The following is a 72089-nucleotide window of genomic DNA, read 5'->3' on the forward strand; positions in this document are numbered from 1 at the left end:
AGCGCTCCCAACTCTGAAGGGGCTATTAACAAATTTTTTTATTGCAATCATCATCCATGCATCGTGTGTTTCAAAAGAGCATTTTGTTTCTTCAGTATTATCCTGAAACATTCCAGATATCTCCTTCAACTCTTGCCCAGAACTGGATTAAACCTCTGCTATCAATCCAGCACTCACCACTATGACTCAATAAATACAGTATCTGGAATAGCTTGGGAAAAGAAAAAAAAAAGATTTGACCATTTACAGACAGTGTATTTCAACTGCACATGTACTGCTGATGTATTTTCTTCCTTGTGTTGGACACTTTTACCACTTTTTTAAAGCAGTTTTGCTTAAGTTTTCAGTATACTCTGATTTTTTTTTTTTTTTAAGAAAAAAATGGTCAATGATCATACAATACTTCCACTACTTACAGTATTTTCACTGTTACCGTTCAGCTTCCCTCTGGTAAAACAATTTTAAAAATTGCTAAAAGTAGTGACTTTTCCCTGCTTCATTTAAAAGGCAGCAAAATTACATTAAAATAAGAAATCATGTGGATGACTTATTAGACTCCCCCATATTTGTCTAATTTAGACATTACATAATGCACGAAGAAGCACATCTCATATATACATATTTCAACAATAAACATTAATAACATGTTCATAACTTTATTTCTATGCTCTTTCTTTAATCTACCAAAGGAAGCTGGAAGCAAAGTTCATATTACAGTAATTTTCATTAAAGCTACCCTATTTTAAGAGAGGCCTAAGCCTCCCTCAATGGGTTATGAATATTTTACCTTTCAGCGTACACATAAATATACTAATATATGTATTTCACGTACCTGCTACTTAACAAATGTTCTCCATCTGGACAAGAAGATATTTCCAGGATATTTGATCTCATTATGATAAATGAAGCCATTACCAGATGATCAGGTACAGGGTTGTGGAAAACAATGGACAAAGTTGGTAGGAGACTGATTTGAATTCTGCAGAGATGGATATAATAGCTGCTTTCTCAGTTATGGCCATACTTATTGCTTATATATTATATATTTCTACAGTTATTACAGTTATTGTCTATACTTTATACCATAAAACCACACTGCTACTGCTTGTAATAGAATTTGATGTTTACATTGCAGTGAAGCCTATAGACTATTTGACTTTGCCCTTGCAAAAAGAACTGGGCAAGTACAAAAATATCTACCAATTAGAATTTAAAGGTAAATGGCATGTAGCTGTCTCTGTTATAAGAACTGCTTGGAAATAACATCATATTTTCCTGAATGCAAAATTTTGAATGTAGAAAGAGGAAAATTATTGCAGTTGGAAAAAAAAATAAAAAATAAGGCCCTTACCCCCTTGAGTCTATGGTAATGAAAGCAGATAATTTGGATCTGTGTTTCTTGGGAATAGATCTGCCCAGTTTGTCTACTGCATAAGAGTTCCACTGCTGTTAACCAAAATAGTACAACCAACAAAAATTTATTCCAGACTGAAGGAAAAACAATAATGAGAGAAAGTCAGAGCAATATCTGTTCTGGTACAACTGAAAGACTCTGGAGTTCTTTAGTGTATGAGTACAAAGACTATGAAGGCACAAGCTCTGCCCGAAGACTCCTGGATCAGTCAGTGTGTGGGTGGGGAAAGCAGCTAGTGAAAGTTGCTGGTACACTGTGACACAGGCTAAGGCAACTTACATTTCCATCACTGAATATTTTTGAGAGCATACTTGAAGAATAACATTTTACATATTGCAGTTCTTTTGGAGCAACAGGATGGACTATACTCTTTTTTAGTTCTATTCTGTTACAATTTCTTTTGACAATATATTTGAAGTGTGTAGAGTAGTCCTTAGGCTAAGCCATGAAAGCATGGCAAGATCATACTGAACGAGTCCAAATGACAGCAAACCCACAGTAGATGGGGTATGAGGTCCAGTAATTATTTCAAGACTCATAGAGCAGTACTGAGCAGCTGTTTTGATTCTTATCTGGGCAATACAATACAGCTCTGTTTAATTAACCATTTGGTCTCCCACCAATGACCCTGGTGAAGTTACACCTTTGCTTTAGGCAGACAGACAGTGACTCTGAGGGACAGTGAGTGTATGTGCACAGGCTGGTTGTCAAGTACTTGTACCAACACTCTGGGCTGAAAGAGAATATAAAGAGCTCCTTTTATAGGTTGCTACCCTCAGAAGACACCCCAGGCCACAGATGACTGAATGCAACAAAGAAAGAACTAACATTAACAGATAGTTTTAGAACTCACAGAGATTACTGTGCACCTTCCAGTCTAATGTTCAGCCAGTCCAGTGCTTGCTGTAAGTTGTCAGGAGTTGTGGAGCACTGGATATAGAAAAAAACCCTGATGTTTGCCTGCAGAGTTGTTGAATCTGGCTGAGCATGTCAACTTGATCAGTTCTCATACTCTCTTGGACATGTGTCTAGGAATCACCTACCACTGCGAACTGTAGTAACAAGCAAATAATGACATGACAAGTGTTTTAAAATCAGTGTCTGTTCTGTCAGACAACCTGCTTGCTTAGGGAACAGATCATAACAGCTGGAAGACAGCAGCAGTTGTTCCTCTCATGACAGTCGGAAGAAAATGCTATATATAAACAAACAATAAGTATTTAAAAGAAAGAGTAGAAAATCATTTGGGTGATTGAAAGTAATTCAGATCTACACAGAAAGAACTTATTAATGTTTAGATACCTTAAAAAACGAACTAGTGAACAAGAGGATCTCTATAAAGACCAGTCAGAAGCTACAGAAATAATATTTTTTCTAACCAGTCGAGGGTAGAATCATTGTAGATAGCAGCATCTGACTGAAATCACAACCAGTTACTATGGTGTGATTTTTCTTAGCTATTTTATCATGAGAAAATAATCAAGGTAAGTATCTAACACTCAGATGATTGCAATAGGACAATGATCAGTCATTATAAACATTCCTACAAGTCAAAGTCTGGAAATTAAAAAGGAGAACCATGTTTGCCAACTGAAGATCACATTCAAACTCACTAAGTTGTTTCTGCCAGGCTGACCTGTAGTAATATGGCAACAAAACAAGATTTGGTTTTATGGATAAATATGGATAAATCTACAGTTTGGCAACATAATAGTAAAAATAATTTATTTTAGCATTAGTCTCACTAAAATACCTGACTGCAGATTTTTGCATTCAGAACTATAACTTTATGAGTTATTTACTTTTAAACATGCTTGTATAAAAATTAAGCTTATGTTAACTTATTGATTTTAACAATTTATATGGAAATTACTTGAAAAACACTTAATACTGCAGTAAGTATTTTGATGTAAAATAGAACCATCAACTTGTATCAATACCACCCCAAAAAATTGAGACCTGGAGCCAAACACTCATTAAATACCTAGAACAGATAAAATCATGAAGGTGAGAACCTGGGGGTGTAAACATACATTTTAGGAGTCATGGAGGCCCATTCATAGGTCTTGTCTTAAGCACATGAATTTTTAGAGTAGATGAGCATGCTTGTGCAGCAGGTATTGAGAAACTTTCTAATGAGACAGTCCTCTTGGCCTCTCACGTATCTTCAGCTGTGTTGCTAATCATAACATACACAAAAGCAGAGAAAAACTCTGTTCAGAGATGTTAATAGTACATTTGTTGGTAAAACCTAAAATAAATGGAAGGAGGTGTTTCAAAGTTGGAACGTTGTTTCAATGAAATCTTTAAGTATCTAATAATTTGCCAGTCAAAACACCTTCGTAGTCTCAGACCAAATTGAACTTAACCATGGATTCTGCAAAAACTTTTCATATCTTGGTGAAAATCTCATAGTATTCCACACCTAATACTGTTTTTAGACTTGAAGGTATTTCCATTATTGGCCTGCCGTTCTTAACATACACTTCGTTTAGCTCAGATTACTTTACTTTTCATTTCTCTTTCAGGAAGAGTGTGACATTAAGACTATGTTAGGAACTGTGGGATTGAGATTAGAAAAATGATTAATTTTTTAACTGAATTAACATCAGAGAGGGTGAGCCAGATCAAATATTCTGTCTACTTATTCTCAATATTTATTAAATATTTCATTGCATAATTATCATGAGTACTTAGAGCTGTAGCTCTGAGCTTCTTCTTCTGCATATGGAAAAAGGAGGATGATTATATGTAAATTTGAATGTAGTTCTAAAGTTCCTGTTTCTAATTAATTCATAAAATGCTATGGAAGCTTGAGATTTCAGAGATTGATCTTTGAAAGGCAAAAATGAAAGGTGTTGTACCACAAACCTGTGGTCCAAAGTGCAGAGGATGCAGATGTAGTCTATAGTTTCTAATACTAAATACTGGAGTTATCCAAGCATCTCTCAACTATGTATCCTAACAGAAAACAAAACAACCCCACTGATAATAGCAACCATGCTATTATGCCTTTGAGAATGGTATAGGGGATGAAGAGCAGCTGTCTGGCAGAACATGGCCAGGCTACATTGACACAACTCAGAAAATGCTTCAGATTATGTCTATAACTTCCATTAATGTGTCAGCACCATCCAAAAGCTCTAAATCCTGCTGGGTGCTTGTTATATTTTGATAACTGAGATTTTCCAGGAGCACCTCTCGCCATCTGCTTATATGGACTTTGTATTTTCAGACAGTGATTTGGCTGTAGCATGCGTGCATTTGTCACCTCTTGTTGGTGTGATCGCATTTTACTGAATTGAATGCAAAATCGAAGCAAAAGCCTACAGTTTATGCAACATCTTGTTTCTTTAGATCCTGCTACTCTGCTGAGCCCATGCTTCTAAGCACTTCCAACGGCCTATCAACTTTTGGTGCCAGCTTTTTGGTTTCAAACTCAGTTTTAATTTTCACAAGATTCTGGAACAAGCTGGAGCTGAAGTGGGTTAGATCACAAAACTGAGGGTGGAACAATTGAAGAAAAGGTATTACCTGTTTTCAAGATCTTGCAAGAGAGGAGTAAAGGTGGATCCAGAACCTGTCTGCTTTAAGAAATGCTATGAAGTCCCTCTATGTAAGATAGATTTTTCCATAAAAGGCATTTGGGGAGTTCCAGTATTCCCAATGATTCCCAACCAGCATTACCATACTGGTCAACAAACACTCTTCTTTTCAATCTGGATTTTATTTTGAGGAGAAAATTCCATGAGGAAGGAGCCTTGAGGCTACTGTGCTTGATTTTATTTTAAACACACAGATGCTCCAGGAATAAGTGACAAGGTAGATCATAAGATAATGAGATTAGACAAAAAATCTGCCATTTGAAATAACATTTGAATGTTATTTGTTTGGAATGCATCATGGAAAGTTAGTCATATGCCAAAGGAGCTGAAATTTAGGATGCTGTTATGGATGAAGACCCCTTTTGTATTTCCATGAGGCAGTCTCATAATGTTTGAAGGTCTGGAGAAAGCTAGAAAATTTTCTGCTAGACTGGAAAGCAGTTTAATCTTATCCACCCCTCAGGTCCAAAGCCCTCATGTTATGTAAGCTAACATTGATAGCATAAACATTACTAGGGCATTAGAATCAAAGCTGCAGGAAATTCAGGCCTGCATAGTTGATGCTGAATTTTAATATATGGATTCCATATTTACCCAGTGTTAACAACCGCAACTCACATGTTTCCAATGCTTTCCATCTACGCATGGGTCAAGTATAAGAAAGATAGGAACCATGTGGCAAACCATATACTAACAATCTGTGTTATAGAATGCAAAGGAAAACAAATACCATACACCTCTGATTACTTCTATGATTACACATAAAAAACTTTCATATAAGACAACCATCAAATATACAACAAACAGAATATATATATCGTTAGCCATGACCAAGTTCTTTTGAGGTATATTGCTTTTTATACAAATAATATCCTCAGTTTTCCATTTCATAAAAGTAGTGGAATATTATCATCTTAAACCAAAAAACCTCATGTTGTACAGTTGCAAGTAGACAGACAGATATATCTGTGCTACATGTGCATATGTACATACATGCATAAATGTGCATGCCCCTCTGCATATATGTGTATAGATATTATTTATATCTACATAGAGAAAAAGAGAGAAGAAACCAATACAAATACGGGAGACAATAATGATAAGACGATAATGAATTTCTCTTTGCTGGTTAATGTTACAGATTATGCATACTGACTTTTTACTCTGCATCCTTGCCCAATCTTCTTCACTGATCTTTTACTGGAGAATCACAGAATCACAGAACTGTAGAGACCTCTAGAGATCGAGTCCAGCCCCCCTGACAAGGCAGCTCTCTAGCCTAGGTTGCACAAGTAGCCATCCAGGTGGGTCTTTAATGTCTCCAGAGGAGACTCCACAACCTGCTCAGATTTTCTACATCCCACTTCTCGCCCTGGATTTTACATATCAGGTGCTTTCTTCCCTTCATGAATCTAATAATCTAATTAATGTAACAATGTAAACAATTGGTAGTGATATAAAAACTGTCAAAATATCAGACCATATTAATCCCAAAGCTTTTAAGAGAAACTAGACTTCTAGAGTTGTACTGTATGACAATTGTAAGAAAATCTTTTTCAGATAATGATGAGACCAAAATTAATGACAAAGTAGTTAATATCCTTTGTTAGAGTGTGGACAGACTAGAAGTAGTACCTTACGTGTACACTTCCATTAACACAATATGCAATGTACCAATTAGTCAAACTTTATGAAAAGTGAAGACTTCAAAGTACCTGATAACTGTTTTAGCACCAAAGAACAATGGATAATTTCTTAGCTCTCATACAATGATTTGATGGAATGTGCTTCAGATGTTAGAGAAATGTGATTTCTGAACACTTAGCCTGTACTCTCTTAAACCTTGGCCATAGTCTTCCATTACAGTTTACAACATAGAATGAACATTATGGGCTGGATAGTGAATGTAGCTTCACTCATTTGACTACAGGAGATTTTCTTCTATGTTAGAACCATATCTGTATTGACAGAAGTAGTTGAACTGTGGAAATAATGATTTCCAGATGTGTGAGAATTTGTTTCAGAGACTGGGAAGACACATAACATTTTCATTTTGTGAACTGTACCATCATTTTTCCTATTGGTATGAGTTAAACTTCTGAGTAGCTAAAAGTTTTTTCCTAGTGATGTTCATAGTGTAGGCTATACACTACCATAATCTGCTTTCTTTTCAACTGACATATTATTGATTAGTACACAAAGATATGTTTCTAAACCTATCTTCCTCCCTATTATCATAGCATCTGCAAGCTAGTTTTTTCATTTTTTCCCCACCATGGTCTGTTCTTCATGCCAAGTCCTTTCTTGCTTCTTTACTTCCATGTTGCAAAATGTGTTGGTTTCTTTTTTCTTCTTTTTTGTCTAAAAAAATCTCCTTGGTAGAAAAAGTCTTCACTCAGTGTCTAGCTTCTGCTTTGTTGTCTTGTTAATCACATTCTTCCTTTACCTATGGGTCTCACTAGACTGACCATGGCCACCATAATTTATATAGTGCCTACTGGGAAATAACAGGAGAACTTTGTGGCTCTGAAACTAAATTGGCACTTTACTATTTAGAGGGGCAATGTGAGTGCAGTTACTATTTCCTCTAGGTCCTTCCTGCTCCCTGTACCAATATTTTTCCTCCTGGAAAATACAGACTGATATGTGTGTCTGTGTGTAGGTTTCAGTTTATTATTATTGCATCCAAATACAAATATCACAAACAAGTCAGGTGACTGGCAAATTTTATGCAGCTCTTTCTCTCTGCTGACTGGAAAGAAGGTTAGGCAATTAGATCATATGAAGATGCCTACCCTGTCTAGAGTGAGGTAAGATAAATCCCATCAGTGTGACTTATGATGGATAGTTGTTACTTCCCTATTGCCACTAAACATTTAAAGATATTTAAAAGGATCTTAATAAAAGGTGTTGTGAAACAAAGCACATCTACTCTTAACATGCTGTAATTGCACACTTCAGCATGTCTGGCAGATAAGGCACCTATTGTTCCTTTAATGCACATGAGACAAATAGCACATTTAATTACCTTGTGTGTCAAAATTAATGCAGATCCCAAAGCAGGCAGTGTCAATACATTTAGTTATATAGCAATTACAGAACAGCCAGAGCCACTTAATGTATGGGATTGAAAACAGAAACTAAACAAACATGAAAAAAGGTAAAAAAAAAAAAGCATGGATCAGTGCTTCAAAGAATAACCTTATAACCTTAGAAAAGCAAGAGTTGTTCATTAGTACTATGCTGCAAGTCCAAATAAATATGTAACCTCTCAAAAGTGTTCAGACCAACCCCAGAGCCTGTTAGGCCTTGTTGTTTTAGAGACCTCAGAAAGGTGAAGGTGAGCTCTTGACACAATGCTTTTCATTTGAATTCACTTCCTGCTCTCTCGTTTACTGGAGGTAACTTCCCTTGGTACCTCAGCTGGCTTTCTTCACACAGAATGACTCTCTATTTGCATTTTGTTTCTAATACTGAATTCGCCTAACATGATTCAATCTTATTTTCCCAGTGGTACCATTAATATTTTAATTTAATCAGAATTTCAAGAACTTGTTTGCCATCCAGAGCAACTTGGTTACCTGTCAGCCTCCATCAGCTTGTCATATTAGAGGTGATTGTTCCTTGAATCTAATCTACTTTAAATGATTTCATTGGGTAGAGGTCTATAAATCATTTCAGAATGGGTCTGACAGATGAAGGCTTAGGTAAGTAAACAAATCAGGCTTGCTTTACTTTAGGCAGCAATGAACTTGGCTTTATCAACTTCTCATTGATTTCTGCACTCCAAAAGGTCAAAAAAATCTCTTTAACATAAGAACATTATTAATATAAGTACAGTATTGCAACCAACCATAATTAAGATAAGTCCCAACATTCAGTGATGAGGCTGACTTAAGAACATTGCAGACTGCATTTCAATAAAGCCTGATATGTGGTTTGAATTGATGAATTCATTTCCAAAAGGTTTACTTTCGTCTTTCCAATCAAAACAGAAATTAACTGAATATTAAGCAGTCCAGAGTCCCTCTGGATTCCGAGCCAAGTTTATTAAGGATAATATGATGAGGCTGCAGCTGCGAGTCTAATGTACAGTATATCATTTGAACCTTACAGTATGTTCACATTTAGTTACCTAAATTGTAGTTAAAAGCAAAAATCTGGTCCCTTTGAAATGTTGCTGAGGAATCAGACATCACATTGTGATTCACTTCAGACGTGCTGGGGCTGAGTTAATCAGCAATTGTCAGTATGGAGTTGGCAACAACAAGGTGATACAAAGAACAAGGCATATTACATAAGAGCACATTTTCTTGTAGTCTTGATTTCAAACAATAATGGCACATGTGGCATGGAAGAACAATACTTGCTTCAATTTGGAAAAATGGAAAATTCTACTTCCATTCACAGAATCTCAGCCTGTGGTAGATAAGGGCCAGAAAAAAAAAAGAAAATGAAAAAAAGAAAAAGTCTTGTAGCTTATTATTTATATATACAGTTGACATAACTAATAACAGGAAAAGATGAGTAGAGATCCTGCAGTATTTCTAGGTGTCCTTGAAACAAAAAGTAAATCAACATCTAGAAAGAAGGGATTGTATGACCCACTTCTCCCCCAAATCTGCTCTGAAAAAAAAAACAACGAACAGTCGCTTCTGTTTCCAATTAGTTTACTAATCTGAAACTAGATAAAATGTATTTGTAAGGAATATTTTGTTGGAAAAGCAGATCTGGCTGCACTGATATCTCCTGTCTCATCTGTAATCAGTGGAAATTAGATGGTTACTCAGGCAGATATGCCTGTGACTGCATGTAACTACAAAGTTTGAAAACTCGAAAAAGGGCCCAACTCTCCTAACATCTACATGGATGGAATAGAAATGTAGGAGATTAAACATTCAATCACAATTAATGTAATTATAGATATACTGAAGTAAAATCCCTTCAAGCTTATGTCTAAACTGCAGAAAATTTAGTCTCAAATCAGTACGACTCCTTTTTTTGTTAGATTAATATCCACATTCAAAGCTGTTTGAAGATTGTTGCTAAAATTACCAAGTCTGTGGCCATACCTTCCTCATCTAAGTGTGTGAAATGAATGAGCTACTGTCTTAAACACAAGAACTGATAAGGCTGGTGTCATACTCATTTGCTTTGGCATCTGAACACGAATAAAGAAGCTGTTTCCAGCTGAGATGGCTGGGCAACTTTTCAGGAATTCATAGCATGCCTTAAACATGCAGATCTAGTTTGTAGCAAGCATCTTAAACACTTTTCTTGAGTGCTCTTAAACTACTTAAAATTTAGGAAGTATGGTTTCCTGGGAAATTTTAATTTTCTTTCAGGTAGAATTGCACGTTATTATAATTCCTGGTTCCATGATCACACATTGCTACAGATTACCTATCTGCCTAGTAACAAACTATTGCAGAGACAGCAAATTGGTCTGCGACTGGTGACACTTCTGCATTGGAGGGTGGTGCTTAGTAAGGCTGACAAATGTGGAAGGAGAACGTATATATTTACCTGAAAGGACATGATCAATCTACTCCAACTACCTAATAATCTGGTGTCTGGTATAAAAGGCACTTCTAGATGTTGGTTTATCTCTTTTCTCATTGATGGTTATCTTGAGACATTGATCTTCAGATGGATGTATACTATAAATACCTGCTTCCTTTTACCAGCTTTAGGCAGACCCTGGACCACATTTAGTCACACAAAACTTAACCCTTAATAGGGATGATGAAAATTGCTGAAAAAATTTACTCCTGAAGCCATTAACTATCTCAAGTCCACAAATGCATTCCTTTACTTAGCATAAGGGAATATGTTATATGTTGGCAGATGATCACTGTAGCTAGGGTCTGAACAAAACCCACTTCTGCCCTCCATGGTATTTCATGGGCATGCATGAACTGATACCATGGGAATTTTTTTTTGTAATTTGCTAATAATTGTCAGCAGCAAATGATTTCCTCTGCAGAAATGTAGACTAATGACATTTCTTGAGTGTCTCTGGGGATAAACTCTCCTGCTTTGGGTTGCTTTCCAGCAACACAAAAAAAAAAAAAAAAGAAGAAAAAAGCCTTGCACATGGAGAATGTTGCAACATTCAGTCTACATTGCACATACGTAAAAGAGTGATTTTATTTTGGAGCAGCTTTTCAATTGTCCCCAAATGTTCTTCAGAACCAGCTCTGTCAGCTTCCTGTATGGATGTATTTATTTATAGCTTTGATTATATTCATATTTAGCATAGTCATATCTCAGCCACTTAACTGCTTCCATCCCATTTAGGTCTGCTTTATGTTTTCAGTAATAATTTTAAGAGTTATTACTTGTAAAACACTACTTAATTTAAAGTCACAGCTGCATCAACACCCGAAATAATAATTTATTTAAATGAGATGTATGTATGGTAGGGAGTTCCAATACTTCTACCCAGTTTTAGTTCTTTTATCGCATTTAGGAATGGTTTTGACTTGAGAAGACTTCAACTTTTACATAATAATGTTAAGCAATGAGATTTACAGTGTAAACGTGCATCTGGGAAGGGAGAAAATGAAAGCCTCTAAGATATACAGATGCACACATACAATTATTTGTTGATTGTTATCCTGGTTCTATTGGGTCTGAAGAAAGCATGGACTATATCTGTGACCAGAAGCCATCTGGAAGTGATTGTTACGCTATAATGATATTTTCTAATGCAAAACTCACTGATTAAAGCTCAGGCACTGAGAGAAGCCCTTTTCTGTCAGACCGCCCAATTCTGACTGATTGTTGGATAACGTGGTGGTAGGTAACACATGAATGAAGAAGGTAGCCTCAGTGAAAAATGAAACCTTCAATGACTCAGAGCCAAAACTTGTTGGTTTAATGCAGCATATCTTAAGAAAATCTGATCTATCTGGTTCTTGAGCATTTGACAATTTGAATAATTTTAATTTACTTACTTGATTATCACATTGGCCTGCTGAAGCTTTACAGTTCCTCTCTCACGCTCCCTGGAATAGCTTTAATAGGAGAAAGTGACACTTTTGCTTTATCTGCCCTTGTGGGTTTCACCATGACAAGCATGCTCTCTGTCTGCCAGCAAGCTGATGGTGCCTGAAAGCAACCCCTCATCCTTTCAGAGCTCTCCCTTCCATGATGATATCAGAAACAGTTGACACATTAGAACCTGGAATGTTTGTTAGGCTGTGCTATTTTGCTCCCAATTTACCAATTGTATGAGGGATAGACAACTTATCACAGCTATGCATGAAGTGAAATCAGCTTCTGTTGGCAGAGTATGTGATTTCATAAGCCATGTAAAGGTTATGCATGGAAACACCACCGGTAAAGTCTCAGAGCAATGATTTTTCTCAGACATAAATGTCACATCTTATCAAGAACACCTACAGGCTCAACAGAAGTACCTTACACAAGTAATTACTGAGCTTTGCTGTTTAGCAAATGCGTGAATTACTGACTCACAACTGTCTTGGACCTTTGTGATGGTCACACCAGAGTGCATATTGTGTGGGCACATGGTTACCACAGTCCTTCTAGAGAATGAAAATACTTTTGTCAGAAAAGTATACTGTATGGACTACATCTGTATTTTCTATCTTCTGGTGAGTAATCTACAGAATACACTTCCTTGCATGCCTCTTTGCATTGCAGAGATAATGCTGAATTTATAACCCTGGTGTTGTCCAAAAAACTGCAGCATTTTACCACAGCCAACTCTCGGGTAGTAAGACTAACTTATTTTCTGTCTCCTACAGTGGCAGATTCTGCCAATAGGAAGCAGATACAAGTTTTCTTCTTCAGTTTTATCAAATATGTTTCTAGAGGAAAAAGTCTAGGAACCACTAAAGGTACTAATAGACTTGTGCAGCTCTGCACTTGGAGTGCATTTGTCTATGGAAAGTCTGCACATATTTCACTGTTTGCCAAAAGTTTCCATTCTTCTTTGTCAGATTTTGATAAGAATACTGCCCCTTACACCTGCTGCTGCCTTCTGAGAGCTAGGCTATACTGCAGGGACTGTCTCTTCTCGTCCTAGGTGCAGCAATAAAAATGCAGTGGTAAGGAAGGAGAACCCATTCATAAAGAAGGCCATGACTTGACAAGATGGAAAGGGTAGAAACAAAGACTGTATGTGACTGAATGCTCAGCCAAAGATATTGATGGGTGCAGGACACTTGTACACAGAGGCCTGGAAGAATACACAACAGTTTAATGAAGTTCTGACAATTATCTTTTAAAGATTCGGACAATAAGATGCTTCTGCAGGAGTGTACTGTCCTAAACTCTAGCAAGAACTGCAGCTTGGGCATCTGTAACTCCAACAGAATGAACTTGACATGACTTAACAAAGTGGATACTGAAGATGATGCAGATGTCAGTGCACCAGCCTGTCAATCTGGACTGGGGTGCACTCATTGCAGGAGACTAAGCCCCAGGGACTGAGCTATCATTCACACCAAAAATCCCCATTAAGGAGCTAAGGTATTCCATAGGTTAATCAAAGAAATAAATGCAATAAAACAATGCAATAAAACGTTAAGCAACATTGTCACTATAATAATACCAATTGAGAAGATGTAAAAATAATTTAATTTAATCCTTATTTTTTTCAGGGAGTAGTGAAAGTACAGATGGATCTACAGATGTGTAAAACGAGTAATAAGCATTAAATGCAGTCGATACGCTTTTGTCTAATTTCAAAAATCACAGTTATGTTTTATGTTTTCTTCACAATATTTAGTTATGAGACTCAACACGTGAAAAGTCTGTGAAATTCTCCAGATGAAACTTTCTTCATATCTCATCCTAGAGAGTATTTTGAATGTTCTGATTTTAGAATACGGAATGATGACTGCTTATGCAGCTTGTAATGCTGTAAATTCCTTGCCAAAGGTTTCAATTTACCTGATTGAAAAGATCTGTATTTTTTATAGAAATGTTTCAAAGTTGAAAGTGAACTGGTCCAAAAATTTGTTGTTCTAAATTCTTAAAGTATAATTATTACTGTATTGTGTGTTATCAGAAACCCTATCAACACCAGAGAATCATTAATATGAACAATGCAATTTTGTACTACAACAGTAGCAGTGAAAATACTCTGGGACTCACATTTATTAAACATCATAGCTTAGTTTTCTTGTTTATATGAGCAGGATTGTGATTTTTCTGCCTAGATTTTTTTCCTAGAAAAAGCATTTACTAACATTACCTCAAGTTATAACAATGAATTTTTTCTTTTTTTTTTTTTGTATCAACTTTAGCATTTCCTAATCAGATGCATCTAATCTGAAAACAGAAAACATTCTGATTTGCTTTCATTTTGTTAGCTACGGTCATTCAGAAACATTTGGTGGGGAAAGAAACCTATGTGAACTGAAACTCCAACATCTGGCTGTCTTACGTAAAAGTTAAACTGAAGGTGTAAATCTGTATTTTGTTGTTTTGTAATCTTTTTGGTATGAGATCAGTGAAGAGAGTATATTAAGTGACATTTATCACTGTTTTCTATTACAGCTTGCCTGGAAACTTCAGGAAAGTATTATCAGTGAATGCTCGTACATATACTGAATAAATGGGTGCATGCTTTATATTATAGCATACTTTGGCTTTTGTACATTACCAATATCTTAATCAAAGATATGCCTTGGAATTATATTGAACACATCTTACACATGTACAATGTATGCTTTACATTCCGTTTTTCCTGGGCTTAAAATACAGATCAGAAGTCATGCTGTAAATTGCTCAGGTCTGGATCCTCTTCAACTTCCTTACTGCAGTGGGAATTTTTCTATTAAATTCACAAGGCTTTGGATTCAATTCCTTATGGCTATGTAGCTTTTGCCAGCCAGGAATGATTATCTCATTCTACAGTAAGCAAAAATGATGTTGTGGGTAAAAGTTGCTTGCCTCTTGCTGATCTGGAAGCTGCGTGGTTGTTTTCACTGGGAGGAAAGGCCAAAGCCATTTTCAGATTTCATACTGACGTTTCATTACAGTGCAAGAACCAGTTTAGGTCGTTCCAGAGCTTACCAGCAGGGAAGCTTGTAGTTGATGGTCTTGTTTTTTTTTTTTCCCTATTGAAGTGTATATATGCACAGAATATACAGTAATAATGATATGATGAGCTATGTATAGAATATTTTTGTACAATCTAGATGTTTCCTAACCAGAATTATATAAGAAAATAAACAATCAACTTTCCCTTATTTCTGACATTCTCATTTGTCTCACTGTAAATTTTTACTTTTTCACAAAAGTTCTATACACTTTCTGTTTTGTGATGCAAAACGTTTTGAGAGGCTGGACCACAACTATTGTTTTCTGGAGGTGCAAAGAAACTGGGTTATGATCTCTTAAAAACTTGAGACAGGCATTAAAATAAATATGTTGTACAGAAAACAAAAAAAAATTCATTTTTTTTAAATGTAAATATTCAAGGCTTTTAAAGAAAAATTGATATGTCATAATTAGAATATGTGTAGAAATAAATTGTTTTCAGCAGTCCCAGGCCTCATTTGAATAATGAAGAGGAAATACTAGTGTACTTGACTTGATGTAATTTTATTTTCCAAATTTGCCATTTATGGAGATGGAGAAGAAACAATTCAACATAGCTATATTCTTGTTACCACTTTTCTGATGGCATAGATATGAATTAAACTGAACCAAGGGAAACGTTAAAATATTTTAATCCTTATGTTCTTTAAACCCAATGTTGGTATTTTATTATGTGAATGTTTAATTCTTCTTTCCTCTTGGTGCCAAAAATAGGACTCTACTTTGCTGACTGACGTCACTGTAAATTCACTAAGATTAGCTTTTGTATTAGAAATGAAAAGTGAAAGAATGGAAAACTCAGTTGATTCAACGCTCCTGCAGGCCTTTTTTTAGGTCAGCTGGTTGCAGTTCTCTCTTAGTTTATCTCAGAGGGTTTTCCTGTTTGTTAATTTTGGTGACGTTTAATAAGAAAACAAAAACACCACGGCCTAACCTGCCAGTATTACAAAGAGAACACCCAGAGGCTGTCTACAGTACTTTCCAGAGATGAGATGATAAGTACAGGATTGGAAGGATGAACTGAATGAAAAGGGAAATCATAGTCACGGGAAAGGGCAGAGTTCATTGCATGATAGAAGATATTTAATTTAAACCTTTCCTACTCCTGAATGGTGGAAAAGTGTATATGAGACATCAGAAAAATGTGTCAATTGCAATGCAGTTGATGATGATAAGACCAGAGTTTTAATGCCTTTCAGTTCTTGTTCTCTAGTAACATTCTGGTATTTATAGTAGAAAAGGCTATGAAAGGTAAATACAAAGTATTAAAATAATAAATATGGCAATAATAAGAATAGAAAGTTTGCTAGAAAGTATACTTCCATGCTTGTGTTTATTGGGGATTACTGATGTTGGCAAATTCTTTCTTAGAAGATCTTGAATGCTCATTTAACTGCTAAGATGAATTTAAAAAGTGACAATCAGAGCAGGGATTCCTTACTGTTTTAAGTATACAGGATTTATATTAAAAAAAAAAGACTTTGACAACACATGATATAGTACTTGGGAACAAATAGGTGAGCCTGTACTAAGCCTACAGCTTTTGTGTGGTAGATTACTCCCGGACATTTCAAATACTCTCAAATAACACATTCTTCTCTTCCGGTGACTGTATCAAGAACATGATTGCTACAACATACATGCATGGGTAGGTGGTCAGCACAGCAGGAAAATGCTAGGGCTATAAGACAAATGATAGTTATAAATTATTTGCAAGCTCAAGTAACAGCAATTTGACTTTTTATGAGCCTGTAACAATGCCCCCAGAGACGAAAGTGTGAATTTCTGTAGATCATTGCATTTTCATGGCCTTGGCATTAAGTAAAGGTTGCAGCTCTAGGTTTTGAATTTCCCTACTCATAAATAAGAGCCATTTTGTTTTTTATGTCTGATTTTTGCATGAAATATGTATATTCTAATCCTTACTGAGAAGTCTTCAAGGAATAATAGTGGAAGTTTTTTGGTATAAAATTTCATCTCACATGCTTGCAGAAACCATACATCTTTGGTGTTGAAGTTGCAGCACCTATATCAAGGGTTTGTGTATCAAAGGCATGCTCTTCTGTATTCTAATGTTTAACAATTTGCTGATCATGACTGACAGGTATACAGAGCTAACATCTTCTGGAGTTGTGAGTGATTTATTCCAGAATAACTGTGGGAATTCAGAGAATTTAGCTGCCACAGTCTTCCTTCTCATCACAGAAAAATGCTTATTAAGATTGATTGCATTCCCTTTAAGATTCTTCACTAGAGAAGACTAGACTTGAGTTTACAGTGTCCTCAAGAAACAGCAATGTGGGCATCCAAATTCTCATCAAAGAAACACAGAGGAAGGTCTGTTTGTTAATTTTAATTAGCCTTTACAGTTGTAGCTTACTGTTATTTGCATTGATTCACCATTTTTTATTTTTTATTTTTTTTCCTTCTCTTGAAAAGACAGTTCACTGCTAATGTTTCCATAGACAGAACAAAGTCTGCATGCACAGCTCAGGAGACAAATAAGTGCCTGGCATGATGAAAGTGGAAACAAACCTTACAAGAAGGCAGGGCATTTTATTTGGATGCCACAACCCAAGAAAGGTGAGATCACAGCAAGTAGTGAAATACAGACCTGAAGTGGACCTAGATATTATTAGTTTCCATGTTTTTCTTTGTACTGGCACTGAGTTTTGCCTCCATTGTTTCCATCATAGAATACAACGATGTATTTTTGTAACAGCAACAGTATCCAGAAGAGATAACTGGACACTCCTCTGAAGTCTTATAACTTGATCACATTTCTGTTTAGATTCTTTTGTGGAAATTAAATTCTCTTTCAATATTTGCATTACTGCCAATCTAGAGGCTCTAGGAAATCTTAAACTGTAAATGATAGACCCTGTACAGAATGTAATTGCAGGCCAACAGCTGGGGATATGGAGAAACAGGTTGAGCAGATATGGCACAGAAAAGATTGTCAGTTCTAAACCCAGAAACTTGCATGCACTGACTATTTTATTCATTAGAATAAAACAGTCTCACTCAGAAGCCTCCAGCGGGCAAATCTGGATATGTGTAGACTTTATTCAGGATTTTATTTAGCTTTCTCAGGCAGAAATACATTTCTACAAAATTGTCCAAAGAGTGATTCACCTAGATCTAGAGCTCACATAGAAGAAAGAGTAGAAATCTACAGCTTTATCATATGAACTGATTATTCCATCCCTCAGTAGAGCCAGGTGTCAGAAATTGAATGCAAGGAGCCATGGAATTTTAAAGCAGTTCTTTCTCTTGGAAACCATACCAAAATATAAGGTTACTACTGACACAGCTATTATCTATGGGTTCTTTTACGTATGCATTCTTCTCATTTAAAGGCCAATATGAATATAATAGGAAACTTCCTGCCAAGTATGTTTATGATGTACATTTATGCCTGGGTTAGTTGTACCAGTCTCTTTTTTTTCTTACAGGGAAACAAGTATATTTCAGCCATGCATCTCATTACACATGTAAAACTGTGGAAAAAGCCAGAGGAATCACATCATAAAACATTGATTTATCTCTATTAAGTTTAAAGTAATCCTAGAGTTACTGGTTTGGATGTGGTAAATGACACTGTTGACATCCCAATTTGACTGAGATGAATGATGATGAAAGAGAGTAAATAAAATCTACTAGAAATCAGACTTATGTATAGTTAGTATGAGAAAGTTAGAAAAGTTTGTTTCAGCCAAAGAAGGAGTATGAAAATAATCAAATATGGCATAAGTAAAACTTAAAGGAAATATGATAGCAGTTTTAAAATACAATAGTAAGGTCAAGAGAGGGAGATGAGTTAGTTGTGCCAAAGTAAAAAGTAGAAAATAGAAAATCTATCTGCAGAGAAATTACAGAAATATTTCTAAGTATTTCAAGAATTAAACTGTGAAAGAATCTCTGGAAATGAAAACCCATCAAGTTTAAAGGTAAGACCTGAAAGATTTATTGTCGAATTTAGATGATGTGGTTTTGTCTCTGCTACTAAAGTATTGAAGCAGTTTCAGTCTTATGCCTTGTTTTAAGTTGTTTCAAAGGTTGTGGGTTTTTTTTTGTTTTTTTGGGGGGATTTTTTGGTAGGAGATTTCTGGCTGAAGAATGTTCTAAGAATACTACATCTATCAAATTCTCCTCAAATCCATTATTATTTATAGCACTTTCAAAGTTTTGTTTAGTTTTTGAGAGTAGACTACCCAAGAGAAGGAAGTTGTTTGTCCCTTGACTCTTCCACTTATCACTGAACAGTAATAGAAAGGCCAACTATAAAACAGAACTTTTATGATCACTTTGATCACAATGACTGAAGAGCTTTTTGATAGGAAGTTCCATATGATCATGAGAAAAAACTCTGCTTTGAGGCTGATAGAGCACCGCAACAGGCTGCTCAGTGAGGCTGTGGAGACTCCTCTCTTCAGAGGGAAATGTTGATAAAGAAAAAAGATTTTGTTTAAATATATTTCTTAGAAAATCCACTGTAAGTGGGATTGGATTTGACAAAAATACTGAGCATTTCTATTTGAGTTTTTAAGGTTGTGCACAATAGTTGTTTCACAATTAGAAGGCAGTATGAGAACTTATAAGTAGGTAGTATGGTAATACAGTTTATTCTACTTTCAGCATTTGTGGTTTGGTATCTATTCTAATCTTGAAGACTGCAAGTTTGATTTCTCCACTGATTTCTCTTTAGAAATACATGAAACTTTATCAAATTTTAAAATGGATCTCCAAATGGGTCCTCATGAGTGCAGAGAAGGGGACAGTCCCCTCTCTTTCCCTGCTGGCCATCCCTCTGATGTAACCCAGGATACTGTTGGCTTTCTGGGCTGCAAGTGCACACTGCTGGCTCATCTTCTCTCCTGGAGCACAGTGATATTTCTTGATTCAAGCAGAAGCTGTTGTGATATCAATCAAAATATATTGATGAAGATTTTTTTCTTTATACCTTATAGTTTCTTATGAGAATCTTGAATTTTCAAAAAACTTCAACCTGATTTCACTTACAGTATCTGTTCAAGCCACCTGAATCGGCAGGGCAGCTTTGCTTTTGGCAGGTTTGAGGACACTCATAGGGACAGTGGTATTTCACAGCTCCTGCTTATCACAGTGTCTCAGGGCCCTTTTGTTCTGTGGTGGCACCCCAGGATGACTGAAACAGAGAAAAAGATTTTTTATTGCTTTGATTAGTGCCTTCTGTCTTCTTGGCATGCTTACAAATGTCAGTGAAGAATTAATAATCATGCCTACTCTGGAAAAATAATGTGAGCTCAACATTCCTTTCTGGTATCCTCTCAGCCTTTTAAGATGGCTTCATCATTCTTCTGATGGGGGAAGAGAGAGATGCCTCCTGGGGAAAAGGGGACAGGTATTCAGTGCCAGGTTACTGCAGTTGAAAAGATCCCTGTTCTTGTGAAATGCCTTCTTTCCCCTGGAGGGAGGTGAAGTGTCAACTCTGCTACAGATTTCACAGTGAGTTTTGTTGAGGATCAGGCGATCACCCTGGATTTTAAATCAGCACCACAAACTTCCAAAGCTGTTAAGGGTGTTAGGACTAACAGATCTGCAAGCTCTTCCTCAGGCACCTCCACCTGAGTCTTTGGTCCTAATCCAGCAAACTGTATAAGCATACGGTTATATGCAAGTTGAAGAGTAGCATTGCTGGAATAATGTACAGATTCAACACTGAGAAATTTAAATTATTTTCGGAACTGGAAGTTTCTGATGAAACCTCTCCATAGTTCATTCACATTATCATCACAGCTTGATTTAGGGGGATAGAGCAGCTGTACTGTGTATGTCTGTGAGGCATAGACTTGAGAATCATAGTACAGAGATTATGTAGCACAGCTGGAGGGAAGCAGTGATTCTTCATTTTTTTTTCCCCCATATTGTTGGAAAAAGAATATGTTAGGAAAAGATGAGATATATATATATAATATTAGATACAGTATATTTAAAGTAATTGTTTTTAAGCTGTTAATAAAGACATTAAGAATATACAAACTCATGTAACATGTAACTTCTTAAATTCATTGAAGGGAAAATAATTATTTTTCTTTAATCTGCTGCTGTAGTGCTACAGCATTTGCAGACACATCATTACTCTGTTATCTACCTTTTACTGGTATTTAACATTCTGCACAGTTTCCTTCCTGTTATTAGCTGAAGGATAAAAGGTTAATACCTCTAATTGTCCATCACATTTATATATATATACATATATTTATATCTATATATGCCATGTTTTAGCTTTGCTGCTGGTGCCAAGGAAAATGTTGGATTCTATTCAGTTTTCTTCATATTCATTTTCCTGCCCACTTAACAAAATTACATTCAATGAGCTGTGGGAGAAATTCACATCAACGGGCCATGTAATGCAATTTCTGGTATATATGCAGGAAGAAAAAATCCTACATTTTCTTTCATTTCTGTCAGAATCAATCAAATTGTACTGAACTGAACATAATCTCTTAAAAAAAAAATCACCCAGGCATTTCCAGTGAAATAAGCTTCTTTTACATGGTAACATGCACATATTTAAGAGGTCTCTGTTTTATTTTTTTTTAATCATGCCTAATTAGTTTTTTTTTAATCACCCACACAACTAAGGCTCTTTCCTGCATAATTTATGACATAGAGGGGCCGGTGTCAGAAATCAAATGTTGTAAATTAAAAATAACAAGTTTGAGACTAGTGATTCAATTAAAACCCTAGAAAACATTGGATTATGCATAATTGAGAGCTTGTATGCAGAGATGCATGTCATGCTTGTCAGCTTGGATGGGAGGATTGGATTGGAGCTGTCAAGAGCATTTAAATCAACTCAGTAAAAAAATTAGAAAACAAAGATGATATTTATTATTAACTTCCAGTGTTCAAAAATAAACTGAGAGGTATTTAATTTGAATGCTTAGATGACAAGGCTTTATTTATAGCAGAAGTTATAAAACTCAGTAATAACCCTAGCTGGCACAGATGTAAAGATACTACTGTGCAGCTGAGCTGAAGCCCACAGTGTGAGGATTCAGCAGTTGGCCCTGACTCAGGTTCAGCTAATAGAAAGCTGTGTTGGAAGAGAAGAAATCTAGATTCTTGAAGGGAGCCATGAATGACCAAATCCTGATATATTTTTTCCCCTTTTCTTGACTTTCTTTTATTCCCCCTAGATACTGAAGATGCTGTATGAAATGCTTTGTGATTTCTGAAAATACATGAGCCTATCTAGAGGATAGGCTGATGTACCATGGTGACCCAGCTTTGTAGGACCAGTCAGTACCACTACTTGGTAGGAATAGCAGAGGTCTAAAGATTAACAGTACCTTCTCACTTCAGCCACACAAACCAGAGTCACTTTCAAACTTTATTTGAAATTGTTGCATCAACAATAAATTGTGTTGTTGAGACTGAATATAAAAACCAGTTAGGATACTTTCCACATTTGAAAAAAAAAAAATCATTTCTAGATTGAGAAGAGACCTTTCAATACACTAAGATGTTGAATCTCAGGACTAGAATATATGTAACTTAAAACACCTCTAAAACACTCTGCAGGACTTCCCCTAGCCACCAGAAATGCACCAAGGAACAAAATGCATATGAAGATAGCCCAATTTCAAGCCTGACTAGCTTTTATTTTTATAAACCAAACTACTCCTAATGATATGTCCTTTTGTATTACTTGAGATCTTATTGCAAGGTACCCAGAAAGGCTGATAATTGTAACTTTTTTTCCTTTAAACAAAATTCTTTTCCCTAGTTCTCTTTCAGCAAGTCTCAAGCCATGAAATCTCATCTTTTTTTTTTTTTAGTTTTCCCTGAGGCTTCTGTAAATCTACTTTTGCCAGCATAGCCAGTGTCCTATTGTGTTATCTCATACCAAACAGTACAGGAACACAAAGGTATTGTCATCAGCTTTAGAAAGTTTGAAAGCAGATGGCTCAGGGAGGAGACACCCAGGAGAGGTGATGCCAGCTTTTTTTAATGTTTTAACATGCTTAAACCTAAAGATAATTTTAGGGAAAATTTCTTGCCTCGGGAAAAAAAAGAAAGAACATTCAGAGAGTGCAGAAAACTACATGAAGAGTTAAATTCTTCTCCTTTGGTACACCGCTAACGGCTGACGTCAACAGGATTTGTGAATGCACATCTGAGAGTGGAATTTGGCCATAAGTGAGGTGGAAAAATGATTGATGACCACCTAATGGCAGAGTTGGATCAGTGCAATCACTCAGAGGAGCTGAAAGTTGCTCAGTTTATCCTCAGCAGATTTCGATCAATTTCCCCTCTGAGCACACAGGCAGGTGGAGGACAGACAGCTCTTGGTACCCAGAGACCCTGTCAAAAAATGAGCCCTGCACATGGCCACCAGAGAAGGGCTTTGAGTGTCCCAGCTGAGGAGGAACATGCCACTGAGGAAAGCCTGGGACACCTTTCACTGAGCATAAACAGGAGATGTACAGCAGCCATAAATTTAGGCTGTGAGACAGAGATGAATGTAGGCAAACTTCAAGGATTCTAAAGGGAAATACATAGTTAAATCTCCTTAGTGAATCTAGAGGTAAAAATTTAGCAAATCATTTTTTTAAACCTCAATTGGCAATTCCAAATCTTTGCTATACTAAATTCCTCTTATAACCTACGATCACTTGGTAGCATTTACATATACTATCTTTGTATCTCTTTCATCATCTTTCTTTGATGTTTTATTAGTTACAAGGTTTAGCCTAGAAAAGCCTGTGCATTCCTCTTCACTTAGAAAAAATAGTGTGAAAGGTTTTAATTTAAGCCATTTTGAGAATTCTCCAAATTATAACAAGACTATAAATATTAGTAGGAGAGTTATGTAAGCACAAGAGATGAAGAAATGGAGTATGATTTTTGCTGTACTGGAAACTGAAGCTTTATTCCTGAAAGTTCAAAATATCAAAGGCATTTTCCATTTCTATAGGTAAAATCAACCAAATGAGAAAGTTGTATAAGAGATCTCCAAGTGCCTTCAACACTAGTCTAGTTTTGCTCTTGTTAACTTCTCTAACAGTTTTCTTATGAGCTTCAATGGGAATAGAGTTCAGCCAGAGTCCTTCCATTTATTAACTCCAGTGTCTGGGAAAAGGATCAAATTTTGCTGTTTTTTGGAGGAACTGCTGGTGTCAGTAAGTTAATGTGTAATGCTAAAAAAAAGTTAAATTCCATTTCTCTTAGAGCACAACCAGTTATCAGAGTTTCCCACTAAAATATAAGCAAGCAGTTTTCTCTTACACAAAGAAAAAAAAAGTAAGAATTTCATTTGAGTAGCATTTCTAGACTGAAAGGAGTGGAAATTAGGGACAAATTATTGCAGGCAAAACAATGAATCATTAATGTTGTTCATTATCATGGGACTTTTGCCTTTATAATGTTCTACACTTCACTTTCTGAAGAAATTTTTGTGTTCCCCTTTTTGGACTATTTCAAATGGAGGAAAACTATAAAAAATAATTGTAGTTGGAGCAGATGTATACTGCAAAAGTACCTGACTAGTAAAACTGAGTACAGATTTCTAGAATAAAAAGATTGTGAGCAAATATGTTGAAGACTGGATATGAATAAGATCCACAAGAGTGGGAATGAATACACAAGAATGGGAATTCTGGGACTTTAGATGCAATTTTCTACACTGCAATTTTTTCTGAGATTAAGACTTCACCCTTTGCCCTTGATGCCTACATTTTGTGACCTGCAGTGTTACAGGCCTGGGGCAGTGGCTGGAAAACTGCATGGAAGAAAGGAGTCTGGGAGTGTTTGTCAATGCTTGGCTGAGTATGAGTCATCAATGTGCCCAAATGATTTAAGCAGTGGCCAAGAAGGCCAATGGCATCCTGGTTTGTATCAGAAATAGTGCAACCAGAAGGATCAGGGAGGTGATTGTCCCTCTGAATTCAGCACTGGTGAGGCTTCACCTCAGGTATTGTGTTTTGTGTCCTTCAATATAAGAAAGATACCAAGGCCCTGGAGCATGTCCAGAGAAGGGCAACAAAGCTGTGAAGGGTCCAGAGCACAAGACTTATAAGGAGCAGCTAAGAGAACTCAGATTATTCATTCTGGAGGAGGCTCAGGGGAGACCTTATTGCTCTCTGCAACTATCAGGAAGGAGGCTGTGGCTAAGTGGTGCCCCAGCAAATCCTTGAGCAGCGGCCAGACCCCAGCCAGCCCCCTACAGATTTGTATGCTTCTGCATGGTTTCATGAATTACAGAATAAGCAGCTCTTCCCCACTGAGGCACCTGGCCCTAGGCACACACCCATCAGTCAGCAACAACAAAAAAATTGGTGTGCTCTTAGCACTATCTCAGCTGATATCATGACATCAATAAAACTAAAACATTTTCCCTGTTAGAGACTCATTCCAATTTTTCAGTTTGTTCCTAACATAGTTTTTAGCATTGATGGAAGATGCACAGGGTTTCAAAGGGTGATAAGAAGAGTGAAAAAATACAGGGCTCAAGTGCGTAGCTGTACAGAGTACTGCCTAACTGCATGATGCTTCTGTTTAAGTGAATCTGCAGGCATGAACTAGATGCACTAACACCTGCCTATGCTGTAAGTAGAAAGAGGACTCATGAAAGTTTTCTATGAAATCCAGTACAGGCAGATCCATAAGAGAACCGTTTAGAGAAACTGCATGCAAGCGCTTACCTAAACTTTCAGTCCTCTCCTTGATCTACAGCAGCTCTTAAGCAGTAATTCCTTTGGAAGAAGACACTATGAAGCCACTGACCCACTGAGAAGAAGGGATGAATGTGTTCCCACTCTTGGGAGACATGTTTGAGTTTTTGTTTCTGACCACAGTCAAAGCTACTAAGTAAATCAGAGAAAGTGTGTGAGCTCCATCTTCTTGTAGGTATATTTATCATTAGAACTGAAACTGTACTGAGGCAGACCACTTTGCAGAGTTGCATGTTTCTAATATGCTAACAATGACTTTGGACTGGACTTCATATGTTATACCTACACGTACCACTGTGGCTTCAAACCATAAACATGACTTGACTCTAATCCTGTCTCCTACCAGAGTGATGACTGATGGCATAAATCTGAGAGCATGCATTGCATACCCTGGATACTGTCATGAAGAGAATGTGGAGATGCTTAAGGCCGCAAATTGTGCACAGAGAGTACTAAGGAATATCGAGCTTTGTCTTTTGTGGATTGGAACTAGGCAAATCTGAAAAAAATTTTGTCAGTAATGTTGCTTGATGACTCTAGAAATGGGTGCAGACTTGTTCTGCCAGTTAGGCATAAGCACTAGCCATGTCTAAGTTGAAAATTTAAGTGTACCTCAGCCTATGCAGAGAAAGAAGTTGCACGTTTCCTGCGGAAACTTTCCGGGAAGGAATACTGCTTGGTTGTGATTAATGTCTGTCAGGTCAGGTGACAGAAAGCATAATGGAGTTTTCCAGAGTTACAGTTTGGCATACAGACAAAAACATATTTTCTTAATTCCTGCTAGAGAGTTTCATAATTCCTTTGTTTCTTTCTGCATTGGTTTTACATATCTAGAGAACATTATTAGCCGAAAAGTAGGTACCATGGGAAGAAAACTATCTTCCTCTGGGGTACAGCACCAGCTCAGCTGGGGTTTTGAAGATCTACATTTTGGACTTAGATGTTTACAGTGGCTGTTAGACCCCTAATTCTTTCAGTGGATTTAGGCCATAGCACGTAGGCAAAGCTTGGTAGAGTCAGCTGAATTTTTTCTTAGAAGTTTTCAGTTTCTTTGAAGCTGAAACTCACAATGGAACTAATTATAACTTAGCTGTAGTTGTCTGCCTAATGCCTTATGTGAGAGATACTGTACAATTATTTCTATACTTTTAAAGATGTGATATCATGTTCTATAAATAAATTGAGTGTTTGTGATGAACATGAATTCTAAATGATGAATGATGGGTGGATAATTTTGAGATAAACAAACTATTTTTTTTCTGATGAAAAGCTTAGATTTGTGCCAAGCAATAAAGAAATAAAGCAAAAAACAAACAAACAAACAAACAAACAAAAAACAAAACAAACCCTCCCCCCCCCCCCCCCCCACACACACACACAAAATAACAAAAAAAAAAAACCACAAGTGTTTCAATTTGTCCATGTTGGTCATAATGGATTTGTGAAACATGTTACTTAGTGAGTGTAGTGACACAAAGGTCTAAATAGTAACTATATTATCTTAGGAATCTGCTGAAGAAAAAGCTTTCTGATCTAAGCATTCAAAAATGGAGATTGGATTTTAAGATTTATACATTTTAAGATTGGTAAGAACCGGTACAATCATGCGGTTTGACCTAGGGAACTCAAATACCCATCTGGCAGACTCTGAGGGAGAAATTCCCACTCTGTGACTGTGCTTAGCATGTATTTTCTACAAAAAATGTGCATTCAATAGATTGTAAGAGAAAGTTCTCATCAGGGAAACTGACTTAAATGTTATCAGACCCCTAGGCTGCCCCTGATGATTATCCTAAAATCCTTACACAGCATTTAATGGAGAGCTTACTAACAAGCTACAATAAAAGGCTAATGTGATACAAGCAAAACAACATTAACCTCTACACTAATCCATTTTTTCAAAAGACAATGAAAAAGTGAATTTATTGGTATAATGTTAAAGAATTAATTGGGGCTACCCCATTTCATAAGACTTGACTAAAAATAAAAGAGAATGGTGTGATGAGAAGCAAAGTTTGAAAAGAGACCTCAGTAATAAGAAAATGAAAACACAGGTTCCAAAATCCCAAATCATCCAAAAAATTAGTAAGTGAAATCCCCAAAATACAGGATCAAAAAAACATCAAAGCAAGCACATATACACTGCTAACAATTAGAACAGTGTTAATTAGCAACAATGTTCTTTAATCTATAAATAATAAAGTGATCAAACAGTCCCACAGAGAGGTGTATAACAATACATATAATTTTACAGTCGTAGGTCAAAAAGTCTATTTTAAATCCCTGTGGCTAGTTCATATGTTCAGATTTAAACTCCTGTTTATCATTTAGTTGAGAGATCACTCCAAGGTGGAAGAGATATGTCAAAATCAAACTCAGAGCCTCAGAAAAGCTACAGAACACACAATGAAGAAATTACATTTAGTCTTCACTTCTTTCTAATGGAAGGAAAAAAATCACTAAGTAGAAAAATACTATAGGAATGAACCTATATTTTAAAAGAAACTGTAAACAGGAATGAAGTCAAGAAATCTACACTGCATATCAGTAATAAACTATGCCCTCAAACTGAGTTACCACAAGGGACCACAGAACAGTAACTGCATTTTACATATATACATACCATGCTTTACAGTAGGGCAAAATACTTAATAATCTTCAACTTATGTCAGAATATTTATGTAATTATACCAAAGGTTGTGATAAAGAGCTAAGTTAATGCTATCCCCATTTCTCTACAAGTGAACTGATGCAGACAAATTAATAAGGAAAAGTTAGTTTTGTCTCTCTGCATCTTGTAGCCCATTTTAGAACCTGATTATATAAGCTGTTAGGAGTCTTCTTAGGATTCATGCAAATTTATTAAAGTTTATTTACATCTAAAACATCACATGATCGTTAGTCTCCATCCCTAGTTTTTTATCACTTTTGACCAGGTCAGGTTAATTCCTGCTAATGTCGTTATTATCTACCTGAATAAGTAGCATAAAAAGCACCAAGGGTGTTGGCTTAAGAGTGGTGACTTTCCCATAATATCAGACATACAACCCAATTTGATAGGGAGCACTGTGGGGTCTGAGCATCTTGCCTAAAGGCCTCTTCAGCCTCTTCTGGAAAGAGATATCCATGAGATCTTTTAGGAAACTGGTAAACACAGTGCTCTGGAAACAAAGGGAAATCCTCCCAGTCCAAAACTTGGGATTTCCACAGAGGAGTCAGTGAGCAAGTGGATAAAAGGGAGACAGGACAGGCAGCGTATTTAGTCTTCAAATAGACATGGGCAGGATTCCACATCATGATCATTAAAGAAGCTCAATTAACTTTGGACTGCAAGAAAATTCATTTCATAGGTTAAAATGTCATCAAATGTCTGAAACTTAATGGATATTTTTCAGGACTTAGAAATATCACTGGTAATCCTCCATAGGGAACAGTGCTGGTGTTGGTTTTATTCCTCAAGGATCAAGAAGCCTTCATGAGGATGCATGTGCTCTTAAAGATGGCAGAAGACTTTTCATGTAGAAAGAATATTGAAGTAGAGAATTTGGGAACACCATTTATTCTTTGTCTGCATGTTCTGAGCTCAGAGCCAGCAGTCATGGTGCAAGAAAGAGACCTTGGTGTCACAGTTTCCAAACCTGTTATCTCTGTAGTGGCAGGCAAAAGGCAGTAGCATTGGGTGTCATCAGAAAAGGCTCCAAAGCAGGTCTGAGAACATCATTTTGCCATGATATTAAGCCAGGATATGCTACACTTCGCTGCTGTGTGTGCAGTCCTGAATGTGGGTTGCAGAAAGGACTTAGTGGAGTTGGAGGTAATAGGGAAGAAGAAATGAAGAGAATCCAGAAGATAGAACAACTGCCTTCAAAAGGAATACAGTAAAGATTGGGACTCTTTTTTTGGAGAAGAGACACACTGAAGAGGAGAAATAATCATGGCAGAATCATTTGGATGAGCAGAATGCAGTGCTGTTTTTGACAGTATTCTGCACTTCTCTAACCAGGAAACACTGTCTTTCTTGGTGAACTAGACCACGGTTCTCCTGAAGTTTTGCATTACACAGTGGTCTGGAGGCAAAGGGGAAACAAATGTACAGAAAAATGTCTTACTGCAGTCTGATTAGCATACCTGGGTATCTCTCTATCCCTCTTATTTGAAACTGATTTGGCCTTAGCAGAAATTCTTGCCGTTAGTCCCCAAGTACATGACCTTACACCACTTATTTTATACGCTTCATTATGAATTTAAAATACTTGAACAGAAAACATGCATTCCATATACAACACAAAGTTTATATTCACAAATATGTACTTGGTATGCTATACACATTTATATATATATATAAATATCAAGCATAGTTACTATCAGTCCCAGGTAAACTTTAACACAGAATTGACCTGTCTTGATAATGGCATATAAGTTTTCTGGCAAATTAATAACTGGTTGTGAAAATTTTGAATTTTCATTCACATGTTCTGCATAGATTTCTTCTCTGACTTCAATTACATAATGTTCATTATTTAATCTCCATAATGTTTTGCAGATTAGTTAGAAGTTTAACTTCTTCAGAGTCCTATGTGACCACCAACTTTCAGCTAAGTGAGTGGTTCACCTTCAACCACGGTAATGAAATTTAACATTCAGTGACATCATGCTTAAGCAACGTTTGCAACAGCACTTCATCATCAATATCTTCTGGAAACTTTACCGCTGATTTACTACTGCCTAGAAGAATCCTTCAGCATCTGCCTGTGAAACTAAAAAGCCCTGTAGCAGACCAATTTTTCTCTCCACGTATTGCAGAGCAATTTATTCTGTATTCTTCTTTTACTAGTCATCAGAAAGCCCACAGAGACTTCCACTTCTGCACTTTCTTAGGAAGTGGTCCCATACACATCCTAAAGTCTGTACTTTTCTCTTGGGGATAACTCAAAGTGAAGGGAAATTGTTTCTGAGACAGACCCCCTCCACTTGCGCCCCTGTTATTTACAGTGCATTTCTCCTCAGCAAAGAGAACCTCAGACTCCTCTGGTTTGTGAACAAATTCTGCAGTGATACAACTGAAAACTTTGTTTTCTTTGCCGTTTTTGTTTGTTTGTTTGTTTGTTTGTTTTACCTATCACTCTTTTTGTGTGATGCGTAGCATTGCAATATTGCATTTGTCATCCTAGCTTCTTACATTTTTTCAGTTGAACACGCAACTGAAGAAGTAGCTGATTTGATTTTTTGGATGATTTAAACTCTGAGAATCCTTTGAGCTGTCTTTAACCACAGAAAAAAGGTCTCTCTTCTTATCCAGCTCAAAAAAGCACAATCATAACTGCAGTAAGTTGCAACAAGTAAATTTCCTTGTACACAGAGATATAATTTGCTTAGCTGTTAGGCAGTTTTGTGATTTATAGTTCCATGTGTTCTGTATTCTCAGTTGCAAGCAATACGCAAGCTCCAGGTCCTGCTGCTTAGTGCTGCTCTCTCCTGTACTCAGAACTACTTGATGCTGTGTCCGAACAGGGATTTCAGAATCAGGCAGATATTCGAGAAGAAATAACTTAGCTTTAAGCTATAAATGTTTTTAGTTTTCCAATAACTACACTGACAAGAGTACTAAACAACATTTAGCTATGGACTTTTCTTTTTAGATTGCCCACAGCTCATCCCTGAAGGTGAGGATCACAGAATCACAGAATTGTATGGGCTGGGAGGGACATCTAGAGATCATCTAATCCAAAACCCAGTTGCTTCTTCTTGCTGTGTCTTAGGCTGTTCCAGGCTAACAGCACCTTGAAGATACTTGTATACAGTTTTCCTCTAGAGAAGCAGAATTTGCAGACAAATACATCTGAGCTGTACATTACATGTGCTTGCTTACCAATAGTATTTTTCTGCAGAAGTGTAGGTGGTTCAGTTCTTGCAATGAACATAATCATATGTGCTGATAGCTCAAAGTCCACAGGGCCTGCTAGCTTTTCATGAAACTGCAGGAGTTCTCTGGCACTGCTTGGTCTTCAGATTTTAACTTATGCAACTGATAGTTTCTGCATTTCTGATTTTTTTTTTTCACATGGGGGACTAACTAATGATTATTTGGATCCTTTCCTGCTTTTCTTATCTCACTGTCTGCCCCTTCCCTGACCTGTACAATTCTCTATAGCAAATATAACATGATTCAAGGTACACAAATGAGCCAGAGAGAAAAATTATCTGTCCTCTTTAAGAGAGCTAAAAGTAGATTGTGCATTGCACAGATGACATCAGAGAGATAATCAACGGAAAAACGTTTTCTTTTTCTCATGACATCTAATAATTTCAGGATATTTTTATGTTCCATTTCACTAAGTTTCCAGGACAATATCTTATTTGCACTAGGGATATATCATACTTAATTCCAATTTAAGAAAAACTCATTGGCACATTCCTCCATATTAATATGCCAGTAATTTAGAATTCTTTAGAAATTTAATAATAATAATTTTGTATGAAAACAGGGCCAATATCTTAAAGTTACATATCAAACTGTACAAGGGCAAAGTGGAATTATAATTCATTTTGCCACAACCGGGAGTAATTCTTGTAAATAGAACAAAAAATAGAGACGAAATTAAAAAGAACTTTCTGCTTGTTCTTCGTCTCTGTGGTGACATTTGTAACTGGATCAAGATAATGCTCACTGTTCCTCTGACATATATAGACCAGACACTATCTGCTTTTGAAGGGCTTTATTTTTCAACCCATAGTACAGCACTGTAATAATAAAAAAAGGTACAGCCTTTTGGTCTGGAGAGAGTTCACTTAAGTCCATGTCTCTTTGTAGTTGCTTGTGGTAGTTATTTAGCACATATATATACAGAGAGACACATGTAAAGCCTACAGAATATTTAGAGACAGAGAGAGAAACTAGTAATTGCATATATTTGCTTAAGATTTGCTTAATGATTCTCAGCTAACCAGGGCACAAGAATTTATATCATGCAACCCCATTTTCACACCTTAGAAATATATGAACGCTGCACATTCTACATGCTGATCAAGAACTTGAAGAAAAATGAATGCATTTTTTTAATAATAAATCCATTTGACAAAGTCAGTTTGCTCAGAAACAATCTGTGAACAGATAGGTAAGTTCAGCGAATGTGATTTTTTTCATAAATTATTAATCTATGACTAGTAATTAGCTCCCAAACATGGAATTCTAACATGAGCCTTTTGCAAGGAGCTCCGAGTGAATATCCTCATCTTGCCAAATATTGGAATTGTCCATTAGCAGAGCAGTCATTGCGTGTTCAGGACTGGAGTTATCATAAGGAAGTAATAATTTAATTGCACATGGAGCTTGGGGAAATATTTTACATAAAGTACTTTTTACTCAGGCTACTTTCACCCACTGTGAAATCAAGAATAACAGAGGAAGTTGGACAAGCTGATGATCAAAGTTTAAATGTCGCTCGCAGCATCTCATAGACCTCAATTTGAATTCTACCCAGTGTGATCTGTGACATTCCTATTGTCTTAAGAAAGCTTTGAAAGAAAAGGGAAAAAGAAAGCTCATTGTAAGGAAAAAAAAAAAGAAGAAAAAAGACTGAATTAAAATGTAAATTAAAAAGAAAAAAAAGGAAACAAAAGATTTTCTTCTGCTCTGCTGCTGACTGCAATGGGGTTTCTTGAAGATAAACACTCATGAAATTATCTTACTGAATTTACGGTTTTCACAAAGTTTCTCTTATTGCAGTACCTAAGTTGTCACCATCTTCCTCAAAATAATCCAAACAACACTCCTCTGAGGTGGCAAAACGTTATTTTTTACATATTAGGTATATTTAGCATATTAGGTATGAAGGAAATAAAAAATAGTAACCGAGGGAAAATTCTGAATGCTCACTAAGGTCTGAATTTTAGATTTCAACTATTTAAGCACTGAAGCTAATAGTGTAACAGCCTTCTGTAGAGCTTTGGGTAGCTTCTCCCTTGAAGTCCCTATGTACTTTAAGCAGGTATGGTTAGGCAAATGCACACACACACGCTGTAATGGAGCAAGGACCTTCTGAACACTTCTCCAGCTCTCATTTCTGAGCCTCCTTCCTCACTGGTCAAGTCTTTGCTTATTATTATTGGAAAAAGGGGACTATGTGGTGGTGAGAAGTGATTATGTGTGTGCACGCAGATTGATATTCAGTTGGACTGTGGAGTTATGACTAAAATTGCTGTAACATTTCCTGTTACTGCAGGCAGCTGTGACTGAAAGGCTGTCAACCAAAGGGACAGGAAATAAATTTATTCCTTTACAGCTACTGCGTTGCATTTGTGGGAGATGTGGTGAAATGTGCATTGCTGCATCAGTGTCACACCACCTCTGTGGACAGTGGGAGTGCCCCCAGCACTCCCAATGGCAGACGTCTCAGTGCACATTTTTTCTGGAGTGCTCAGTTAGCTCAAACATTCCTGAAGGCAGTCAGTTTACACAGGAACTGTTTTGCCTAGTTTCTTCCCTTTGATAATCTGTAAGATTTCATGTCTGAGGAACAAACATTTCTCCCTGGGGAGAATTGAACTGGTTGCTAACTTCATGAAAAATTTGGCAAGCAGAATTGGGCTCTTTCTGCTACCAGTGATAAAATCACAAGTAGTTCTTGAGTTTGCAGTTATATTGATGATATGTAGTTGCAATCAACCATGAAAGGTTTTGATGCTAGCCCTCCCTTGGAGCACAATGTGTTGTTTTCCTTAAAAAAAAAAAAAAGAAAGAAAGAAAGAAAGAAAACAGACACTTTCAATCTCTCATGCTGTAAATATTGAATTATCATTAATATATTAGCACAGAGAACTTAAGCCCTAAGACCTTCAGTGTCTTTGCTGAAGTCAGCAGCTTCATCCAGAGCCTATCATGGCTGCCTCTTGTGTAAATCCTTTGAAGTTAGTGCTGTTCTGAAGTGAGAAGGGAAACAAGGATTTTAAAGGGGAAAAAGAATGTATTCAATGGGCAGGTGCGTGCAGTTCTGAAAGGAGGTGGGAGTGTAGTAGAAACCTATATGGCATACAGCACAGGAGAACCAACTACTTCTGAGGGCTAAACACTGGCTCCTATGTGGCTCCATGGCTGTTGGTGGGGATACACAGCTTTCCATTAACTGGGAGACTATCTTTCTACCTCCAGTCTCACTTGTGGCACTCTCACTTCACCTTCACCAAGGATGCCCCAGCAATTTATAACTAGATATCTCACTTCTCCTATATGTGACAGAGGTCTGGAGCATGCTGGGGGTCCCAGCCAAAGAAAGCCCATGTTCAAAAGAGGGCAGGAGAGGGGATGCATGTGAGGAGTGGTTATATATAGCCCACATGCCAAGCAATCCAGTGCAACTTCGAACACCAACCACAAAAATTCTTCTGCACTGTCAAGCTGAGAAAATAGCTTGAGCTGAGTGTATTACCTTCGTTTTTCATATTCACAAAATTCTTAAAATTTTCCAAAGTAACATTGATTGAGGCTGAAAAAAAGAAAAAAAAAACACAAAACAGCAGCTAAACAAACAAACAAATATACAAAAAGAAAAAAAGCACAACAAAACAATCAGAAAGGAAGTCAGGTAGACATGAAATGAGAAACCTTCAAATGGAAAGATAAACAGCTCCTCACTTAGGTGGAGACATCCAAACAGTGATCTTCTCCCTGTGGTTGAAATACAGTGGTGTTTCAAGTGCTTGAAACAGATTAAGATAGGGTTCAGGTAACAAGCTTTCTTTGGTGGACAGAGTTTCTTGATCCTTCATTTTTCACTGTGGCTACATAGCAGGGATCTAATCTGTCATATAAAGAGAATACCAGGGGAAATACTGTTCAAAATATTATCAAAACAAACAAGATAGTTAACTTTTTAAAGACCTTGGACAGCTTGTGGAAAAATCCCTACTCCTAACTTCCTTTTCTATTATTACCAAAAGACAGAAGTTTCAATTTCCTTTTCTTAAAATTTAGAGCAATTGAAATAAATGTTTTCTGCCTTGTCCATAAAATTATTAGTGACATCATTTTGCTTTTGTGTACATGCAAATTAGGCAAATAGGGCTACATATTTTCCTTTAAGATCCTTAGGTAGTTGTGCAGTTTGGGGAAGATATTTTGTTCCATGATCGCTAACCAATAGACTTCCTTACCTATGGTCACTGGAATTTTCTTTAGGTTGTTTCATCCAAATCTCCCAAGAGCAGAATGTAGTTCACTAATGAGACAGCTTATGGATTAAAATTAAAATATCTGTGCTTATTTAATCTTTCTGTTTTCCAAATGTGATGGCTGTATGAGTCGGGACTTGGAGTAGTCACATGTTCCTGCAGATTTTACTCATGTAGAACTGTAAACTGAGTAACACTCATTTGGATCACATGAAAAAAAAAACAAAAAAAAAACCCTGGATGAAACTTGCAGCCAGAAGTTCTCTTGAACCAAATGGAAAAAAAAAAAAGAGTATGGAAGACCAGACAAAACTTTTAGATACCATTTCAGAAAGCATTATTATCAGCCAGGGATTCATTTTCACTGCTACTTAAATTCCTTAAGACTTGTCTAAACTATGGAAACCTACTCTTTTAAGAAGTGGTTGGCTCTCCTAACATGGTTGTAAAATAACTCATGTCCATGCCTATAGGCCTTTTTGATTTGCGGAAGTGTGCAAAAAAAAAAAAAGAAAAAATTCCCACTGGTGGGAGCCGCAGGGTAGACAAAAAGTCTATGAACGTATCTATTTTTACCACCATCTTGCTTTGCTTTGCTTTGCTTTTCTAATAGATTTAATGAAAACTGTGGTTGTGGCTCCCACAAGTTTTAACACATTCAGCAACTCTGGAGTCAAAGCTGTGGAATTTAAACCAATTGTAAATTTCCTCACTATTAGACAGAAATTCCTCAGTCTTTTTCTTTCTTCCTTTCTTCCTTTCTTCCTTTCATTTCTTCCTTCCTTCCTTCCTTCCTTCCTTCCTTCCTTCCTTCCTTCCTTCCTTCCTTCCTTCCTTCCTTCCTTCCTTCCTTCCTTCCTTCCTTCCTTCCTTCCTTCCTTCCTTCCTTCCTTCCTTCCTTCCTTCCTTCCTTCCTTCCTTCCTTCCTTCCTTCCTTCCTTCCTTCCTTCCTTCCTTCCTTCCTTCCTTCCTTCCTTCCTTCCTTCCTTCCTTCCTTCCTTCCTTCCTTCCTTCCTTCCTTCCTTCCTTCCTTCCTTCCTTCCTTCCTTCCTTCCTTCCTTCCTTCCTTCCTTCCTTCCTTCCTTCCTTCCTTCCTTCCTTCCTTCCTTCCTTCCTTCCTTCCTTCCTTCCTTCCTTCCTTCCTTCCTTCCTTCCTTCCTTCCTTCCTTCCTTCCTTCCTTCCTTCCTTCCTTCCTTCCTTCCTTCCTTCCTTCCTTCCTTCCTTCCTTCCTTCCTTCCTTCCTTCCTTCCTTCCTTCCTTCCTTCCTTCCTTCCTTCCTTCCTTCCTTCCTTCCTTCCTTCCTTCCTTCCTTCCTTCCTTCCTTCCTTCCTTCCTTCCTTCCTTCCTTCCTTCCTTCCTTCCTTCCTTCCTTCCTTCCTTCCTTCCTTCCTTCCTTCCTTCCTTCCTTCCTTCCTTCCTTCCTTCCTTCCTTCCTTCCTTCCTTCCTTCCTTCCTTCCTTCCTTCCTTCCTTCCTTCCTTCCTTCCTTCCTTCCTTCCTTCCTTCCTTCCTTCCTTCCTTCCTTCCTTCCTTCCTTCCTTCCTTCCTTCCTTCCTTCCTTCCTTCCTTCCTTCCTTCCTTCCTTCCTTCCTTCCTTCCTTCCTTCCTTCCTTCCTTCCTTCCTTCCTTCCTTCCTTCCCTCCCTCCCTCCCTCCCTCCCTCCCTCCCTCCCTCCCTCCCTCCCTCCCTCCCTCCCTCCCTCCCTCCCTCCCTCCCTCCTTCCCTCCCTCCCTCCTTCCCTCCTTCCCTCCTTCCCTCCTTCCCTCCTTCCCTCCTTCCCTCCTTCCCTCCCTCCTTCCCTCCCTCCTTCCCTCCCTCCTTCCCTCCTTCCTTCCCTCCTTCCTTCCCTCCTTCCTTCCCTCCTTCCTTCCCTCTTTCTCTCTGCCTTTTGAATCTTCTGCATCTCACTTATCATTGACCACTCTCTCCGTCTTTCCTTCCCTTTCTCCTCCCTCTCAGCCTCCCATACTCCCATCTTTCATTTCTTAGTTTCTTTCTTTCTCTGAGTATCTACCTGTCTGCCTCTCAGTGCAGTTTGTATTACATTTGATACGAGTTATTCAAACAATAACCGGAGTATTCAAATCATTACTGGAGCCTTGTACATTAAAATTGCTTGGTTTAAATACCTGTGCAGATAGAAATCACCACCCTTAATCCACTAACTAGCCTGAAGATAACTTCTCACTTTTCACTGACTTCAAGACTCACTGAAATGACTGCGAATTGCAAAGTACATATTTGAAGCAATTGCCCGTTAACAGGCATTGTGTGAGATCCAACATCAAGATGTGTTGCTGCCCTGTCTCCTTTCTGATGGAAATGCCCAGTGCTTATACAGACCTAAAGGTCAGCTAAACAGCTCTGTGAGGTGGAGAATTTGGGAGGTATATGGCAGACGGTTACAGATCTCAATATCTGGGCAAAAGCAGAGAGTAAGACAGTTGGAGTGACACCAAAATGCGAGCAGTCCTACGTGGCTCTGCTGTGTCACTGAGTATGCCTTGTTCAGCTAGCAGTAGGCCCATTTTATACTGTTAACATGTAGCCGAGGCATTGAAAAGCTTAGTGTGGGTACCAGAGAATCAGATTCTCATGTAGCTCTGCACTTTCTTCACATTACATGTTACACAAATATTAGACACTATTAGACATACCATGGGGGATGAAGTTTTTAACCTTAACACTTCAGTAATGGATAGACAGATGGATAGCTATACTTCCTTTTAAGAGACATTTATTTATGTTTGGGACTCTCAAATGACATGTTAGTGTTCCACTACTACTTCAGCACCCTTTCAATGAATATGCATTATTGCAGCTTAGTTCCAAAAACAGTTCTCTAGCTGAAAATAAATGTTTTCTTTTCTCTTGGAGGGAGAAAGAAGTCCATATGCCTAACAACTACAGGCAGTGGCTGTCTCTTTAAGTTTTCAAATCTTTATAACCAATTTTCAAATGAGTTCATTTCTATAACTTCCACGAATAGCTGTTTTTTCTTTTTTTTATTATTTTTTAAACACATTAGTATGTTTTTTTTGGACTATTCCTCTTTCTTTTCTCCCCAAGGAAGTGCACCACATGAAGAAGAATGCGGGGGTGTTGTAAGAACGAATGATTTTCAAGCTGTAAGGACATTATGGCCTCATGTACCCTAGGAAATGTACTTGCTGCTGATGATTGGTGTCAACAGTGACTGCAGTTGAATAGTGCTGAAAACACTTTAAGTCCTTCTGTCCCCCAGCTCACACAGTATTCAGCAACATTTCAGGTAGTTTGATTAAAATCAGAAGAGGCACTGATTCCACAAGCCTGGTATTAACAGCAGAGTGAGCCCTAGTGCAGACAGCTGCCTGGCTCCAGAAGCCATCGGCAGTGCTCTGTGTGCTTGACGTGTCCTGAAAATGGCTTCTGAGCCAGAAAGCTGTCTACACTGAAGTGCTTGCTATTTATGCTACTCCTTTTCTTGTGTCAGTGTCAGAACTGGGCAAAAATTAAACAAGTGCAGTTTAAAAATATAAATATCCTTTTAGTTTGAATTTTGCTTACCTGAGATGCTCACAATTTTTGACAAAGTTGTTTGGTGATCTATGTTTTTGCTCATATTCTTTCCGTGAAGGATAGAAATGGTGACTAAAAAGAGACCAAAACCAATACTTTATCTTTTTTTTTTTAATTTTAATTAAGAAATACATTTTAATTAAAAATTTTCCTCATCAGAATTCTTTTTAATTCTTCTCAAACCAACCTTTTAACATTTGGTTGGTGTGAATCTATGAAAGGATAAGGTGCAGTGTACTTTAATGCCATTTGCTCAAGAAACAGCATGAATAATCCCTCTGCTGCCCAATACATTCTTCCAAATGAAGCTGAAATGCAAAGCTAGTAGGGTTGGCTTCCAATAAAAGTGATAGGTATCAGCACCTTGTTAACAGAAGGGCGTTTTAACAGTGTCCTACCCTCTTAAGTAAAAAGTCCCATGCTAGGAAACACACAGAAAGCTATAACTTCTTTCTCAATAAAAGAATTGTAAAATTGTTTTGAACAAATCATGAAAAAAAATAATGGAAGTAGAACATTTGGCCTGTTGAGTGAATTCAAGTGCACTATGAATAGAATTTATATTTACGGAATTTAACATATTTAATTTTATTCACTGCAGAACAGGTGCAGAAGGAGAAGCTGAAACCTCTTAACTCCTAAATCAGGCAAAATTAGTTTATGTCATTTGCCAGAACACTTGCAAGGCATAGAGCAGTGTATTTTACACATGGAACAAAGGAGAAACATACTCACGGTGTCTGTTTGCTCTAGGGAAAGTGTTTATACTAAGAGTTATCATACTAAGTCCAAATGGGATCCAGTGCCAAATCATACTCATTCAGAGCAGTAGGCTTAAGCTATCTAATCAAATATCCAATTTCTGATTCCTAACTGTATGAGAGATGAGGGATACCAAGCACTTAACTCCAGTCAATGAAGTGGGAGTGAATTATTGCAAATTCCTTTATATAACTTTGCACCTCTGCAGGAAGTTAAATAAAGAAAGTCACAAAATCATACCTACTCAGTTTAAAGTAAATGATGCAGTTGTTTCTTTTAGCATTTTTGCATTCACATTCTGTCATCAGATAATATTGCATGTCCTAAGCAGTAGCCCCGCACTGGTAAAAAATCTCTCTCTAAAAGAACATCTTATCAGATATAGGGTATCAAGCTGGATTCTTTGTGCAAAATTTGTTATTTATTTGGAAGCTAGTGGAGGTTACTGCAGAGAGAATAGACTCCATACAGCATATTAAGTGCTACATCTCTGCCTGGCTGAAACCGCGTGCAAACCAGGTGCATTTGAAAAGTATGTGGGTTGTATTCTAAAATGATGCTTACCTTATCCTGTTGGTTCACTGGTAATCCCCCCTTACACAGATGAATATACTTGGCACCCAACACTTCTCCTTTCACGTGCAACAAACTGAAAGGTCATTAGTGCTGCCAGTCAGCAGTGCATCTTGTTCTCTAGCCCTGTGAAACACATTGGGCTCACTGTCTGTTTCCCAGGCTTGGGAGATTCAGGAAGGATAGGTTTTGGAATACAATGGAAAATTTCCTTGCATTAGCTACTGGAAAAAAGAGACACCCTGAAGGCCTTGTCTTTTTTCATTAAATTCATAAAAAGCTGTATAATTACAAAGCTTGTGCAATGCTAATTTTCTACATAACTTTCACACTTTATCAGCCCTAAAATATATCTGAAGTGGCAGCACTGATACTCAGATCAGGTGCCAGCCGGCATATCCTGCCACAGCTGATGTGACCCACAGAAGCACAACCTGATCTGTAAAGAATTAAGAAGGAACACCTCTACTAAGAAGAGGTACACTGGCTGGATTACTCAATGAGTGCTGACAGGATTTAACAGACTGCAAGCATTGCAGATTTGCCCTTGCTGGGCAGAAATGTACCTTAATCCTTAAATAATGAAAAATAGAACCCCCCCAAAATCACACAAAACTATCTTGCAAAGTTACATTTCATTAATAACCATAAACAAGCCTGCAAATGGTGCCCATTGGAAGGATAATGTTTTTCCCTCTCTCTGAGAACATGTGTTTGTAAACCATGTAACTGGGCCCCGAGTAATTTTGGAGTGAGTAATTTCCGAATCTGCAATTACAAATGGCTAAAGTGCAATAGCTCCCCGAAGCATCATCACAATTTCTGCAGTGAGTGTTTAATTGTAGCCAGACTTTGTAACCTTACCATGGCCTGTGTCCTTGCCATAACCCTAGGCCTAAGCTCCACTCTTCAACATATGGGAAAATTTTTCAAGCTGATTGCTCCAATCTGATTAGGGGAAGTTATGTAGCTGCCATTTATTCAGAGTCTTGTTACCACACTCTAACAGCTGCTTTGTAAAAGATTCCCATTAAGTCCATTTTCTGCCTACTCCAATTCCAGCATGCTTGTCAAAGTAATTGTGATTGTACTGATTGTTCTGATCGTGCCAGCAATGAAAAAAAATTAAGAATCTCTTTGGTACCAGGTTGGCAAGACAATGATAAATTGGATATAAGAGAGACCTGCTCTAGCCAGCCTTCACACTCTGAACTCTGTGGTGTGTCATGGTGAATTCCTCTGTGCACAAAGATACAGGTGTCTCTGGAGCCACGTGAGAGGAAGAACTTGCTCTGTATCAGGTGAGTGCAAAAAAACCTACTACAATTCCTTCTTAATGGCAATTTTTTTAATTTTTTTTTTATTTTAATATTTTTTTTCCTCTGGTTGCCACTATGGCAACGTAAAAACTTTGCTGGGTTTTTCATTCCCAGTTATGATCATGTTGAGATTCATGAGCTATGCACAGCTGAAATGTCATGCCAATACTGCAAAACAAGCAGAGAATAGAAGGCCTTCCATCACAATGATCTTTTACAAATTAAAAGAAGGAAAAATAAAAAAATAAAGAAAAGGAAAAGGAAATGTAATATGTTCTGAAGTAAGGACGTCTAAAGGATCAGAAAGTACCCCAGAATTGCTGCCAGTGATTTCAGCCTGTCTAGAAAGCCATCATCCACACTGGATAAAGCAGGTTTTTTCCACTTTTTTATTCAGATACTTCCCTAGGTTGAGAAGTTTCAATTAAACACACAGTTAAAGGGACATTGTATCAGTTTCTGATATGAATATGAAAATGATTTTTTGAGAAAGGATTAAAATAAGTCCAGTCTTTTCATTTGAAATAGAACCTGTGTGTTCATGAGTATGCTGAGCACCTCAGAGTGCTTAGCTTATTCTAAAACAAATGCCTTTTCCTTTACATTTTAGAAATGTTTTTGCACTTACTGAAGCCATTAAAGATTTTATCATAGCTTGGTACAAGCAAGGTGCAAGATTACAAAATTTTTTACATTCTTTCTTCTAGCTAAATGGGAATCACTGTTAACATGATTAATGTTAGTCATATATTTCATTACTCACTATTCCATGCAGAAACAATAAGATCCAAAAGCAAATGAAATATAACTTTTTTAAAGAATCATACCAATCTTAAGAAGCTTTTGATTGATAATGGGCAATTATAAAAATTACTTTCTATCACATATATTCCTTGGATTATGTTTTTTGGAATTTTGGCTTATATACCACCACCAGCTTTAGATGTTTGGCTGAGATGGTTTTAACACGTTTATTCTAAAGTGTTTTGGTCTTACTGTTTTTGGACCTAAATTAAATGAACATAACGAATGAAAATTCCCCAATCTGAATTTTTGCAGCAGCACAGTATGTTTTTTTGTTTTTTTTTTTTAAATAGGCTTAATGAGTACCACAACCCAAACTTTGTGAAATATTCAAGTCTTCAACTCCTGAACCCAGTTTCAGCTTAAGTGTAGTCTAAGCAAGTTAACTTCCAAATCTACATCGATATACATCTAAGGTCTTCAGGTCTTAAAATAGCTTTAAATGGCCTCAAATCACAATATTTATGCTTTACTTTCAATAGTGAGGAAGAAAGATTTGACTACTGAGTTATTTCAGATTTTGAAAACTTTCAGAAATTGACAAGGGGAAAAGTTCCATTCTAAGTTATGAAATCAGTGAAGTTAGGTGATTTTTATCTATTTGAGTGATGAATCCAAATTCTGGGTATAGATCAGATAAAAGCTAAAAGTTGTGATATCTGAATTTTTCAATATGCGTTAAGCATCAAACCTAAAGCAAGTAACTAAGAAAGTGAAAATGTGAAAAAATTTAAGTCTTTCCTTAGTCTCAGCAGAAGGCATGCTTGGAAATGAGACTTTTGTTCTTTGGTTAGTTATGGAAATTATCTTCAGTACCCATGAGAAGGGATCACATATGTTTTCTATTACCTCTGTCTTTCCAGAGGTCAACAGCACAGAAGTTTATGTGGTGAGTTGTCCACGTTCCATGTTCCATGACAACCTGTCTGAAGGGGTCATGTTCTTGGATGGAGAATATTACACTTTTAGACTATATTTGATTTGTTCCTGGTGGCTAATAAGACTTCTCAGATGTGGCTGAGCCCCACTATAAAATAAAATGGTTAGTAATTCCAGCAATAGATGCTGGCAAGGTGAACATAGGATCTTTCTGCCATCACTGCAAATGAATCATGCTCTCCATAATCCCATGTGTCCCATCAGCCTATCACAGAAGGTCTCTCAAAGGTTTGCCTCTAGCTTCTTTTTGATGATGTATGTTATAGGAAAGGACAATCTGGCATTATAGAGGCAAGAGGAGAAGACAGGCAAAGAATTTAATGTCATTAATATTACCTCATGATCTCTTGGCAGAAAACACTTTTATGAAGTAATTTTTGGAGTCGAAGCAGAGTCTAAACATTTTTAGCTTGAAAATGGTAGTGAATAGATTTTATTTCCATCCACAGGTAGAAATGGTTCATCATTTATGCCCACCAGTAACCTAAGGGACCAGTCCAAAGAATATCTGGCTGAGCAAATTCAAACATCACCTGTGAGAAATCTGAAATCAAGAACTGAAATACTAAGCTTTAGATCATTATGTTGAAATCTTTCTTTCTAAACATGTTGGTGTACACCACAACTGCAACTCTTTTGAATTTTATAAGAACATGGCTCCCTCAGTTTCTATCAAAATGTGATTTTTTATGATAGCTTCTTGTAGGTCTCAGTGTTTATTTTGAGTCCACGTGAGTTAACTGTTGGTTAGACTTCCCCGGGTACCTCTATTTTTCCTAGAATTCTGTTGATGGGATTTTTTGAAATACTTGCTTTTTTGAGGACAAGAGAGTGGGTGGCCAGATTTCTCAATGGTGGTGAAGTAGTGGTGTAACACCTTCTGAGAGAGTGGCAAAATTGTTCAAATCCCCACTGCATTATAGGGATTAATTTAATGGGAGCTGTCAGTGAACATTGGAGGTGTGAGAGAAGACTAGGGTGTTACAAGTGCTCTTGAAACCATGCTCTGGCTGCATACCTGCCAACATTTCAAATGTTCGAAGTGGTAGACTTGGCAGATAGGCTGAGTCTGGTTCCTATGGCTGCCTGCTTCTGCAGAGCCTCCTGCCTCCTGACTCCATACCTCTCAACAGGGCCAGAATGTTGGTTGTGCCTCTTGGCAGGCTGGTTTTCCTCCCTTCCCTCCTCCTTCAGATCCAGACTGGCAGTCAGCCACTCTGCATTGGGATCCTCCTCCTGCTGTTTTTCAAAGAGGCAAGGTATCACTGGTCCCTGAGTCAGGTGCCTTTCTTGAGTGACTGTGTTCTTGTCACAGTAGAAATTCAGCAATTATCAAGGAGCATGTTGGCAACATAGATCCAAAGGTCTGGATTTGGCAGGCATATTTCTTGGTCACTGTGAGGTACAATTTAGAGAAACACCAGCCAAAGTAGTGAGAATATAGTTTACAAGAGGAATTATTATCTGCTATTAAGTTATTTAGCAAAGGCAAGTGGCCAATGTGCTAGGCTTTGCAAGAAAAACTCTTACAGGTGTCAAACAAGGTAGGACAGAAGGTGAAAATGATTTCAGATCTCAGCTCTCAGATGGAGGAAAGTCCCATAAAAAAATCCTGTTTTGTTTTAATTATAATTTTGTATCTCTAATTCATAGAGTTTCTTCTGAATCTATAGGTGTTGTATGAAACAAAAAATTAGCAGGCTTGTTCACTATGTCCAAATATCTATTCAGCATATATGTGTGATTTTATATACAAAGAATCCAAGTACATCCAGCATGCACTTGATCTCATATTTTCACATACTAAATGTATCTCAATAAACTCAATGCACTCAGCATGAATGTGAGATGTTAAGCAGGTTTCCACAGGCATGAGAACAGTTTTCTGAGATTTGCGATTACCTAGAAAATCAGTAGAATTAGCAACCCTGAGCAATTGGCCAAATTCCTTCTTCCTGCCATGAAGTCAGCAGTAACATGGTAAAACAGAGGAGTGGTATAAGACTCACAGAAGTGAAAATCTATGACCAGGAGTGTCAAAGCTGGCAGGCAAACATTCTACTGAAGAAAAAAAAAAAAAAGAAAAAGAAAGGATTAATGGAGACTATTGTCTATTGTGGCTGTGTCAGAAGAAAGGAAATAGGAAAACACATCTCCCAAAGTCATAACCTCCAAATATGTGAATTTCCCTCAGCATTACTATTATTTTGATCTCAAAAATGAACCTAATGACCAATCACACACAAAAGAAGTTTGACAGCAGACCAGTCAGCTAATACTCTCACCAATGGCAGTAGCATTGAGGATTGTGTCTTTGGTTACCAAAAGCTGAGTTCATCTTCTTTCTGGCAGATTGTGGTTTTTATTCACTGTTTCACTGATGTAGTTAGCCCTTGGTTCTCTTTACACCTTGCCCATATGCACTGCATTTACCTGTAAAGAAGTGAAGAGAAAATGTAGGACCCTTCTGAGAACCAAGAATTAGCCAACTTTTTCTTTTCTGAGTGACTAGAGCTGTAAACAGAGAAAGAATAAGAGGAGGTCTGCTGTTGAATCAAGAAAACAGAATTTTTAAAAGAACACAAGCTGGGCTTGGAAGTTATGACTGTAGTCCTTTGATGGAAGATCCTCTCAAGGAGAACCCAAATGAGTCTCCAACTGGAAGAGCAGCGGTAATTGCTCATTCACAGAAGCATGCCTGAAGAAGGCATCATGGGGAGGACAGGGGAAATTATGTGAAGCTGGGAAGATCAATAGTAGGAAGAAGATATAGTGATGCTCTCCAAATCAGCCCTCAATTAGGTGAGTAGAGCACATTTTGCTATTCAGATGAATTCGGGCCCCTCACTACAAGAAGGACATTGAGACCCTGGAGCGTGTTCAGAGAAGGGCAACAAAACTAGTGAGGGGTCTGGCGCACAAGTCTTATGAGGAGCGGCTGAGGGAGCTGGGATTGTTTAATCTGGAGAAGAGGAGGCTCAGAGGAGACCTTATTGCACTCTACCACTTCCTGAAGGGGGGTTGTGGTGAGGAGGGGGTGGGCCTCTTCTCCCAGATAACTAATGACAGGGCGAGAGGGAATGGCCACAAGTTGCGCCGGGGAAGATTTAGATTAGATTTGAGGAAAATTTTTTTCTCTGAAAGAGTGTTCAGGCACTGGAATGGCCTGCCTAGGGAGGTGGTTGAGGCACCATCCCTAGTGCTGTTCAAGAAGCATTTAGATGAGGTGCTAAGGGATTTGATTTAGTAGTTCAGTGGGTAGGGATGGTGATAGGAGGATGGCTGGGCTAGATGATCTTGTAGGTCCTTTCCAACCTCATGTATCTATGAATCTATGAAACTATGAATGACTTTGAGATTTCAGCATATCTCATCATTTCCTAGTGGGTGCTCTAATGTGAATAACATGGAAGGAACCTGAAATATCGTATTTTAAAGAAAGCAGAGAAGACATTTCAAAATAGGAAGCCTAGGCATTGATCTCTATGAAGAATTTCTGGGCTCGGGGTCTTAAATTCAAACATGGATCTCCAGCATTGAGAAGTGATGGCAGTTAGCCCATCCAAGTTCCTTCCCTGCTGGTTAATTCTCATTCCAGCATGATGAATTGAACCGAGTTTTGGTGTCTCCACAACTAACACAGTGTCTTGATTCCATACTGCAACAAACTTTCTACTCTTCCATGTAAAAGAGGGATATAACCTAAGGGAGGAAATTTCCTTCTGCTCTGACAATCACATGCCTATATGCTAGGTGTTTATAATATTAATTATTGTGACTATACGTCTTATGGTGTCTTTGGTTGATCTGGATTTTAGTGCTGGAAATGCCACACAGACATGAAGGTAAGCATTATCCACCTCCGTTCAGGTCATGCTGCTCATCTTGCCTGCTCTGTATCTTGATGCTTCCTATAATGTTGGGGTAGGATAAGACAGAAGGGAAAGGGATGGGAGCAGCACGCCTTGCTCCTGTCCTCATCTGGATCCAGAGTGCTGTGGAGGCATGTACTTGGGCCCAAGAACTGGCTCTCAGCACAGACACAGCCTTTGTGCCATGCAGGGCTGCGGTGAGCTAGCTGACTCCTGCAGCCAACCACACTTCTTCCTTAATGGCGAGCATTCAGCTTTGAAGCTGAAGTCTCCCCTGATCAGTTTACTCCATAAATTAACGTGTTAATTGTACACACAGTGCTGTCTATTAGGGAGGTGTGTGTTTGACAGCCTCCAGCTGCGTGTTTGCAGGGATCCTGTTGTAGAAATCATTACAACGAGCAGTTTTCACAACCTTTTTAATGCACTCTTAAAAGTAACAGTTACAGGGGCTTTAACATTTGCAGCTGAAACATGTTTGGAGAATGGTTCATTCAGCTGCCTTAGTGTTAACTTGATGTTAGATCAGATTGCATGATGCCAAATTAGCCATACACCACGTATCATCCTGCTAACACTGTAAGAGCTTTTCTTTTCCTTAAAGACAAATCAAAAAACACCACCATTTTTAAAGCTCTTACTTTAGAAATTCTTTTGTAACAGTTTCCATCTGTTCTTAATTTCTTGCCTGAACAGGCAGGCTAGAAAGCAAATCGTTTACTCACGGCTCACAAAAGTGTGCAGGCAGTCTGGGCCTGAGACAAAGGCAAGTGCATGGTATGAATTTGCAACAGATCTCTTTGACCTCTTATGCCAGTGGGCATTACTGTTACTGTATTGAACCTGGTGTATCTCACATGCAGTCTTGTCCACTTTTCTCTTTGTCCTTTGATTTATATACCTGTAAAAGCAAGTAAAAATAATTCTGTTTCTTTTAGTCTAGTTGATGGTGGGTATAGAGGTCGGCCAGAAATTATCATTTCACAGTGGTCATAATTCTCAGTTCAAAAATGACCATTCCATCAAGTTGATGGAGTTCTCCAAAGGGTCCAGACATCAGTAGGTCTAAGAGTATCCAGAAGGGCACTCACAGCCATCCTCAAAGTGTGCAGCCCAAACAACAGCTGATGATATTCAAGGAGAACAATCAGCTCATTACACTGGTAAAAAACACCTGCACCTTCAGCTGGACTTGTACTGTTGTGACTGTGGCTGGAAGTTTAGCTGGAAAGCAAAAATGATACTTTTTTTTTCCTGCATTTTACGCTAATTTGTGGTCTCCAAACCTGGAAGTGCTGAGGTGAGAGGTGAGAGCAAGGAAGAAGCAAAGCATTGAAAGGTGAGAAAAAGATGCGGTGGAAGCTAAAGCAGCATGACCCAAGGAGACACCGATCTGTGTAATGTAAATGGGAAAACTTGACGAGAGAAATGGTTTGCAGACGAATAATTGGAGAAGGTTGACCCTGGCACTGAATGGGGAGGGGAGGGAGAGAGAGAAAGAGGAAGAGAAGAATGAAGATCTGTGTAATGTAAATCAAAAAGACTTCACTATAAGCATTTACAGACCAGTTATAGCCTGGAGAACGTAAGCCTGTCCTCTAGCCACAGAATGTTTCAATATGCAATTTTCTATAACAATCAAATGTGCTGCTTGTTTCAAGAAAAAAAATAAGAAAGAAAGAAATAACCAACACAAAAAAATGCACAATTTACAAGGCTTTGAAATTTGCTATTTAAACTGCATTGAGGAGTTTCATTCAGTAGGTCACATGCATGCTACCCCTGCTTCACCAATCCTTTCCAACAGGCAGTGTGCTTAATGTATGCTGCTACCTATCAGAATTTGCTGAATTTACTGAAGACCTTCATTGATGTAATAATACAGTAGGTTCTAAAATACTTGAAAAATAAAATGAAGATTAAGATTAAAGAAAACATTTTTCTTGGTGATAAATTTAAGCAAATTGAATGTAATTGCTCAATTTTATTCAAAGCAAGAGTATGTGCTGACCTTAGGCTCAAGTATTCTTCCTGACTTTTGCAAGCCTGGATACATGACATCATTTGGACAATTTGCACATATTTATACAATTTGTCATCATTCTGTCTTTACAGTCTGGAGAGTTACAGGATTTGCCTCTAGGCTTACTTTTCCCCCTGCACAAGATACTTTATGAGAATCATATGCTTGCAATACTATTTTTAAAACTGAAAAATTTAAGTAAACATTGAGAAACTATTTTATATTTAAAGCTGATATGAAGAAAATAACTTGTGAACAGAGAAACAGAGGCTGGAAAATTCTAAACTCAAGAACGTATTGGAGGCACAAGTGTTTTTTCCTTAGGCTACCTTTGACACAGGAATGATCAACGTGAGCCAGGATAGTATTTCAGTCATGGGAGAGGCATTCAGTGATTTTTTTTGTGCTTCCACCAAATATAATTTACCCCAGTAACTCATTATTATATCAGTCAGTTGTGTGAATAACCAAAAAGATTTGGCATTGGCATGCACTCCAAATTTAGATTCTTTTAAGATGAAGGAAAAGGAAAAGGTTGGCACAGTAGAGAGGAGTTCTTATTAGTAGGAGCATGTGAACCAAGTATGATTTTTTCAAATGGATAAGCAAAAACTTAAATCTTACAAATTAATTTTGTTGTTCTTTTTGTTTGAGAATTTAAATGCTTATATACTGGGAGTGTTCTTAGGTCTGTTTTTTACAAATATTCTTTTATGCTACACCTAAACCAAGGGCACCAATGAAGTTTGGTTTAAGTGTTTTGCTGTGTTTGGCTTCTTATCAGTGCAAGACTTGACGAACACCATTATTCACTCCTATTGACTCATTTCCTCCTAAAGTAGAGATAAGAGCTGATACATACGGCAGATTAGCTCAACAGCTACCTGAGGACAGTAGTAAATTTGAAGTTAAGAGAACACGTTTTCTGTTATGTTCAGCAGTTTTCTTAGTCCTACTAAAACAAGCCAGGGCATGTGAATGATATATATACGTGTATATATATGTGTGTGTGTGTGTGTATATATAAACTAGGAAAGGGAAAAGAATCCTTAAAATAATCCTTTTTTTTTCCAATTTGATTCATTATTTTCTTCTGAATTTCACTTCATGGTGTTAGAATAATTACAGTCATCTGAAAACTAAACAAGAATCTTCATGTCAGTTTGAATTAAGAGTTTTGTTCAAATAACACTTTTTTTCAGCGCTATGGCTTGATCATGAAATGAAGAACTGCAGTGTATGCAGCTAGTATGACCTTTCCCCCATGGAAAGAAACAAGCTTGGTCATTGATTTCAGCTAGCATAAAACAAAGTCCAAATCAATTCACTCCAACTGATTTTAACTTTCAGAGTGGGGTTGCATTTAAACAATAGACTGAAAGTGTGTGATCCATAAGCCTAGTAAATAACACTTTATTGCTCTTGTAACTCAGTAGATGTGCATTGAGCTTTATAGACAAAAGCAAATCTTCTCTCTAAGTTATTATGAACCAATAGAGAGGAGATAAACAGCAGACTTGGAAAGGTGAGGATGGATGAAGATAGTAACTATCAATTGAAATATATTCCCGGTGAATAATTGGAAGCAGGGGTCAGATATTCTGGTTTCTTGAAAAAAGCACTTTTTCTAGGAGAGTTAGGGGAGAAAGATGGAGTATCTTAGTGAAAGCAGGAATGGATGAAAGCAGAAAGATAAACAGGGAATCTAGCTTTCTGGGCATATATTTTGACTTGGTGACAGATGTATGCGTATAAAAAAGCAAGGCAATGTAGGTAAGGCTGAGGAGCTCTATTCTGACCTTATAAATGACAACAAATCTGAAGAGACACTTTTTACAGTCTCATGGCTGAAGTCACACCTTAATTGTACAGAAAAGTTTTATGTTAGATATTGGGAAGAAATTCTTTACTCAGAGAGAGGTGAAGCACTGACATGGGTTGCCCAGAGAAGCTTCCCCGTCCATGGAGGTGTTCAAGGCCAGTCTGGATAGGCTCCTGGGCAGTATAATCTAGTGGTTGGCAATCCTGCACATGGATTAGAGCTAGATGGGTTAGAGCTAGATGACCTTTGAGGTGCCGTCCAACTCAAGCCAGTTTATGATCTATGATGATGATCTATGATGAAAGCCTCAGTTGAAATCTGCAAAAGAAAGTAGCACTATTAACTTATTAAATATCCCTGAAGGCTAACAGGCTCCTAATGCAGCATGTGCCACTTGCCACAGCGGATACTGCGGGCAGCCATGAGGCAACATTTCTCCCTGAGCTTACCTTTTTGCACCACTGCTAAATCTGTGCACAATCAGGGCCTAAACATCTGTCAATAAGTCCTGACCACACAGGAACATTGACTTACAACCTGACTTCTCTTCAGTATGCGTACAGGTTATCGATGCACGTATTTGATACTCTTCATTAGTTTAGTGTGCTATCTTTAGAGGAAAGTCAATGGCCTGCCCATCTCAATGGATACCCTGGAATAAATTTGTGAACTAACTACAAAAGAGTACATAAAACCAGATGAGGCATGACAGAATTAAAGTCTTTGAGTCAGAGGCTCAGCTGTGGCAAGCAGCCAGCTGTGCCACTGCCAGTTAGGCCATGCATATTACCATTACAATTATATCGAAGGGAAATGACTTCATGTGCAGGGTATGGCTTGAATATTAAAAATTCCTTGAGCGAAATGAAAGGCACATTACAGTACGATAGAAAAAGAGTGCAAACATGTTTCATTTTATTTCAACACTATGCTCCAGCAGATGCACTGGTAAGCAAAGGAAATTGCTAGGTCTCAGTTTCATGTTCCAGGGCTTTACTGATTGGAGGACAGATTTACAGCACATGTAAGAAACAATTAGAATAGGGACTCCACCAACAACAAAGCGAGGGAATAAATTCCGATAATGAGACGGGAAAAGTACAAGGTAGAAATGATCTATGTGCTTGGATTCAGGGTATAAAATGTCAAAAAGCTCTGTGTCAGCATGAATTGCACTAGGCAACAGATGGTGTACAGATTATGCTCTCTCTCTCTCCTCTCTCCCTCACTCTGTCTCTTTCTTTTATAGGTTTATTTCCAAAAAAACTACAGATTTCCCCCAAACACTTTGCTATTTATTGGCTGTCAACTGAATAAATATAAATGTTTGGTTGGGAGATTGTCAGGAAAAGAAAGAAGGGAGGCAACAGTCAGGAGAAACTTCAGAGTTTTCCCAGGCACATTGCAAGGACAAGTGGTCTACTCTTTGCATTCTGAATCATTGCTTATATTTTCTAAGGTGAAACTTTTGATTATTTTTCTAGCCTGGAGACAGTATCTAAGTGCTATGTGGAAAAGAAAAAGCAAAGGATGCCTGTGGATTAAGGACTATTCAATGCTGAAATCATGTCTTACTTCACAGCACAGAAATACAGCTCAAGGAAACTTGTTGCTCTTTCTTAGCATCTTTTTACATTATATAGTGTGCCTGAATCATGTAAAGGTCTCATTTTAGGAGAAAAAATCATGAGTCATGGGCATCTGGCATTTGTGACATACTTTTGCCTTGATGAGACAACAAATGTTGCACTGTATTCCTGTAAAACAAACAGCACTACAGAAGCCATGCAGGTGGGAACTATTATATCTATCCCTTCACTGCAGCTACTTTGTATATCAAACTTATGCACAATGGTTTTGGAAAAGAGTTGAAGAACATATTTGATTCTATAAAAGAGATATTTGAAATATAAACAAGAGAATCCCTAAATCGAGAATTCACTTGCAAATATGAATTTTTGCCATTGCACAGAATCCCAGAACATATGAATGCCATTAGTATTAGATATTTAGAACTCAGAAACATAAAAAACTTGAGATTTTACCTTAGATGAATCACTTCTAGAATGGTAGCACATCTTCTGTTGTTTATAACCTTACTGTTTTATTTTCACAGGCATTAAATGTTCTGGAAGAATAAGATAAAAATATCTGGGTGACATTTGTCTGATTTTCAGTTTCTAAATTTGAAAAAACTTTCATGACACTTGTTTAGAATACAACAAATTTTTTAAGATTCTGTCAGTGCATTTTCTGGGCAGATAACTGACAGACCTTAGACAGTCTAAATGGACAAAAGGATCAGAGAAGGAGGCTGGCAGAATCACAACTTCATAGTCTTCTTTTCTGAGTGGTTTGAGGGAAATATTTTAATCTTTTTCCTCTAGAGATAAGTGTCCCAGGATGCATACTCATCCCCTGAATATTTAGGTCAGTAGTGACTATACTTGGAATAGAACAATATTTCTGAAAGCATCAGTGGCAACTATGGAAATACTACCAATAGAAGTGTCCAGAATGTTAACAATAAAAAAGTAAGGTCTACTAAGTTGGAAAGGGTGATGAGCAATTAGGAGAATTTGTATGATGGCTACTCCAAAAGTAATGATTTCTATGTTATGCTTACCCACAATATCAGAGGCAGATGTGATTGTATGGCAATAGCGATTGAACCTTCATTACAGTATTCCTTTATGTTCTGTTGCTATATTTCAGATGAAAACAGTGGGACAGTCTGACACAATGGCATCCAACATAGAAGCATGAATGAAGCAAAAGCGTATCACTGAATTCCCTCATGCAGAAAAAATGGCACCCATTGACATTCACTGATGCTTACTGAATGTTTATGGAGACCAGACAGTGGAGGTAAGCACAGTTTGACAGTGGGGGGTGTGTTTCAGCAGTAGTGACAGTAATGTGAAAGTTCAGCCACTATCCAGACAACTATGCATATTTTTATAAGGGTGGCATACAGAATCTTGTTCATCACTGGAAAAAATATGTAGCTAATGGTGGTGGCTATGTGAAAAAAAGCCAGTGTTTTCTAGCTGAGAATTTCCTCCATCAAGTATTGTTATTGGGCTCTTTGTACCTGTTTGTTTCCTGTTTTGTACCTGTAGTTTCCATGGAAATAAATATGAGGCACTACTTCTGGAGCAACCTGGGACAGACAGAAAGAATCCTCATAAAGAACAGCATTAAAGATTGAAAATGGAGATTAGAAGATATCATTTTATGGAAAGTGAGCAAAGAGATGTTAAAATACTCAAGGAGTTTTCCACATTTCATAACTGGAAAAGAGACATGTACAACTCCAGTTTATGTAGTCAGGAGTAAAAAATTCTAGATTTAGTATCTACACTACACTGAGAGCCTCCAGCACACAGGAGGATGTCATTTCTTTCCATTTCTCCCATCTCAGAATCACAAATTAATTTCTAAACTTAATTAAAAGTTAGAACACCTCTGTAGTATAGATATTCTAATCACTTTCCCCATTATACAGATTGTGAACAGAAAGAGAATGAGATTTTTTAAAATACTTAGCATTAGGCTAATTGATTCCTTTGAAGTTGGTAGGAATAGTACAAGGAAATATTACATGAAAGCCAACAGAGTTGAGCTAGCTTTAAGTGCCAGATTTTCAGAGATCATACTAAAACTATTAAAAAAAAAGAACTATTACTAGAACTATCTTCTCTTTTCCTAAGCTAAGGAAATCTGCTTAGGAAGATTTCCTAAGCAAATCTTCCCTTTGCTTAGGAAACTCTGGAGTTTGCTTTTCACACCAAATTGGAAAAAAGATTTAAAATTTTCCCTCAAACCAAAATTCCAGCTTGGAAACACCAAGATATTAAATTTTCACTTAGTTTTGTTAGTATTATAATCACAGAATTGTAGAGGTTGGAGGGGACCTCTAGAGATCGACTAGTCCAACCCCCAGTAAAATATGCTTTCCATCTATCCTTTTATATTATTATGTAAAAAAAAATGTAAAAATAAAATATAAGAAAACAGTAAGGTTATACTTGTCACTTTATGTTAACAAAATATTGGCTACTATAAGGGGATAAGAACATCAAACCAATTTGTTTGGCTTTTAATTGGCATATCAATGTGAAACGCTTAGAATTTGACAAAAAAAAAATGCCTTTACAGATGGTAAACTGTTCTACCTGAAGTATCTAACTCTACCACTTAGGTCCTCAAGGATGAACATTAGTTCATCCTAGGAGGATTTTGATAAGTAACTGGAATGGCAAGGTTTGTGTGTTTTGTTGAATTCTATGTCTCTTTACATCTTCAGGTTTCTAAATAACTTTATAAAATACGGCTCTAATATGCTTGAAAATCCCACTGAGGCTGTTTGGCTACCCTGTTCCAGGTCACTGAGGAAGTTGGTGTTGGAGCCAAAGAAATATAATTCAAAAGCCTACAGTCTAAACCATAAAAAAAAGTATTGTTGTTCTTAATTTTACAGTAATAAAAAGGAAATAATACGATATTTGTGTAGGAGAGAGATACAAACAGGACTTAAATGAAAGCCGTACATATTACTTCCATTCCAATTTTACATTTCAGTTGGCAGTAGTCAGGACAATATATTGTTGTTATGAAGTCAGCAATCTGTATAGGTAGCAGCACTTCTCTTACGGCTTTTGTGTTACAGAAACACAGTTTCATTTCAATTGCACTGACCTAGATACTATAGTTATCTTGCCAGGAACTCCTGAACTAAAATTTGTACTTGAGCTTTGCTTTTATCTTTTTTTTTTTTTCTGGGTTAAATCTTGTGAACTTGTCTCCTTCTGCTGCCTCACTTTCTCTAGTAATAAAGTACACGCTCTGTAGAGAAGTAGTGAATACAAATTAATGAACACCAATTAACACACAGTACAGAGGAGATCCTTATTAATTAGCATTTTATTGCTCAGTTTTACTTCATGGATCTCTCTCAGTTTTTAATCCCAGTTCATTTTTGATTCTCCTCGAGAGTCACTTGTTTTCTAAGTACTCACTGTATTTACAGATATACATATTCATTATCAATTATTATGACATTGTATGTTTGCAAGCCTGTAATAAATTCAAATATTCTTTAGAGAAAAATAGAATGCTGTGCGTTTGACATTTTGGTTCATGGTGAATTCAAAGGAGAGGCAGTTATGGATAAAACCACTTGTATATGTATATGTGTATGTATATGTGTCTGTGTAGATGTAGGTGTAGGTGTGTACATTTCTTATGAAAGATTGTATTTAAATTGCTGTTTACATAGATACAATTGTAAGTTCACAGAATCACAGAATTGTAGGGGTTGGAAGGGACCTCCAGAGATCATCGAGTCCAACCCCCTGCCAAAGCAGCTCCCTAGCCCAGGTTGCACAGGTAGGCGTCCAGGTGGGTCTCGAACACCTTCAGAGAAGGAGACTCCACCACCTCTCTGTGCAGCTGTGCCAGTGCTCCGTCACTGCACTGTGAAGAAGTTCTCACACACATTTGTGCAGAACTTCCTATGCCTCAGTTTGTGGCCATTTCCCCTCATCCTATCACCACACACTGCTGAGAAGAGTCCAGCCTCGTCCCTTTGCCTCCTGCTCCTTAGATACCTATAGGCATGAATCAGATCTCCTCTGAGTTCTATTATCTCAAGGATTAAGATACCCAGGTCTCTCAGCCTCTCCTCATAAGGGAGGTGTTTCATGTCCTGTATTATCTTTAAAGTTCAAAGTAAAACTTTTTAGCACTGAGGTTAATATGAATGCTCCAGGACAGAGACAACTTAGAACGCTTTGTATTGTTAGGAATGAGATTATCCTCAGTTTGCAGGACTTATCAGAATCTGACTATTATCTGACTTATTTATCAGAAAAAGAGATCAGCAGACAAACTGTAAGAAATAGGCAAAATTTAAAGCAAGATTTCAGATCAAATTAAAAAAAAATCTTAAGCTGTGAAGAAGTGAATGTCAAAAGTGTCATTCTGCTTCACTAGGTTTGACAAAGATTTTTTCTATGATTTCTACATTTATAAACTTCTCAAATTTAAAGGTAGCAGGAGCTCGGGAGTTAAAGCAGCAAATGTTACTCAAATGTAACAATTTTGATTCTTGCATGTACTTTTCATGTTCAATTTCCTACCTGGCTACCAAAGCCTGAAAAATTTTTAACAGAGATTTTTCATTGCTTTCATCAAGATGAATTATATTTTTACATAGATCTAATGTCTTGTGAATGGGAATCTTCTTCAGTAAATGTCATACTTGTACTCATAGCATCCATGCTTTAATCAGCCAATTATTATTTTAGCAAAGCATTATTAATTCCAGAATTTGGAAGAAAAAAAAAAACAAAACACTGCTAAAATCTTTCTATTCTATAACTAGGTTTTAAAGGTTCATTTTATTCTTCATGAATGAATTTATCCAACAGTGCTAGCAAGACATACTGGGAACAAGTCTTTAACTCACTGTAGTTTTTTTCTTCTGAGACACAGATCAAACACACAGTGCTATTTATTTTTCCTGAAGTAGTAAATAATACCTCTATTATTTATGGTGCATGACAGCTGATGTGTGATGTTCAGGATGCAGTCCATCTTGCAGAATCAGTGGTAGTACTGATAGCATTGCAGCCTATCCTTTTACTTCAAAAGCCTGTGTTTTCTGAATGTTCTACTTACAAACGTAGGGTCTAGCTGTCCTAGTTGAATGAGGCATGAGGTAAACTTTTATTCAAATCATTTACAATCCACATCTTTTAGTCCTGGGCATTATCTAATTTTGATGTCAAAAAAGCTTGAATTTCTGACTTGAAATTCACTCAACTTGATGCAGCTGAATATGTGAAACCTGTGTGATCCCCTGCCAGAGCTGTCACTGGCACCTCTGCATCTGAGTTCACTATGCACCGAGTCTACATAAGGTAATAGCAGGGCACACAAGGAGGTGAAATCCCAAACAGTGATCAGGAGATGAGGATGCAGCACAGGATGCTTGCTCCCCTCTGCTGCCTCCCCACAACTATTCCTCTGGGCTGGAAGAGTTATTAAAAATTCTCTGTAATGCTACATGGGTAACAGTATACTACCTATATAAATATGAATGTGTACACACTTTTCTCTTTTGGCATCACCCTTCACCTGCTCCTACTAAGAGCTATGTTCCTGAGTATGTAAAGTCAACTAGAGACCTTCCGGCTGGTGGCTGCAGTGCCATTATTTCCACGAAGGGATAATTTAGAGGTAAAGTTCCTCAGCACAGTTCTACAATAATGATTATATGGAGTCCTGAACATGCTCAGCATAGTTGGCTGTTTTGTGATTCAGTGAGAGGTTCCACAAAAATGTGGAAGTTTCTTTTAAGGATGCCTTGCTTTTTAAGTGTCTGAGTCCTTTAAAATAGAAGAAAATATGTATTCCAACAGTGTAAAGAGAAAAAGATTGAGATACACAATCTAATTTGACTCTGCAGATACTAATGCTATTGGCAGTTTCACATTCTGACTAAGTGTCACTAGAAGTGTGAGTTTGTTCAAAGTATACAATAAAAGACATTAGAAGGCAGGTGAGTTTCTACTAAAGGGAATATTTCTGGGAGAAAAAACTCCTACTCAAACGTACAGATGGGGTATAGCATTATGCCATATGGAAGGTAACCTAAAATATTAAAATACATTAATTCTCTTGCCCTGAAGGCCTTCTGGCTGATTATAGACAATCACTGGGGGTTTATGCTCCAGTAAATTCACTTAGTTTCATAACGTAGGTATTTGCTGATGCTGTAATACACTGTAGGGCAATGAGCCTATTGATCCACTGTTATTAGATGTGTTAAGGCTCTGAACTATATTTAAGAAATAAAATAACTGAATTCTCAAAATTTTCAGAAAGTTAAATAAAAGAAAGCTGACAAATGAGCACCAGAAAGTTTGGTATGGTGTTGTTTCATTTCTCTCCAGCAATTTATTCTGAATTTAACTTGCAGACCAGAGTGTTTTTTGGTTCATCTTGTCTTTTCTAGTGCATCTGTATGCTTGTGTACAGCATCTTTAGGATGTGAGGAGATGTGAGGCCTTCCCCAAGCAGCTTCCAGCCCTTCTAGCTGACTCCTACCTGCAGCACTAACTTAGATTTTTTTGAACTGATACTTAAAAGTGGTCAGAGGAAACTGTAAATCCTGCCATGATGATTCTCCTTTATGCATTGCTGGTCTGATGCAGTTACATCAGTTTCAGTTCAGTAAATCAGAATTTTTAGTAAGAAATTATGAAACAAATGAGAAACATCATGTTAACATGGATAGAAACAAACACTTGGAGGAAGCCACCAATGTTGGAATGCCCAGCTACAGCTGTGTCTAAATATAAACTTTCTAGTGAATGAAATATCAGCTCCCAAGCATAAGTAGATAAAGCAGGCAGCAGAGGGACTGCAGGCACAGAAAGCAACTGCCATTACAGATACTGCAGGTCAGTTCTTGGTGACTTGGTTTAATTTGTCTAACTCTCCAATAATGCAATTACAGTTCTGATAAGAAAGAACCCTATCCCTTTGAAGTCTCACTTTAGGCCTCACTTTATATAAAATCAGGGGTATCTTTAAATAGTGAGGGAATCTGTTCTTCACGTGCCATCTTTAAAAGGAAAGCCAAACAACCTTTTCTTGATGTAAGTCTTTGGTTCCACAGTGAATGTTCATTACATGTGCTTTTGCATTAAATTGATTTTCTCAACACACTGCCTCTCAACTGCTTTGGCTTGACACAACTTCTGATAAAGTCAGTGGGAGCTATTATAGCTTATTTTACCACTTCGGGGACAAAATACACCGAACAGAAACACTGTTTTGAATGTTCCTATGTTAGAGACTCTTCTCTTGATGGGTGGTGGAGCACCAGATGGGTTGAGCACCCTGTGGTTCCTGTGCTGGGTTTTGTACTCTATCTGGTGTCACTGGCAACTGCCTGACACTTCACAGCAGGTAGAAATGAATCTCTGTCTCCTTCAGTGACACTGTTGCAATGAATTATGGAATAAATGTTGTATCCTTGGAGAAACAAGGATACAACCACGCTCAGAGAAGGGCCATCGATGCCTGACAAAAATTCAGCAGGATATTGAGAAGACTACTTACCTGTTCTTTCATGTTGCCCTAGCACATGAAGCACTGCTCTTAACATGCTGTTAAGCATGTTGCAATCTGCATCTCCAGTACACTTATTTTAGATCATGTATGTCATTCTTCCAATTTGACCAATTTTTCCTGATTAGTGACTGTCAGATAGTTGTTGGTAATCCAAAGACCACAGCCAAGAAATGTCATTGTGTTTGTCACCCCTGCACTTTTACAAGTCATGTTTTCCTGACTCTCAGTTTCTTTATTTACAAGAGTAGAAATACTTAGTGCTTAGAAATACTGCTTATTTCTTAAATAACAAAAAATTTCTGATATATTTCCTAACAAGCCATTTATATCATCATTACCTGTTGATTATTTTCCACATTTTCCACATGATCTTGACTTGGTGACCATCTAATCTCTAATAACCTATCTAATAATTTAATAATAAGCTTTTTTTTTTGCTACATCTGCTCCTATTACAACATGCCATTAGTTGATTATAGAGCTAACTACTGCAGCATTTTAACATACAAGCAACCCAAATAATAAGCAAGTACATATTACATAAGTCATACATTTATTGGCATAATGTAAGGGAGGATCTTCTGCTATGTTTTAAAGCACAGGGTTTCTTGATGAAAGGCTGCAGTCCATTCTCAAATTGACAAGAAAATCAGTGGTTTTTTTTATATGACAGTAAGCATTCAGATAGCATTCACTTTAAGGAGTATATCAAAAAGTTCCCAAATCTCTACAACAGCTGAGTAACTAAGGATAAGTTATTTTCAGTTTCCGTCGGTAAAAACTTTTCTAGCCTCTGTTGTATGGCATTTCTTGTTTCATCACAAACCTTTTCCTGAACACTGTGTCAATGTGTTTCTAGATCCACAGCAAGAAATATTTGGGCCAGAGTGCAAACCTATTTTTCCTACTGTTGACTTGGCACAGTAAGATTTACACGCACTGTAAAATAATACTGTTTTTTTTGTCCCATTTTAACTTCAAAACAGCTAATCTCCCCCAGAGCTTCCAAATTCCTCTGGTAAACAAAATACCTCGTTTTTTTTTCCACAAGGAAAAAATATAAAGTTTCACTGGAAGTACAAGATTCTTGAAAAAAAAAAAGAAAAAGAAAAAGAAAAAAGAGAGAGATCTGTCCACTTATTCACTAGAATATATGAGAAGTTACTTTATCCTTTTTTGTTTCCTATTTCCTAACCCAAGTCCATATCAGTTTACAGTAAAGTTCTGCTTCATAGCTTAAATTGTGCTTGAGAAAAATTGAATGTAGATCACGGTACTTTTGTCTTAATTTTTTAAAAATCCATTAAACAAAGAAGATTTATCTTTTTAATTATTAATTAATTCATACAAAGGTTAATTAAGATAAATCTTAAGGTATGCCAACATCTTGATGCCAACATTCCATCATCTTTGGAACTTTCGATAAATTAAGACAAAATTAAATGTAACTCTTTGTGTCCTTGTGAGGAGTATTATTTTGCACTTGGATGGAGACAAACAACTGCAGAGTTCTTGGTCTGAGTTCTGGAAGCCCTTCTGACACTGCATAATACTTTTTACTGAATATCATCTCACAGTTCCTTCTTGGGATAGATATATGTTGGAGGGCAGCATCCCAAATGATGCTGAGGAAAAAAGAAAATCCATTTAACATTCCCCTCAGATTTCATATTACATTTAACCCTGGGACAGGATATGGCTATTGAATCTTGCAGTTCTTTGACTTCCTACTCCTTCTTTGTCCCAAATTTCTAGCCCTTTTCAAATCAAAGTTAGGAGTTATTATTTAGCTTTCACCTAGCAAGAAGAACTGGGCAAAAATCCTTTGAAACTCTACTACTTTCTCTTTTAATCACGTGAAGTGTGATTGGTAAGTGATACAAGGCTTTCCTCCCCGCAAGGGACTGCACACTCAAAGATCCTGATTGCTTGAGGAACAAGAGAGCCAGAGGAGATTTTAAATCAAACCATCTCTCATTCATGGATGCACAGACTACTGCAATGTCTTGCTTTCATTAGTAATGTTTTCCTCAATGAAAATGCAGGACCACATAAATGGCTGTGTACAGTTCCAGGTAGATTATATCAGTTTCCCTTCCTTTGTCCACTGTTGCCGCCACTCCATCATAGAAAGCCACCAGATTGGTGAGGCACAATTTGTCCTTGGTGAAGCCTTACTTGCTATCTTGGGTCACTTTCAAATCTTGCACGTGCCTTAACATCTTTTCCAGGAGCTTCTGCTCCATGATCTTCCCAGGCACAGATGTGAGGCTTACCAGCCTGTAGTTCAACAGGTCTTCCTTTCTCCCTTTCTTGAATTATGGGAGTGATGTTTCTCTTTTTCTGGTCAGTGGGGACAATTTTTCAAATATGATGGAGAATGTCTTGGCAACAACATCAGCCAGTACCTTCAGAACCCTGGGATGCATGAAATATCCCATGCCTTAACATTCACTTGTTAAGCCACGTATGAGATGAGAAGGTGATCTGAGACAGCTAGCACAATCTTGGAAGGGCAACTAATGTTGTCTCCCTGGACTTGTGCAAAGCCTTTGATATGTTTTCACACCACATCCTTATCTCAAATGGATTTGAAGGCTCAGCTATTAGCTGGACAAAGAATTGGTTGGATTGTCAAAACCAGAGGGCAGTTGTCAACATCTCTATTTCCAGGTTGAGAAGAGTGGTTTCACCCAGAGGTTCATCTTAGATGTATTTATCAATGACATACACAGTAGGATTGAGTGTACCCTCAGCAAGATAGCCGATTGAAGGAAGGGATGCCATCAAGAGGGACTTGGATATACTAAAGAAATGGGTGCATGAGAATCTAATGAGGTTTTACAAGATCAAGTGCAACATGTTGCACTCGGGTTGAGGCAATCCCAGATATAAGTACATACTGAGAGAACTTATTGAGAGCAGCCCTGTGGAGAAGGACTTGGGGTTGCCAGTGGACAGAAAGCTGGACATGAGCCAGCAGTGTGCTCTTGCAGCCCCAAAAGCCTGGGCTGTAGAAAAGGAGAGGATGAGCAGAGTGAGGGAGGTAATTGCCCCCTCTACTCTGCCCTTGTGAGGCACCATCTGGAGTATACTGACCAAGCGTGGGGACCCAGTGCAGGAAGGATGTGAGGCTGTTGGATTGCATCCAGAAGAAAAACACAAAAGTTATCAAAGAGCTGGAGCACCTCTCCTGTGAAGAAAGGCTGAGGGAGTTGAGCTTGTTTAGCCTGGAGAAGAGAAGGCTCTGGGGAGATCTTACTGCAGTCTTTTTACATGGTCTGATACTGACAGGACAAGGGGGAATGTCTTTAAATGAAAAGATTTAGGTTAGATGTCATGAAGAATTATTTTTACTCAGAGTATGGTTAGGTGCTGTAAAAAGTGGCCCAGAGGGGTTGTGGATGCCCCATCACTGGAGGCATTTAAGGCCAGATTGGATGGGATCCTTGGTACCCTGAAATAGCAGGTGTCAACCCTGTCCGTGGCAATCTTTAAGATCCCTTCTAACTAACCATTCTATGATTCTATGATTCTATGAATGAAGGGAATCATCATCAAGCATTCTATTTTTTAGAGCTTTTAATGTGTTGTTTCATACTGGCAGAATTTGTAATGCCATCTTAGAGTCTGTGTCATCTTCTTGGGCAACATATTGTTTAATTCTATGCCATGATTCATAATCATAAAACACAGGGTTATGATAGCCTATAGTAATTTACGAGAGTACATTAGGTATGCATGTATAATTTATCAAATGGACATTATGGACGCAAACTATGCCTGAATGACAGAGGCTACCTCTGCATGAGCGTTTAGTATAATCACACAGGAAAAAATTCAATGGCCAACATTCTCTGAATTATAACGAAGTTTTTACTCTACGATCTCATTGTTCCAAGAAGTGAAACTGAAAAGCATGGAAACCGTTTCTGAGATTTAGTGTTTAGACTCCAGGTTTGTTATCTTTACAAACATCCAATGCAGGTTTTAACACACTGAAAAACAGTAGGATTTTTTTAAAGTGGAAAGTGGTTTGGAAAGCCAGGTTTTAGGTTAGATTTAGCAAAAATATGGTAGATATTAAAACCTTATTCAAATAAAAAGCAAGTAAAGAAAACGTGCTAACATCTTCCCCTTATTCCAGGATGGCACTTAATAGACCAATTAACATCTTTCTAAAGCCATTGCTATTTCTGTTCTTACAAACTTTGAGAAATTAAAAGTTACTTCAGTAGAATAATATTGCCTTTTAGCAACCCTAAGGATATAAAAAAGCACAATAACTCTCACCTGCATAGCGTAAAATAGATTCTTTCTTATTAGTAGTACATTTCATATACCCTTTAATTCTCTTTTATCTGTTGAATCTTCGAGAGTCCCATTTCCTTGGACGTGCTAGGCTTACCATAGCAGATTCAACATGACTTCATAAAGCTTTTTGGGGCTGTGTACGCTTCAGCTCATTTCTGCTTTCCTTGAACTGAATATAAATTGGCTCAGCCTCAAACATTCCAGAGCTTGATTCAGAACAAAGTTCTGAGTCTTATTCATGTCAAATTTTTGTTCATGAAGTCTGAATAGAGTCGTAAACAAAACCTCTACAACATGGTACTGCATGATTGGCAATGTGGCAATGGCATACTATTCAGAATGAGCTGGCTAATTTCTGGATCAAGCCAGGAAATTATGCTTTGTCCACTCTGCAATAGTTTTTCTTCTGGGCCTCCTGACCAGGCTGGCAGCAGTGCTGGTGGTATAATCAATTGATGACAGCAATGAGTGCTCAACTTTTTATTTGGTTCTCAGGAAAATGGAATTGATTACAACCTCTACTAAAATATGGCTTATAGCTCAAAGTTCTGTGCTTTTTGCTTTTAGGTTTCTCCATTAAAATTTCTAATTTTATCAAAGATTATACTTGTCATATCTAATGGCAACCAGACTAAAGCCAATACATTCATTTTTAGTTGGTTTTTGAGCAGCAGAGTAAAAAATTTGCTCACTGCCATTCTGAACTAAATTTGATCATTAATTCAAAAGTGAAAAGACTCTAATGTCCTTAGGAATCTGAATTTCTTGCACTAATATTATTTTCATGACATCAAAATGATCTGTTTCCACTGGGGATGCAGATAACTCAGTGGGTGGGCTCTGGTCTGGGAGTTAGGGCATTTGAGTTTTCTTCCTTGTGGAACCATTAAAGAAATACTTTTAATGAGTGACAATTCTCAGAGTACAGTTTTGTTTCCTTTAATGTCTTATTTTTTTCATCCAGTGAAAAAATATCATTTGAATCTTAGCAAAAGGAGTTTCTTCTTTGAAAGCTGGTATTTCATTTATCAGTTTCCATACACTACTTTCAGAGGAATCATCTTCCTTTCCCTGTTCCTCTTTTTCTCCAGATTATGAATAATATCCTATTATTATTTCTGTTGAAGAATTTCCAACATATATCCTTCTATTTACATAGCAATGCATAGACATGCCATTATCCGCACCTCTCATGATAGCATCATTTCTATCTTCCAAATCTGAGGCAAGCAAGCTCTCTTATCTTTATTTCTTGAAGGGAAGATGAGACACTGAAATCTAGGATCTCAAACTTACTCAAACACTGTAACTCATGGGAAGAATGACTGAATCATCTATATATTAACTGCCAGATTTTAAAGTGTACTTAGGCATACAGAAGGGGAAGGAAACCCTGTAACGTTAGTTCTACTTTTTTTTCTGCCTGTTATTTTGGAGAAATTTTATGCCCATCTTGATGAAAAACAAAATGGTCTGGCAACATAAGCATCTCTCCAGAACTGAAATTCCACTTCTTGCAAATTTGTACCAATTACACATCTAATACATAGCACAGTGAGTCTAGCCTCAGAAGAACAAAAATAATCAATATGAATAATATGTGAAAATTTTCCACTTTCTTTAGTGCTAGCTATGCTGTGTGGTCTCCAAATACAGAAAATGAACTTGACCATATTCCAACTGGTTTGGATGGCAACACTGATAGTCATGAGTTCAAACCTGTAATGTTGGTCTGCAGAAATAGTGGTATAGTTTTGTAAGAAGTTTTCAGGTTCTTGTTGGAACACTTTAAGGAAGAAGTGAATCTTTGAAAATGATGTAAATCAGTAAACCGAAGATGAATATCCAGGCATGAGAAGATGCATAGGGCATACATATGATACACTTCCACGTTAAATGTGAGATGTATCTAAGATGTTATAAATTACACACAAATACCAATTGATATTTGTTACTACTTAGAAGAAAAACAAATCTAGGCCTGTATGATGTTGTCTTGAAGCATGTAAACTTTTTTATTTCCCACTAAGTTGGTTGAGGGCTTGCAGGCAGCAGCAGGGTAATGGAATATACATGAAGCAAATGCTCGTCACTTAGCAGAGAAGGGAAAGCAGATTACAAACCCCTTCAAACTTTCTCTGAAGGAAGCTTATTCTATAGAGTAACAAATCCTATGTCTGCCCCCCCTGCAGCACAGTCCAAACCTGTTTGTGTCTTTCACCTCTCTCCTCTTTTGACTCCTCCTACTTTTAAGCATGGATCTCCATTGCTGCCACACACTATCTCTTGGATGACAGACCATCTTGGAAGCTGTCCTGTTTTTCCCAGACACAGCCTGGGAAGGTAGAAATCACCAAGTTTCTGCTGCTTCTGTGAGCTGTCCTCACTTGCCCACACCTGAGCATGCCAAATGGTGAGTGTCCATGCCAAACGGTGAGCGCCCATCACCATCAAACAGATCCAACTAACGCATGGAACAATGTCAAGATAACTGTGCTTCCATTATCATGGGATACTGACAGACTGCACGGCTAAGCTAAGTGAAGTGCCATCAACTTTCATCCTATCACCTTGAGTGCTAGAAAAAACCCAGCTGTTCCAGGAGCCCAGTGCCTGCAGGAGCAGCTGTGTCTCCCACAGCTGGGGCAGAGGCAATGCCCGGCCTTTCAGTCACATCAGTGGGCAGAAAGGCCTCAGCTGCCTGCGGTCACAGGCCTTGCTCCCCCGGGGTGCTGCCAAGGGAGCAAGCACAGGCGCAAAGGCAGCCGGCACGGAGCAGCAGGTGGCCCCCGCGGAGGCAATCAGGATTGCGTTGGGCCAGGGAACCAGCTCAATTTTCAGCCCCGTTGTCTGCCAAGGGGCCTGGAGCTGTCTTGTTAATGCTGCAGGGAACACGTGGGACGCATTGACTGCATTAATTGTCCCCGTTCATTCAGCAGTGGATGAATTATAATGTTACCACTCCAGGGTAAAGCAAACACCTATCATAACAACCATGTCATTAGTGTGCAGATGCCGGCTGCTCTGCTTAACCTTTTGTATTTCTACTTATTTATTTATTTACAGCATGCAATAAGGTTTTTTTTTTTGTTTGTTTTTTGTTTTTAATAGTTTTTCTTATAATTGATTTTTAGGTTGCAAGTGTTGGCTAAACCCTTGAAAAAATAAATGCAGCCATATTACTCAGCAGCTAGGAATAAGCACGTGGAGTGCCAAACACAGATTAAAGTTCCTTTGGAGAAAAACAGCAAGACTTTAAAGAGTTTACATTCATGGTTTGGTTTACACTTTGCAGTGTGATTGACATGTTTGCTACTCACGTAGCATGAGTTCTAAAAAGACTTATGGCACTTAAATATATGACAGTCTTAGGAATGTTTTGAATTTACCTGCAGCTACCAGTGACCGAAAATTATACACGCACACCCAGGCAAACATTTGAAAGTCTTTTTTCTTTGCTTTGTATGTGTATAAACACATGTGGAAACACAGAGTTTCCCTTTTTAAAAAATAAATATACATACTGATGTGCATATATATGTATATGTGCATGTTGCTATTCTTTTTTGTCAGTGAAATTTAACACTAAAATTATTAGTAGTATATTTATAATCTATATGTAAAAATACATCAATTTATATTTATATTTACTTACACATGCAGCACAGGGCTTCTCGGACCATTTCAACATCATTATTCCACAATTAATGATGCTGAGTTAGTGCTCTGTTCTCATTTCTTTTTACTTGATCTCTATTTTATGCTCTGTGTGTATTTTTGAATGGCACCAGTAGCTCGCTTGGAACTTCCCACTGCATGTTCCTCCCATGTTTAAGTGCTCTTGAATATATTTCCCATAATCCTGCTCATGACAAATTTTGAAAGCAGAGATCCTTCTTTCACCAGCCCTTCTGCATGCCGTTAACATTTGCTCATCTACACACTGTGGAAAGCAAAACTGGTAGAGTGTGAAAGGAGTTGATGTGGTTTGGCAGTAGTCCATGAGTCTGTACTGGTGTCTGGTAAAGCACAATGACATCATATTTGCTTGTTTGCAAGACCCCTACGCCTATGCAGACCACTGCTGGATCCAGTGTCCTTCTGCCACTTTTGGTTAAAGCTATGGTGTTGCAACAGTGTCTAGGAGGCGAGATCTTCATGAGTTTTCCCGGGGGATCTCTAGTGTGCATTCATTGTAGAAGTGACAAGGAGATACTGTCCCTTCTCACTCACCACTGCTTCATGCTCCCTTTACTAAGAAATGAACTGAAGTCTCAATCTTGCAAATATTTACCTGCACCATCCCATAAGCTCGATAGCGCAATGGAAGCAGCCATATCAAGTCAAAGTCAAACTTTGAATAATTTTCACCTGGAAGCATGGTGCAAGGTGTGGGAGGTAAATCTGAGGAATATTGGTGCATAGTTTATAGATGTACAGATATAGAACACTGCTCACTGACTATTGTGAAAGGGATTTAGGATGTGATATAATACTAGACGTAATGTAGCAAAACAAGATCAGAATGATGGAGTACTATCAGTACAACTATATATACTAAATATACATTAATCTCTAGCAAGAGTAAGTGCCTGGTAGGATAAAGTTAAGGATGAAGTTAAAGTTTTATGGTTAGTTATTGTTTTGGTACTTTTAGAAGCATTAGATACCTTAAGTAAGTAATTTTGTGTAGGTACTTGTGGTTTCTGAAATGGAGAAGCCATTGAAAATAGTTTAGTCAAATTTTAGCCTTTAAACAAGTATTTAATTTTTACATATGCATGTAAAACCATGTTGTTTATTGGTATTTCCACTGAAAATTACTGTGATTCAGCTTTTTTGGATGCATTTCAAAAGTGTAACGTGAATTTATGTTCCATAATCGGTAGAAGGTGTACTTCCCTGAAATCAAAAAGAGTCATTTCTTATTATAACGGTAGATTCATCTGAGAATATAATATCATTTTCTGATGTTATATTTCTGTAAAACCAGAGTACAGTCATGCATAGCCTTTATAATGCTATATACAAATATATTAAACAGTATAATCTTTTTTCCTTACTTCCCCTTTAGATTGTCTGTGAATGGGAGAATTCATCTTTCAGACTTCCATTTGCTTTATGAGCACAAGTACACACTGTCAAACTGAAAACCTCTGCAGTTTCTGAAAAGTGTTTTTATGAACAACATAAAAACCTTCAATTGTATTCTGCTTGATCATTTTTTCTCTAACTAACATTTACGATATGTTTTTTTAAACACACATATTTGGTTGATGAAAACCAAACAATGTTATTCAGGGGCAGTTGGTGTATGTGTATATGATTTTCCCTGCAAGTAACCTAGGCTAAAATCAACTTTATCCAGACATTTTTCTCTTAGTCTCCAAAAAAATTACCGTAAAAATGAACCCATATGAAAATGAGCTCTTGTATGTAAAATATTTTCCCACACATTGCTGCTGCTGAATGTTTTTACTTAGCTTGCTGAAAACGGTATGTCTGCACAAATAATGAATATGTGCTGCCATCACATCCATTCTCACATTTTCCTACTTGAAAATATGTATAGAGTATGGACATGTAGATTGGGAAATGTCCTTACTTTTCAATTACAAAAATATTTTACTGTAAGCTAATAAAATTTTTGCTGTTAATTTGAAAAAGGGCAATATGCTGGAATTTGTGAAAGTTTTTAAACCTTTAAAATATGTTGTTTGTTAGCTGATATGCAAGTATTTCTAATTATTAAAAAAGCTTCTTATCTGGATTTTATATATATGTGTGTGTGTGTATTAATAGTGTTTAAGTGTTTTATCATTTAGCATATATTTTTGCTACACCCTTGGTGACAAAAAAAAATAAAATAATAATAATAATTAAAATGTAACACAATGATTTGTGTTACAGTTTCCACTAACAGTTTCTGCAAAAATATTATTCAGACATGAAAACTGCTTATGTTTCTTTTTCTTCTTTTCCTGAGTAGTTATGCATTGTTTTATAACCAAACAAATGGATAAATAAAATATCTTGTAGTTTCCCATATAATATCCATTATTATATTAACAACACTGCTGTAATGGCTCGAAAAACATAAAATTAAATTCAGGGCTGTTTTCTTAAACCCTTCATAAATATTTTAGGAGCTAATTAGGGGACTACAGGTATGAATAGACCAAGATTTATTCATAATTAAAAATCAGATATCACATGTCACCTCTTCTGATAGAGAGAAACCTTTAATTGCCTGTAATTAGGCAATTGCCCCTGTAGTTTGCTAAAGCAGATTGAATTGGGATGAACTTGGTGGAAAGACATGCTTGTGGTAATAATCTATGTTTCCTGTTTTTTCTTTGTTTGGTTGGTTTTTTTGACATGTTGGTACAGAATATAATAGAAATAGTAAAATATGTATATCTTAGGGATTCGCTAAATTACAGGAAGCACCTTTAGGTATAAATTAATATAATTTGGCATTTGACCTTTATCTAATGCCTCATAACCTTTCATGCCAATTATTTTGTCTTTCTTTACCAAAATGAGAAGAAAAAACTGAACTCATGAATGACAATGTATTCATTCAGTAGACATAAGAGATATTTTCCAGTGTTGCAATTAGCAGTCCACTTTTTACAATGCAGAAATGAAGCAATAAAAAGTAGATTGTCCAGAGCCCAAAATCTTGGGGGAAATTATGGATCAAAATAAGCACCAGAAACATCACTGCTCAGGTATCTGATCCTGAAGTATGATGTATTATACGTTTGTATGGCCTTGATCAATTTTCAGAAGATATGATATTGGCTAAAAATTTGAAGTCTGACTTCTGTCAGGTATTTGCATATGAGCATTTAAATACAAATGAATTAATTTCCTGCCGGATGAATAACCACGTTATAACAAGCTCAGTAAGGACTGTTTGATTTTTAACACAGTATTACCTGAGTTTATAAGTCCTGTAAT

At 37.4% G+C, this 72089-nt stretch overlaps 1 protein-coding gene across 1 annotated transcript; it reads left to right on the top strand.

The window, feature by feature from the left end:
* Nucleotides 1-23299: 23299 nt before the first annotated feature.
* LOC136051370 (uncharacterized) lies at nucleotides 23300-47192 on the top strand. The gene is given in 6 exon segments (XM_065740780.1): nucleotides 23300-23570; nucleotides 24952-24990; nucleotides 24993-25067; nucleotides 31717-31719; nucleotides 46775-46813; nucleotides 46816-47192. Coding segments are annotated over 6 exon segments (804 nt in total).
* Nucleotides 47193-72089: the final 24897 nt, after the last annotated feature.

Source organism: Cyrtonyx montezumae, unplaced genomic scaffold (genome assembly GCF_038088225.1).
Source record: "Cyrtonyx montezumae isolate F1298 unplaced genomic scaffold, pur_monq_1.0 scaffold_3, whole genome shotgun sequence".
Lineage (NCBI taxonomy): Eukaryota > Metazoa > Chordata > Aves > Galliformes > Odontophoridae > Cyrtonyx > Cyrtonyx montezumae.